The following is a 53,009-nucleotide window of genomic DNA, read 5'->3' as shown; positions in this document are numbered from 1 at the left end:
TGCTACTTGGCCCTTGACACTATGGAATGTGGCAACAGTGTGAAAGGGAAGAACGACATGGGCAGCTTCTCGTTCAAGTTGCGCTGGCGAAAGATTGGGTTGATTGATGCGAACGGCATAACGGGCTAATGCTTCGGTGAAAAAGTGGCACCATAATCACCAACGATGCAATCCAATGGAACCCGTTTTATGGTTGGGTTTTTGGTCGTCTCGATTGAGCGATGATAGCTGTGTAGCACGGAAACTTAGCGAGCCACTTAGTGTCCTTCGTGCTTTGTCATAGCGTAGTGCTCTCTCACCACTTCTTGCCTTGCTCGCGACACGCAGGCAAACGGTCGCGGCTACACCGCCCCAGTGTCTCCTTGACAGGAGAAGGGGACATCATGGATGCTAAATGTCTGGATGACTCCAGAATATTGTCACCGGAATGTGACACGGCACGGCACATGACGTTGTGGAGAAGTTCAAAGAAAAGTTGGATGTTAGGCAAATCATTAAGATCATTCCAGAACACCAAACATACCATCACACAACACTGGCAACTTATCACGATGCTAAATACAGACAAATACAAACCATAAACGGTTGATTGCTATCACCTACGCTCTATTTGTGACAGTAAACTGACCCAGTTCCAGGACCTAGAATTCCTGGACCTGTCTTAGGGTACAGGTATGTTGATTTTTTTCCATCTCGCGATCGATACCGGCCCGCCCGTTCATTTAGGTTTATATGGATACGACATCTCACGCTCGGCCTTGGCTTTTGTATTGAGGGGCTCTTAACATTATGACCCTCGGCTTGTTCTTCACTTTCGATCTGTGCCATGGCTGCATCTTCATCTTCCGCTGTGAGTTCTTCGCATGCACTCGTTTCTCTTGTTATAACTGATCAACAGGTAGTCGATGATGATGTGTCTGTCGTCTCCTCTTTTCTCCTCCGGAGGTTGTTTGAGTATTGCGGAGTATCCAGGGCGCGGTTTACCGCTGCTCAACAGTATCCAGCTGGAGTTTTTCTGTCGGTGTCCGCACCCAGTCTTCGTCACTTGATTGACAATTTTCCCATGATGACTCGTGCACATTTCGATGATTTGGCCCATTCCCATTCGTTGTCGGTCAAGGCGTCTGATACACACGACTATATTCGTGATCTGCGTCGTGTCCATATATGTACTACACAAATTGCTTTTCGTCTGTAAGCATTATCTTTAAGCATTTGCTGCATGCGTGTCGCCATTGTGGTGCTGAAGTTCTTCCCGAGCCTTTTGCTCAGTCGAGTCGACAGACGCGTGCTTTTGCGAAGGCCTCGTTTCGCGCCACCTTATCCGACATAGACTGTCTGGCCACTCGAGAACAGAAAGTTGCTGCGCATCATCGTGTTCCTGATGTCGTCGTCGAGGATGATTTGTAGGATGGACAATAAAATGCAGATAATCGCAGGAGAAGATGTCAGCCGTTTACCAAAAACGGGGCGTACGTGCAGTATATTCTGGTGTGCACAGAGGCTTAGACTCACTTTTTCGAATATCAAACATGTTATTTGCTTGTAGTACAAATATGATTCACATTGACTTTTTCCAACTTTGCCCACAACATCAGTGGTACTAGGTAGGATGGTTAGACAAATTGTACGGTTCACAGAAATCTGTTCATGGGTCTGGTGAGGACCTCCTTTCACCATGTCTCAGCACATTTCCTCCAGGTCCTCAGGAACATTACTTTCTGCTTGAAATATCAGTAGATCATGTCTGAATAGATTATATATATGAAATAGTACCTTGTTTGGGGCCAGGGATGCTGTTTAAATGGGGAGATAGAGCTGGGAGATAGAGAGAAAGGGAAGGAGAATGGTTCTGGGGTCAGTAAATCGTTTGAAGATACAGTATAATGATATCAAAGCAAGGGTTTTAGATACATGTATGCTAAATCATTCTATGCATCGCCATTGTGCACTTCCGTGTACCACAGCAAGAGATCCATTCCGTTGCTGTGGTGTCCTGATGCTGGTGCCTTCTTCAACCACGATGTGAATGCACCTAATGTTGCCCAGTTGACCCTGAAGTATGCTCTGCAGCCTCCCTTAGGTCATTGTACCCATGGATCGCCAGAGCCAGTGGCAGGACGATGTCTGGCCATTCGCATAGCTTGTCCCCTGTGCCCTTTGAAAGAGGTACGTTGCAGTTCGTCGCTGCATGTCGGCACGTGGCATATCCAGCAGATGCCCTTGTGGTTGTTGTACCTGATCTCCTTCTTCCATTCGAAATACTTCCCGAGACTCCATCCTGGGGTGTGCCAGAAAGGACATCGGCTCAGCTTGTGGAATTGGCCCTCGGCCTCGCCGCTCGCCTGGCATAGAGTGCATCCTTTGTCCTTCATGGCGTTCAATGCATTTCTCATTCGATCCACTCGCTTCATCTCTTCTGCTTGCTTCGCCGTCTTCAATTTCTTGGACTGAGCAGTGGCCTCTGCAAAGGGATCTGCTCCGCCTGACATGTCATTGAATGACCATTTTGCTGACTGAGACGGTTGGTCTGTGAGTCGGAGAGGCGGGTGGTTTAGGCATACGCGTATGCTGTTGCAGGGGAGGCAAGTTCGTGGAGATGGCGCGTCGATGGATCGAGGATTTCGGACGTGTGTGCACTTGCTGTTGGGGTGGCTGCCTTTGCTTGATCTACCTCCTTGGCTGTGTCGTTCTTGCAGACGCAACATGGCTGGTTTCTCTGGTCGTCTTTGCACATGGTTCCCTCTCCATCTATGTAGAGGGGTGGATCCGTAGCGAAGGCAGCGCTTCAGGCCGTGGGTGTAGACGTAGTCATGTGCGTACCACCGGCCCTTGTGATCTGGCTCCGATCGTCCTATTGGGAGCTTTGGAGGTGATGTGGAGGGAATGATGTAGCATCTGGCGGGACGTCCGTCTCTTCCTGCTCTTCCTTGAGCTTGGATGATCTCAGACATCTCTAGTGGGGTCTTCAGGTGGAACCACGAGTCGGACGTGAGGATAGTCGTTTCCCGTGCTGAAGGCGCTTGTGCATATCATGACTGGAGTCTTGGCCCGCGCGCCAGTCTGTGTAGTACTGCGCTCTGGAGGCGTCGCTCCTGTTCTTCGATCCATTGTAGAATGGCCAGCGAGTCTGTTTGGGGTTGTCTGCGATTAGCATATGCGTATCATAATTCATGGATGACTCGCCCTCTCGGCCAGACTTTCGCCATCGTCCCATGTATGTAACGAAGACCAAGCCTCTGTCATTGGGGGTCCATTGTTTCCTCTCCTGCTCTAACGATTTGAGTGACCTTGGTCTCGAGAGTGTTGGACTGAGCTGGTTGCCTCATGATGTACTTCCAGCTCCGGACGGTTGATGGACTCTCTTATCTCGATGGCCGTGGGCAAGAGACCGAAACATTGTCTTGAGAGCTGGCGATGCTGGACTGAGGCATCGTGGCCGGTCAGCAGTATCAGCTGCATGGAGGAACTGTCTGAGCTCGTGCAGGTCCTGCATGGAGACTCTGAAACTCATCTGACAGCAGAGCCAGATGAGCTTCGTCGAATACCATCCTGCTGACCGGGAGGGATCTCATTGAGCTCTGCCAGATACTGTCTCCATGTCTGAATCTGGCCTTGTCTGTGGAAACGAGGATCAGATTGACGCTGGAGGACAAGGGATGGCTGTGATCGTAGACTTGGAATGGAACCCTCATGGCCTTGAGCTTCTCGTCCAGTCGGTCATCAAGGACTTCAAAGGAAGGACTACGACCACTGCTTTGTCTATGTCCATGATCGCTTGGGAGGATGGCCAGCATGGACTTGCCTCCACCGGTCTTGAGCATGGCTATGATGTCAGTCTCTCGCTTCAGTGTTGCGACCGCCGCCTGCTGTTGCTGTGGAGATGCCCATCGAGCGTTATCATCATGGAGGATGACGCGCAGTGTGATCAGGCTATTGCGCTCAATGATGGAGATTTTGTTCTTTAGAGTAAGCTGATTGGGTGCGGCGGTTGATGTTTCCTCTGTGTCTGATGCTGATTAGCATGCATGCATGTTAAAGTGAATCCTCGGTCACTTACCACTGATGATCTCTGCTCTTAACTTCTGATGGATTGCATCATTTTCTACGAATCTGTGTTAGCATGCGCGTTGTGTTGAGTAAGTGATGGGTCACTTACCACTGATGAACTTGACCTTTCTTGACTTCTGCTGGATTGCATCATCATCGTTGTCTTCGTCTGTGGACTCTGTATTAGTGCACGCGTATGCTGAGATTCCTCAACCCACCCCTTGTCACTTCTGATGCGTTGGATTCATTGCTGGTCATGAGGCTCATGGATGTCTGGTCATCTGCAGTGATTCATTAGTATACACCTATGTTAATTGTGTGATGCTTGCCTGTAAAAGTCCTGTTGCCCCGGCTTTGCTGCAGCTTTAGGTGTCTTGTTCAAATCTTCTGGGTCTCCCAGACTGTTGTCCAGCTCATAGATGTTGTCAAAGTCAAGGTCGTTAGTGGGAGTTGCTGTCCTTATAGCTTCCTTGTAATTCCTTCTAGCACTGGTGTAAGTGCATCTACATTCTGGTCATCAACCTCTCTTCAATGCCAGCCATCACCTCTCTTCAATGCCAGCATCAACCTCTCCTCCAGCTTGCCGACCCATGCGGTCAGCCATTTCATCTGTGTTTATGCTGATATATCTGTCTTGGGTCTAGGAGCATTGGCATCGACAGAGGGTGGTTCTACATGGCTCGCTGGTGGTGATCTCTTCAAAGTCTGAGCCGAACCTTCCAGACTGTGCCAGCTGTTTGAAGTGGTGGGCCCTAGCATTCACATATGCTAGTTGCAGACCACCTGGGACTGTGTGCATCAGAGCTGCCAGTTGTTGCTGGCTTGAAGGAATAGAGGCAGAAGATCCTCTGCCCCACTTGCCAGTGCATCTGGACTGAGACCATATATGCGGTTCTCTGTCGCCCTGCTGTGTCCTGCTTGAAGAGCCTCTATTGTGTCTTCAATCATCCTCTTGCAACAGCTGTTCTGCAAAACGACCAAGCTTGCGTTTGAAGGCGGTGCTGATGTGACGCCATGAGTTGACGCCCAGAGGGAAGCCAATCTTCTCCACACTTTCTCTGGCCATGGTAGCAGACAGATGGTCAGTGGTGAATAGCTTGTTGTCGTTCATGAAGATCTGCGGTCTGATACAAGTCTTTGATTGATGGCTTGTCTGGGTAGCAGATGTAGGCGGCAACTTCAGCAAAGGGCCTGGTCAGGGCGAGGTCCTGGATCATGATGTCAGACGTGACTCCATCTATTGAGTGGGGGATGAGCTTGTCTGTCCCAGTCAGTGCAGTGGCCCTTATGATAGATCCTGAGCATGGTGAGGTTCTTTCCCAGCATGACTAGGTTTGCGCTGGGATCGAGTCTGTGTGTTCTGTTAGCATATGTGTATGCTAATTACAATGTGATGCTTGCCTTTGTGTTTCTGTAGGTCATGGCTGTGAGTTCTGTGCCTCGACCCGGAGCTCCACTGAGCATCTCGGCATCTAGCTAGGACTACCTTTTGAAACTCTGCATAATCTCTCAGCCACATCTGCAGGGCGCCCCTGTTTCCATACCAACTGTCCTTGACGTATGACAGCGAACCGGTCAAAGACCTCTTGATCACGATGATGGCCTTGAGGAAGCGGTCGCGGTCTGCGAAACAGGCATTCCTGCGGTCGGACAAGAAGCAGTAGCCCACGTCATGGTTGCTGGTGTCATCCACGATGTTCTCGTAGCATACCCGTATCTTAATTCCAGCCAATACCTTGTTCTCCCAGACATCCACTAGCTTCATCTCCATGGAAACGAACATCTCTCTCAGATGGTCTATGTGCACCTTGTCGCCTCTGTACAGCATCATCTCCATACATCTTCTGCCCACCCACACTATGCGAGGCATACTTATCGTCTTGTATGCGATGGCAGATGCTCGATGCTGAAGTGATCGTAAGCGGCTGAAAGGGGAGTTGGTCTTCTCTGTGAACCAAGGTTGGAGTGGCATCGCAGGCTGCTTCCGTCGTCGCCATTGTATAGCTCAGCGCTGAGGATCTTGAGTTTGCTTCAAACATGAGAGCCGTATGCATTACTCTAGTCTGGCAAAGTCTGGAGTGACAAGCGCTGGTTCCCTGTGTCGTCCTCTACCTCCAGAGTGTGCAGAGCCATGAATCGCTCTGTTGGACAAGGAATCATGTTGTTCTCCACCTTGGACCCACTGGTCATCCAGGTTCATGGTGAGAACCGCATGTATCTTTTCTGTCGTCTGTTCAATTCTCCACCAAAGCCAGTTCCAGCTTTTGCAGAGTCTCCATGAGTTCATTGTGTGATTGGAATCTCATAGTCGTCGGCGCTCTCCGTCCTTAGCAGCATGGCTAGGAGACCGATAGTGGTGGCGGATGTACGACTTCATCGTTGTATCTTCTTGATGGCGGTGAAGAGGTGAGTTGTTGATTCCTCTGCAGTCCGGTGAATTTAGCATACATGTATGATAAATGAGTGACTCACTCTTTCGTGGATCAGGAGAGTGAGGCGCTGCAGGATCAACTCGTCTGTGGTGTCCAATAAAAACCAAGGCGCTTTTCAAAATACTGATCCACTGCATCCACGAGGTTGGGCATGATGGGATCCTCTGCCTTTGGAATCTTTACCAGCTTCCTTAGCGTTGCGACGTCGTGACCAGCTACATGTTCGTGCCACTTGGTGGTCAATAGCCAAGGGCTGACCATCCGCTTATCTTGAGGCACTTGCTCCACTCTGGTTACCTCTGCCATCTTTCTCTCATCCTATCTATCACTTCCTGGTGATTATAAGACATTGCTTCTACTGCAGCCACCCTCCAAAATCGCTTGTGTACCCCCTTATTGAGCTGCTGCATTTTGCAAGAGTCCATTGCTTGGGAATCGGGATGGACTGATGTTCCGCTCGATAATGGTTACCCATGGTTTCTTTGCAACCACATACATAGGAGCATAAAGTTGCAAACAGATGCCATCTTGCACAAGAAGACCCTTGTAGGGGCTGCAGTATCTGCCTCCAGCTATAGAGGTCGGTAAAGTCCTAGAGATCTTCATGTCAGCTACTGCTTGATTGTACTGTATGCTGTCCACTTTGATTGCGGAATGCTTCTTTTCTATGTGACCAGCATGTGATCAGGAGGCAGAGCGGACTTGACAGATGTGGCAAGCAAAGACACATGAAGGACAGGATCTAGTACAATATTGATGGATCCAAGTATGGGTGGACGAACCAGTCCATCCTTTGATTTCCTTTAATTATCATGCATGTATGATAATCTTGTCACTCACTTGATCATATTGCTGAATAGCTGGAGTTATTGTGTCTCTTGACTGAGACTGGGATGAGTGTCAGTTGATCACCATATGTGTATAATGGTGTCTGCTCTTACTCTTACTCTATTATCTTGCTGGACAGCTTGGAAAGCTGTTTCCCGTGTTTCCTGCAGCAGTTGTATGTTGGTTCATGATCATACATGTCTGATAATTCTCGTGCTTAACCTGATCATCTTGCAGATTCATAAATAACTCTATGTCTAATGCTTCATCCATATCAAGTGGCAGGTCCTTGTTCAGATAAATCAGTATACATATACACTAGCTAGCTTCTCATATACATACACCAGGCTCTTCTGTATTAGTATCATTCTTCTTATTTACTTGATGCAATGCAGAGGACTTTGTCGGTTGCTAATGGTGGTAAATTGGTGTATATGTATTATGAAATAAGCCACCTACCAGAGAAGACTGAGTGACTGATTGATCGATTGCCTGTGATGGTTGGTCAGAAATTAGTATACATGTATGTTGATACATGAGCTTACCTGAAGCTTCTCCATATCAACGTCAATCTCTTCAGTTCTTTGATGAGCAGTTGACTGAGGATTGCCCATAATGATCAGTGAGAAATTAGTACTAGTATACATGTATGCTAATTACCGTGTCAAATCCAATGAGACCTTACATTTCTCATATGCCTCTTCATACTCTCTATGGTTTTATAGGATCTCTTCCCATCTACACATCCATCATGAGAACACCAGCAGTCAAAAGTACCCTGGACATTTTTCTGACAGTGATAGTCAGATTTTTGAACTTGAAAGTCTCAATATCTTTCAAGCACTGCTTTTTATGCTTGCTGTACTCATTGTGAGCCTCGAATTCAGTAGAGCAGTTGGAGCAAATATAAGTCATGCTGAGTGATGGTTGTAGTGGTAGTGGGTAGTTGGTGCTGGATGATAAGTGAGGGTAGGGAAAACTTGTGATGATTATTGTTTGATAATTCATCATCTCAGATTCAAGTTCAGCTGAACATCACCCGCATATGGAAAGACTTGCCTCATTAAGAGAGTATCAGTGTCTTGAGTCTATTATTACACTGCGTTCTGTGATTTGCGTCTTCATCCTATCAAGGAAAATATAATTGTTTGAGTCTACAAGTCCATTGTTGATGTGCCATGCAATGATGCAGGTCACTCTCACCCCCTCGCCGTTTGACTTGATTGAAGATGAAAACAGAGTAGTCAACATCACAGTGTAGGAACCCGAGATGTGAAAGCAAGTTCATACCAGTCATATGCAGCCTGTTTGAGACCATAAAGGGAGGAGAGTATATGGGCCACCAAATGAAGGCCATCGGGACCGGTACACTCAAAGCCCGGCAGTTGGCACATGTAGACGTCCTCCTGAAGTTTTTTCCCATAGGAAGATGCACTTTACATCAAAGCAATCTAGCTCCCAGTCATTGGCTGCTGCACACACTGAAAGGACACAAATTGAGGTGGATTTGGGTATGGAGGTAAGGTGTGTCCAAAGTGACTCCTGGAATCTGAGAAAACCCCTGGGCCACCAATCTCACCTTGAATACAGGTCCTCCCTTCAGGTCCTCCTTGAACTCCAGTACCCAACAGCATCCAATGACACAACAATCAGCAGGCAGGAGTACAAGCTCATACACCTGCATTTCAGACATCAGGTTCATTTCCTTATGCATTGCCGCCAGCCAGTAGTCTTTGTCCTGGACAATGTGTTGCCTCATCATACATTGCAGAAGGCACCTTGAGGTTATACCCAGGCATGTAGGATTATGATGTGTGTAACTACACACTGATAGACAAGCAACCTCAGTGATGATGAGCGGTGCAATTACCTGGGGAAAACCAACTTCCCTTGTCATCTGGAAGGATGGTATCTGGGTCAATGGGAGGAAGATGTTGTGGATCAGGCATGTATGTGGGTACTGGGATGATGGACGTGGGTGCTGTGTCAACAGTGTGATGAGGAGGAGGTATTCCATTGCTACAAGCTGAGCAAGGTCACATTGTGGAGCTAGGCATGCCTTATTCATTGCAATCCGGTCCTTGAGAGATTGGCCTTTCTCAGTAGGGACTGGAATACAACCAGAGCAATGGATAATGTTAACATGTGGCAGGGGAGGAACAATGACAGGTGGAGGTGCTGGTGGTGTGGGGATGGCAGGTGTGTCTTCTTCAATCATTGCTCTGGGGAGAATTAATGATTTTGAGAGACTTTCATCGAGGATTACATCCTGAGAGTTGAAGAAAGTGCCAGTGACTGCATGGCGACACTGCCACACCTTGACTCCAAGTGGAAATCCATGAAAACCGCCTCTCTAGAATGTGGCCTGAGCTTCTCTTGTAGTTCTGGTGGTATGTGGGTAAAGCGTCGTGTACTAAAGATGCGGAGGTGACCTAGATTAGGCTGAGTCCTGTGTAGCATTTCGTATGGCATTTTCCCCAGAGGTAGAGCTTTTGATTCTGTCTGGTTAGACAGGTAGCATGCAGTGAGTGCCACCTCACCCCACAGGGATGGAGGTAGAGATGCAAAGTCCAACATCACATACATATGACCTTTGATTGTACACATCACCCTCTCTGCCTTACTATTCTGCTGATGGGCATAACAATCATACCAGCGCTAGGCGCATATGAGTGCTATAGGCATATTTTGACTTGCCTGGAAGAAAAGAGTAAGGCGCTAGTCACCAGCACTATTCAGCTCCCAAGCTATCCGCTTTGGAACCACTTTTCTCCCATAGCGTGCTACCCGGTCCAACGTCTAGGTATTCCACCCTCCCATGTCCTGCCTATGTCCACCTACCTCTGCTGGTGCATTATATTTCCTTAAATGTCGCTACTCATCAGTCACAGGTCTTATTACATGTGTCCTCATACTCTGCAGCGCTGCATGTTCTATTACCTGTCGCTACATCATGCCCTCGCCAGTGTCGCTACTATACTCACCTACGCATCCCGAACCCCTACGCAGTATGATAAAATGACCCGTCCTACATACAGTACAGTACTTCCCTTCCCCAGACCTTTGCCGGTGTCGGAGTCACTTTAGTCGCTATATCCTAGTTTGGTACAATCGATTCCACTCTTGCCAATCTCTCTGATCGCGTGTCGCTTGACTTGCTTTGAGTGTGTGTCGCTAAAGATACCTTATAAAGTTTGATTTTCGCAACATCGGGATCACTGTCGGTAGTCGAGCTATAATCTAGTCACTATCGGGCATTCCACTTGCACTATCATACCTTGTTCCTCGCTTTCCCTTCTTTTGATTTCTTCTCGCTGTCGCTAGGTCAGACGTCGCATAGGACAACTTGCATAGCGCTCCTCACTTATACGCACGTTTCTCTGTGGGAACTCACTTGTCGCTAGTCGCTAATCACTAAAAACGCTACTCATTGGTTTTTGGTCTTAGGTCGCTATAGGTTATTAGCCCTTCGCATCATTGCTACCCTTGCATATTTGAAGGGAGTTGCTTCAATAGCAGTCCTCTTGGGTCGAATACTACACTCGCGCCTGTTTGGATAAGTAGCCCTAGTTTCTAACCAGCCTAGTCGCTATTTCTCCTTCACAGTGGTTAAAGTGTTCTCGCAGGATTTGCCATGCCTTACCTGCAGTAACATTGTGTGGACTGGGAATGAGAGATGTGACAGAGGAGCTGAGATGATGAGTGATGAGCTCTTTAGCCTTCATGTCCTTAAGCAGCCATTATTTCAGCGGCCATGGGATTTGACTGGATTGAGAGGTAAAGGCTTGACAGATGGTTGACTGGGAAGATCTCCCAGTTCAGCATTTGTGTTGATGTGACATCCATGGTTCTTGCATATGAATGTGTATTGCATTTTGGTAGCCCAACCAACCTAATTTTTCATACTGAGCAACTCAGAAATGTGATCATGCTTCCCCATGACGATACCATCATGAGGAGAAATAAGATAGGTGAGTGAAGAAACAATGTAAGTGAGAGACAGCATGCAAGGTGAATATGAACTGTACATAACCAAGAGAAAGGAACGCAGAGTCGATGTTGAACATCCAACAGACAGGAGGACAGAATGACAGGAGGACAGAAGGACAGGAGGACAGAAGGACAGAAGGACAGGAGGACAGGAGGACAGAAGGACAGAAGGACAGAAGGACAGAAGGACAGGAGGACAGGAGGACAGAAGGACAGGAGGACAGGAGAACAGGAGGACAGGAGGACAGGAGGACAGGAGGACAGGAGGACAGGAGGACAGAAGGACAGAAGGACAGGAGGACAGGAGGACAGAAGGACAGAAGGACAGAAGGACAGAAGGACAGAAGGACAGAAGGACAGAAGGACAGGAGGACAGAAGGACAGAAGGACAGAAGGACAGGTGGACAGGTGGCGGCAGGATGTGTGAGAATCTCCATCCAAAATAGGTAGTGGCGGCAAGGTGGCGGCTAGATGCGTGAGAAATCTCCTTCCAAAAAAGGTAGTGGCGGCTGACCGCCACCTCCATTATAGCCCTATAATGGTCGGGACATACATTTAGACGCATGTAATCGCCTCAATGTTCGTCATGTCTCATTCACTAACTGACATTGATCTGCACCTTGTCAGCTTGCACGCATGTATACAACAAGCGCTGGATACTCCGTTTTACACCCTTTCTTGTGGACCCACATGCCGAGAGGTATATCAGCCAGCAGGTTCTACACGCAATCAGGACAGCTGCATGACTTGCAATATCCCTCTTTTTCTACCTGATACCACCAAGCGTGGTATTTAGCGGGCAATAAAATTCCGCGTGTTGAGTAAGCATAGTAAGCATATCTCCCTCTCTCAGTTCAAGCTCGGTCCATTTTAATGATCCCTGGATTGGAAGCAACACTTGATAGCTGGCGTTCAAAGCCACGAACATCCAGCGAATATACATATATCATTGATGGGGATGTGTCTCGCGTGAATCTTAAGGCACCCGATGGGACACTGTTCTTCTTTTCAAACTGTCCAGACAAACCTGAAGGTCCGAACAAAGAACTTTGCCAAGGTATCAATCTAGTGATTGAGTGCTATGTACTGTACGTTTCTACTTGTCTATGGTCAAATAGTCATAAGTAAGGTTTCCTCTACACAGAGATGTGCTACTGACGTGAAATTGATCAGATACCTCAACTATGGAGTGCGTGCCTCCAATGAACTGAGGGTGACTAAATTCTGCATAATCGTGTGGCGCAGATTGAACGAATCGAAATTGAAAAGACTCGTCAAGCTGAGAGCACAATTTCTAATCGAAGAGCACCCAAGGTAGCTAAACGGCAAGGTAAGGAAGCCCATGCACGTGAGAAGGCTCGTATTGCCAAGGAGAAGGAAATCGACTCTGCTGCCAAAATCGATGCAAGTCTCAAAGCCGCTGCTACAAAACAAGCAGAGAAGGTTCGACTCGCTGCTGAGAAGGAGGCTCAGAAGGCTCGTTTCTCCGCAGAGACAAAAGCAGCGAGATATCGCAAGAAGGTACGTACTTACAGTATTTAGTTATAGTATTCATCTATTCTACAGGTGACGGAAAGACTCTCATGTAATGCTCGATCAGAACTGCTCACTACTTGTACCGCTGATGATGTTCCCCCTGTGGCTGACGCAGGTGATGAGAGCGATAAAGAGCTTACCTTTGATCTGCATTCAGATGATGATGCTGATTTTCTGAAGCGCTCTGCTGCCCTTCGAATGTTGATGCATCATACTGTGTCAGACCCGGATATCGACCATGCAGATACTCTGATCCGGCGATATACGAGCGAGTTACTCAGGGTATGGCTTCAACACATCTTGTACACTTATATGAGCTCATTGTGGTCTAGCATTACGCCTCGAATGGCATCAAACCAAGCCACCATTATGCCACACATATTGCAAGTTTTGTGCGAATCTTTGAGCCACTCCACGACCTCTTCCTTTAGAGCGCTTTAATAAAGTACTGAAGTATTTTAAGACAAATTACCACGCAGATGGAGAACCTGAGACGACATTCGTTTCAGAGTTCCACCGAATGTGCGAATCAAATCGCTTCGTACGTCTCTCACTATTTCATTTGATCACCGTATCAAAGCTTATTCATATCCTAGACTTATGCATTATTGCAGATGCCCGAAGAGGCTCTGCCATGCGAGGTGGCAGAGAATTTGCTGAAAGCTTCAGCTGAAGGGCGCGGTACAGTTGTAGATCTTCCAGATGTATCTAAAGAGTTAGACAAGGTTAACGCTGACGGTAAGTAGCACTTCTGTTTCTTAGGGTTTTGTTTCCGCTCACCTCTTACCACTGTATACTGCCGATCTGACGGTCCTGTTATCCCTCATAGTATTCCACTTAACCGCGAGGCAACTTTGTTTGACTATGTTGTTATCAAAGGCAAGCGGTGTTATGCATGACGTACCGTTGGTTATAACTCTTCCTCTCTTGTCCATCCTGGCTCTTCCTCTCTTGTCCATCCTGGTATGCCTAATGTACATGGTGAGGGTACCCGGGAACCATATGGGGAAGTACTTCAGGCGTTTTAGCGTAATCAACTCTTTCAATTTTTCGGTCAATAAAGGTGGTTCGCCCGTATGCGATGGTGGAAGCAATGGCATGCCATTGACACAGTGGAGGCAAACATTCCGTGAGCGTCCGTCGTTGAGAATTGGAATACTATCAAGGGCTAGACAGACAACTTCCCAGTCTCATTCATCTTGATTCCACAGATGGAAACCTGGTTTGCACAATGGTTGCAATAGGTGGGGTGACGGTGTGGGTGACTATTGATTTGGCTAAGGAATGTCTATCTTGACGAATATTTATAAAGACTGACTTTTGAGAACACAGTAAATTATGTGGCAAGAGATGTATAACGCATTTGATAATAGAGTCGAAAGTCGAGTGAGTGTGTTCGAAGCTAATCCTAACTATCTTTATCGTCCGCATTCCACTCCAGCTCTTCAAGATACTTCTTGTCCTCTACTGCAAGGTCTCCGTCATCAACACACCTTCTAATGTCCTTCATCCACTCCGCGCCTGGCACACCTCAACGTCTGGGTGCTCCTCTAGCTATGTTGCACTCGCCATTGCTTTGTATAGGACCGGTGACCTGCCTATTCTCACGGGACGAGAGCTCATATTGGAAGGATGAGCATCAAATGTTGTCTGGTGTACGCTCTTCGGTTTTGTTACTTTGCGACGCTTTGATGATGGTCCAGCAGTTCCTGCTTGTGTATCGGCTTCCACTGCTGTATTATCTCCGCCATAATTGCGACGCCAGATCTCATCTAGATCCCGCACAAATGTATTGTACTATCGATGATGAAGGTACGCTGTGTCCTGATAAAACTTGATGTTTTACATCTGGTGATTGCCATTGCACCCCTACTACCCTACGACTTCCTTTGCCTTGATTTTGGTGCTGGCGACGCTGTGCTGAATCAGCACTCAGCTAGCCCTCTACATATTATAGGTGATCTTATTTGTAATCTGTATCAATCGGTGCGACTGAACCTTCGCACTCGTAGGAGTCTTCGAAGTGTGTGATGTCACTCCAACAAATATTTGCTACCTATTGCGCACATTAGTTGTAAGTGAGCGTTTTTATGTTCGCTCAACTTACAGTCTGACGCCTCCCTCGACAACGCGAATTTGTTTGCGTGTTAGTAACCATTTCTGTCAGACAGTCTTTATAACGTTGCGACTGTAGTCCTTGTCGTCCATCTCGGGTATCTTCTTTGGATCATTTAGTATGGCCTACCAGAGTGATTAGCAGAAATCAAATAAAAAGTATACATTCAAGCAGTTGATCACTGGTCGCATTCGCACAATGTCAGCTCCACAAGGACTTCAAGCTATGATTCGTTCGACTTGCAATTGCTATGTTATGACAGAAGAACACAAGCGTACTAACCACAATAAGTGTGGTGGCATCGAAATGAACCACTGATCACTCATTGCTTACTAATCTACATGCATCTCCCACTTGGCGCGCTCCCTTATTGAGTACCGTCTCTTGTCACTTCCCATTGTCAGCAAATACATCTTAACCACATACGCCAACCCTTCATTGTCACTCGACTTTATCACTAATTATGCCATCTACTGGAGGACGACCTGCAGGACCACTGCGACTGTCAACTAATGAAGGTATGTACTGTATGACGTTCAGCTCGTATATTCATGCCCGTACTCACTACCGACTTCAAATAACTACAGCAGTCGTTAGAGGACCACGCACTGCCAATCGCGTTGAATCCGACGTCAGAACGCACCTGTACAGTGTGTTATCTGGCGTGCATGACATATTTCACATCGCGATCAATCTTGACAAAAACATCGACAACAACATTGGCGAGGAAGACGTGGAGCGTGAGGCCGTCATTGAGCAGGTCGATATTGCTGTGCGGAGGATGATCAAGTTAGCTAAGGCGCAGAAGCTCGAGGCGAAGAAGGCGATGGATGAGTGCGCGACATGGGAGGATACTGACGCTGATGGGGAGTATATTGTCATCCTGATGACGAAAGTGTCGGATTTTCTTCAGGAAATCATTGCGACAAGTAGAGCAATTCTCGAGAGCATCGATCCAGCGGGACCCCGTAGGAATGATACGGAGGCGTGTGTGGGGAGAGCTATACAGATAGAGTTGGATATTTGGTCAATCCTCACCTTGTGTATCAATTCACAAAAGGAGGTGGATGATGCCTTGGCGCATTCAGAGTTCTGGTAGTTCTGATACACCTTAGGATACATGGTCAAAAATGCAATGGTAATTGACTTTGGATGAATAGGTTTTCAGACGTTGATTAAACACGTTCTTCACAATGAGATCGATCTTACCGATTGTCAGTCTTCATGTTCTGCAACGGTTCATTGAAGCAGGTGGATGATTTCCACATGCATTTAATCGCCTGGATTTTCATCGTTTCGCTTTCACTAACTGACGCTAATCTGCACCTTGGCAGGTTGCACACATTTATACAACAAAGATGCAGGCCAGGTCATACGTCTTACGGTTCCAGAAAACTTCAAACAATGATCGTTCACCTGTGGTGAGACGGAGCCTGGCCCCGTTGTATGTATTGTCAACTGCCCAAGGTGTCGTACGACAATCAGCCATGACGAACCGGGGAAAAACAAAATATTCTTGACGTGCGATGCATCCGACTACGCAACAGGCGCGATGCTGTCCTGGGGACCTACTAGAGAATCAGCAACGGCGGAACTGAATTATCCAGCGCATCAAACGGAGCTGTTAGCGATCATTCGTTCGTTCAAAAAATGGCGATTGGAACTGCTTGGGTTGAACAACATCGTGCTTGTCTCTTCCACGCTGGGGTCTTGGGTCTGGCCAGTTGCAATCAGCTGCTTAATCTTGGCTAACTTCTTGCGCATGTCTTTGATTTCTTGCTCCACAATTTTTCGTGTGCGTGGCAAATCATAACCATCGTGTAGGAAAAGCGATACGTCAGAGTCATGAATGCGCACTCGGAGAATAGTGTCGCGTAGACTGCCCAATAGCTCGATTACAGAGAATACAAGTCAAAGGCAAAAACTCACCTGGAACGATCGCCCGTATTGTCTGGAGGAATCGTGTCGTAATAATGTTCGATAGGATGGATAGGCTTCATGATGCGGATTGTTTCTCCTCCTACCTTGGACACGACCCCCGTTTCCCCAGCTACCGGTGTTATTCGGCCGTCCTCATGCACATCGAAGTCTTCTAGGTCATCATCCCTGAGCTCCCGCAAACCAGCAGCCGAACCAAAGGATTCGTCCAGGTAGTCGAGATTCGTCGTTAAGTCATCGTTGATCATATCGGCTGCATTGCCGACATCGGGAATCCGCCTGAAGGCTTGCTCGTCGAGAGATGCTGAAAGGAACACTTAGTTACCCTCGCATGTTCCGCAATAATAACAATCACCCATCATGCCTTGTTCAGGTGGACGATGAACCAGTGAAGCGGGAGCTTTCTTCCTAGACACTGTTGGTCTGTGGAATGATTATAAGCAACTTTGCTACACAGAAAGTTTAGATAATCGCGTACTCTGCGGGAGAAGGGGACTTGAATATAGACGTGAAGTCATCCATATAGCCTGCCAGTGCAGCTATAGTATCCGCACATATGTGCACCCGTAAGCTGACATGATTCACAAGTACCTAGATTTGATTGAGGGACGACAAGTAACCCGGCACGCTATGACCTACGCCAACACTTGGTGGGACACATGCATTATCAGTCTTGAACACAAGGTCCAGATCTTCGATATCTGCAATTGATGCAAACCCGAAATTCTGTGAACGAGCATCATCACATTGTTTTACTTCTGAGCCAAAGGAGAAATCACCTTCCACAAGTTGAGACTGGAGCCTCCGCTTGTCTTGGCAGAACCTGGACCGTTGGGAGCATCGGCCATAGAATCGACCAATAAGAATGACAAGGAAGGAACTAGTAACTTGAACTTGAACTCGCTGGAATTACCAGCAAGCTCGGTGTTTAGCTCGGCTTCGCCAATGTACAGGACTGCAGAGCCAGGGTGACTAGGGGCATGTGTCTTGATCGATACGTCTACAATTGCGAAAGAAAGGGACGTTCGTTCTGAAGGAACGACTGATTCGAAGACCTTAAAAAGCTCATCAATCCATCCAACTCCGAGGAGGGCACACTTACCCCCGGTGGAGATTTTATAAATCGAGCCAAGTCCGAAGTCCACTGCAAATCAGGATAAACATGGCAGGTGAAGCCCCAGAGGGCCAACCGTATCTTGGTCTCTTTTGCGCCGGTTTCTGGAACTACCAGGGAAGCAAAGCGAGCCTTTATCATGGGCCTTGGCACAGAAGACTAGACTTTCGTGAGGGACGCAGCTACGACAAATAATCTGCACAACACACCAGACTGCGAGGTAATGTAAACACGAGGAGAGGTACGAGCTCCCACTTTGGCGATACGTCCCCGACGTGAAGGTCCATCAAGCTCGAGGTTATGACAGTCTCATCCTAATTGAAGAAAATGAAGTGAGAATTCGAAGATATATCTTTGCTATTCCACAACCCTTGCCATCAGGTTTCAGTTCAACAAGGACAACAATGTCTGAGGCGGATATGTCGAAAGGACGAATTGAGGGTGCGGATTTTTGGGAACGGGATATCAGTATTCTTACTACAGCTGTGTTTCGAAGATATCAGCGTGAGCAATAACTGAAGCCAAAATCGACTCCACCTTCAGCAATGATCACCTTCACGGCCGTCTCGCTTTGTTTCGGCGTTGGCGCGATAGTGCCGAAGCTGCTCTCGTCACTACCACGACTCCCAACGCGCCTTGATTTGGCAAACAACCTACTGCCAATCAGGCTCGGGTTGCGGCTCTGAGCGACTTCAGTTTCTGTTTCCTCCGCGGCAGTGGCGACCACTTGTGTAACACTGTCAGCCCAAATTTGCAATCCATCGAAGACTGGTTTTTCAAGAACGACGTTGACCAATGGGACATAAATGATGATTGAAGTCCTATGCATCGAAGAAGAGACAGCAGCCTTTGATGGAGCCACCTGTGTCAATTGAAAGCGAATAGGAAGTGAGTCCGGCGCCTGTTCTGACAACAGCAATGAAGCCGATCCGGGGTGAACGTCATCCGTTCGTGGCAAGGAACCAAGTGATATGAAAGCATGCGCCTTTGAATCTCCTACGGGCGCATACGATAAAACAATTCCCTTGATCTGGCCACTCAAGAGTTGTCCTGGCAGATTTTTGACGCTGGGATTCCTTGATTCACCAACATCCCCGAATCTGATAGTCGGTGATTCTTGATCAAGGGGTTTGTTAGACACCTGTACGTCATGGAGATCCAGTATAATGCCTCCTGATAGGGAGGGCTGAAGGGATGGTGATCTGCATCGAACCTCAGCGCGGAGGGCAGGTAGGATTCTGGTGATCTTCGGATGCGACGTCTGCTTGGACTTGGGCTACAAGCGAATAGTATGATAAGTCAGATATATAACACACAACTGCAGATTACGTTCCCATCTACCTTGTGTTTGGTGTTTGTGACTCGCTTGCTGTGGGGTCTCTGTCTCGCTGGTGCCCCGGTCCGATAGTCGATGTCTAAATCCAAATCCTCCAAGACAAGTCTTTCCAAGCGTCTTCTCTCTCTCTCGCGTTCGAGTTGCTTTGGTGTTATGAATGGAGTGTTAAGTTCATCATCGCTTGCTGAATCCTCCTCTTCTGTGTCGTCCAGTGAACTACGCCCTTGGGATGTGTCGGAAGCGTCCCGAGTAGGAGATCCTTCAACTGCTAGGACTTCGTCAAGAAACTTGAGCACACCGCCGCCCTCAAGCATGATATCGACGTCGAAGAACACGTGCAATGGTGCAATTCGAACCAAGATGTCGGTCAAACCCCCTGAACGGGTAGTCGCAGGGGTGACGCGAGCGGTGAAGGTAATAGCACTGGAAAGGGACAGCTCCTTAAATTCTTCTTCACTCAGCAACGCCGCCGTGGGTGGTTTTGGAGATGTCGGAAATGCAGAAAATTTCGACGGTGGACTGTGTACTAGCTGATCTTTCCCTGTAGATGACTTTACTCTCCAGGTCGACAACTTCGAAGAGCCTCCTGCAAGTTTCACAGCAGTCCAATCCACCACCTCCAAAGTCGGCAATGTTACTTCTGAAAGCGGCTGCGCTAGAACGGTTATCGAAGAGAACAATGGGCGACAATGACTGACAATATATTGATTATGCAGACGATGATCTGTAATAAGGAGTGGTAGCGAAAGTTGCGCCGCGTCCTTCTCGACAGTCCTGGAAGTGTGGTACATGAAGACCGAGAGATTTGAGAGGAGTATGTTGGATGTTATCGGAGAAATATATGTTGCATCAGTCTTGTTTCCAGGAGCCCCAGATAAATCAAGAGAGCCCGTAACATTCTCCAACAATACGCGTAAGTATGTCGAAGGCAATCTTGGAGGGATAAGTGGAGACTGGAAAAATGCTTCAAGCGATGGAGCCTCCTGATCTAGGGCCTCAGTGATCACAAGGGTCACAATTCCACGGATATTTAGACTTGCGTGCAAGCCGCACTGGAGGGTCGGCGGGCTTGGTGTGGTCTCAGGGTGTTGGGGAGTGGTACCAGCATTCTTGGATCCGCAGTAATTGAGCATTTCCAATAGCATGCGAACGTGACAAGCCCGAAGAGCACATGACATGATACCAACACTGACGCTGAGACATAAGGTTTCGTCCTGCTTGACCGCGATGTCCTCCGTGTGAGGCGAAACTATCTCAAGAGTCGACGGATGCGCGACGTCATGCTTTGTGTAACCAGGTGGCGTTTGTAGTCGAACCACGATAGGGTCTGCACCAACAGAAAAAACAAGATCTTCTGTAGCCCAGTGAGGTACATGGGCAGACTCTCGATTGCCTGCTATGTGATCGCACGAGCGAGGTTGAGTTATATCTCCCGTACCAAAGTTGCCGAGGGGCTCACGGGGGGTGGTTGAAGAGCAGCCAGCAGTAGAGACCGCGCTCTGATACATGCTACTGAGAACTGAGCTAGACGGAGAAGCCCGAAACTGACTACGTGGTGTAAGAGCAACAATGGACTGCGACATCATCATCTGCGTGTCTTCATCAATGGAGGAATAAGAGGACGCGGGTGACACCGGGCGAGGAGCCTTCTGATGATCGTGCAGCGTGACATGGGACGAAGTGAGCGACACAGGCGATATGGTTCGTGGCGAGGTGACAGGGTTCTCTAAAGTAGCTCGAATGTCCCGAGAGGTAATGGTGACACCTGATATCGAGACTATACGTGTGTGACCATTCCGTGTGGATCTTTCAAGAGCAACGTTGCTCGATGGCTCGTCTCCAGTACTTTGCTGCTTTGGGACACTTGAGTCCGTACTATATGCAATTTCTGGTATTGACAGGGTAACGCTTGAGTGTCCGCGGTGGACAATGACTATTTTCGTGTCCGCAGCAGAGAACTCGAAGCGTGCAAGTAAATGTTCGAAGAGGGTGGCAAACAGGGATACCCCAGAAGGGTCAGAATCAATGCCAATTTCTTCTTGAGGGTGTACACGGGTAGATGAATCTAATCCTCCGGGAAGGTGATGACCCTCATCATAAGCGTGCTGAGGTCGGGAATCTGGATGTAAAGACTCTCGGAGCGTGGCTTCTTCCCGAGGGGTAAGCTCGCCGTGGATGAATGTCTCTGCTACTGATGCAACAGATTGGGCAAGATTTACACTATTTGGAGAGCTGAGGTCGGATGGAGGGGTGGCATGCAATGTGAGGTGTAGTGACTGTACCGCAAGCCCTACACTGGAAGTGAGAGGATTGGGGAAGGGTATTCGTGCAGTTACACAAGATATGGAACCATCGTGAAGTCTGAATGGTGATCCTGCAAGGAGTTTATTGATCGCCTTTGGATTAGTCAATGAATGGACAGTTAGACCAAGAGGTAAAACCCGAACCTGGTCATCTAGCTCAAGATCCCTTACTTGTACAACCCCAGAGCCTATCTTCGAGTCTATCTAATGAGGATCGAGCTGCCCTGGCTTTAAAAAATGTCCCAGTGACTTCTTAAGAACGAATGAAAGAAACCGACGCTGAATTGCAGAGGGTAAGGAGAAGTCGAACGATGGAAGCCCAGAGGACCAGGAAGGATACCAAGTAGACACGATAATGGGCGTTACTTGAAGATGCGTTCAAGATCGAGATTGATTCATGACCTAGTACTCTGCATAATATTGTAGGAGTACGTATTGAGCCAGGTGGGCACACGCAGCAAAGGTGCAGGGGGTATAGCTGAAAGTACTACACCAGTACTTCGGCGTTGCCTTTTCCGTCGCGTATGATATCAAAGTGGACTTTGCACAAACTTCACAACTAAGTATGTAACAGCTCAAATGCCAGGACTCCCAATGTCTCATTAATGCATTCGTGATATATTTTGAATGGGGCTTGATGGATACTCATGAGCACATTTCCCCAAGGAAAGCTCCGTTGAATTGAGTGGGACTCACTGATATATGCAGGTGATGAAACTAAACTGAGGCGCGAGGCGTGAGCGCAATGCGGTCATCATCGAGTGGTCTGAATATGTATATTTCTTCGAGAAGCCAATCTATGTCAGTGCTGACCGCAAATAATAAACCATGGACTATCACGATGATGAACACAAACCATTTACCTGAATTCTTCCTGAGTGATCTCAATCACCTGTGTCACGCGCTCGCACACAGCAGTTATCAAAACCCCATAAATAGCATCACCCTGGAGCTGATACAGGTTGGACACGATAGCGAGTTGTGTCGCTGTCAATTGGGCTAGCTGGCTATAATAATGTGGAGAATACTGAGAACTAATTTGGAGCGAGGAGTCAAAGGAAGAAAGGGGGCTCGGTGTTCGCATGACTGTGCAAGGATGGGCCACCCGAACAATGGCATAATGAGGAGTTTCAGGCTCATGTGCGAGAAGTGGTGTAAGAAGTTGGGATGCAGCTTGCTTTGAGGTCGATGCGGAACTCAGACCCTCATTATGATCGCCATACCGCGGTAACGGCCCAGCAGGAGTCTGAGGAGAGCTGACATTTCTACCTTCATCATTCTGGGGCAGATCAAAAATGAACGATAAGATTGTTCAAATGCTCGCGAGTCGGCTGCTATCGAGTCTTCCGCATCCCCTTTGAACTCTTGGACGACAAGCATCTCGTCTGTGTTGTGAGCCTGCGTAAAGTCGGAATACATATGTCAATCATGAATCCGGAATATGCACATACCTGTCCTTTGTGCCTCTCGACCATCAAACTTGTCTTCATGCACTCAAGAGTATGATACATAGCCTGATGATATCCTGCCCCAATCATGGACTCAATATCCATTATTTTTTGCTGGCCACGCTGGATAAGTGTGCCCTTGACACAAGCTAGACTGTTGTCACTTGATGGATGACGATAAGATTAGAAATTTGAATTATATTGTAACTTGAAGCCACGACGCACAATTGTCGTATCATGGCCAAGAACGCGGCATGATCTTGTCCTGCTGTGTTACTCCGTGACCCATATATTCTCCCAGTGCCATCATCGAGGTCATAAACACCTCGAGCATCACTGGTACGTAACATGACATGGGTGACCAGCAGGACCTTCAGGGATTTGAATATGTTTGATCTTTCAGAAAATTTCAAATAGTAGTGACTCGCCTTATCGAACTTGGCCCCACCAAGCGAGAACTGAACATCGTTGGCTAAGCGTTCCGCCTGCAACGCTTGGTAAACCGTGATCGGTCTGATTGATTCTGTTTCAGATGACTTGATGATTGTTGTTTCCACTAGCAAAGGTTCGCAGTCTTCCATCGTTGTGAGCACTATGGAGACGCATCGAATCCGTTTCCAGCTTAGTGGCGGCCGCCTGATCGACACTGTCTACTGGGCCTGGGCCTTGGGCCTTGGGCCTTGGGCCTTGGGCCTGAGGCCTGAGGCTTGAAGCTTGAAGTTCGAAGTTTGAAGACCCTTGTGTAACAATGTTTACCATCCTTCCATTTTGAGGTAACTACTGATACTTGTCTTGCAGAAGAAAAAAACGAACGGCTACATCAATCAGGATTCAAGGAATCGAACAAGAGTCTCGGCAGTTTCAGCACTACCTAAGTACCCGCAAGCAACTTTCATTGTCAGAAGTACACGACCATGGTAGGTCCATCAATCAGCAACCTTGAAGTTCGAATCGTCAATAGTAGTAAAGACAAGGCCGTCGTCCATGAGTTTATCTAAAGCATTACTGGGGATTGCGTCAGACCAGCAGAGCCGAGCATGCCTTGTGAGACATACCTGATTGTGACAGCATTACCTCCGACAGCACGCGCAATAGAACCAACGGGCACGCCTTCCTCATCAGAAGGTTGGTTCAGCATGAACGTTATGATCGTATGTTCCAACTTCGGCAAATGGGAATATTGGCTGTTGTTCGTAGCCGGGGAATGTGACTGAACTGCGTATGCAGAGCCTCCGGCTGCCGGGGGTCCGACAGCCTGGGCCTGTGGAATTGTTTTTGGATTTTGTCCAGCACGAGGGGGCTGCTCACGAGGATCAGATCGGTAATATCGTAATTTGGTGTAACGTACCGCTCCTTTCGCCCATATTAGTGTGACCGTCATCGCTTCCAAAAGGTGGAAGTATATCTCATGAGGCGACTTGACTGGCCGTATATGAGTTGCATTTACGTATCGCTTGCTGCCAAACATTTTCAACGTGCCGGATACACGTACGTATGATCCCTCACTGTCCTCGCATTAGTTTCACTGCGGCCTGCGAAGGAGGAAATTTACGTGATGGCACTCGACCCCGTTCCACTCTCTTCTATTGAGGAGTCAATCCAATGTCGGGCTTCAATGCGACCCGTGCCATCGTCGAGCCAGTATAAGTTGTTGGTGGCTTGGCTCTGTATTGAAACGACGTGGCCGACGACGGTGACCTGCAAATTCGCAGTTCGTCCAGCTAGCTACGCGAAAATGGATGTAAAAATTACCTGGCCGAGTTCTGTATCATCCAGCATCCACTCCGCGTCCGAATGCGCTTGGGTTGCATTTAGGAGTTGAAGTACAGTCAGAGGTCGTAAGGAGTGGGCTATCTCGGTTCTCTATATTGCACTCAGTTTAGGAGAGAATTAGAATGGTTATATGCAGCGTACTCGACTAGCTCCTCCCGGGCTACCGCTTGCGCTTCGATATGGCGATCCACCAGTCATGAATCCACCACCACCACCTCCACCTCCAGCACCACTGTTTCCGTAGTAGTCGTTGACTTCCCAGCCTAATTAGTAGGATTGTCAGAGATAGTATGACTGCTCACATTGACTCATCTCGTTGACGTTCCTTTAGTGAGTGAATTTATCGTGATGGCGCAGTGAGCAAGACACGATAGAAACGCGTAGAGTCACAAGTCACGCGTATTGCATGACATAATTCAATGTCACAATTACATCCGACAAACCTAAGTACGTAGTGTGGCAGTAGCATGAGTAGTGAGTGGGGGAGTAGGTGTAAAGTAATATATGCAATGTCAGTATCGAAAGTGGAGGGCCGGTTTACTGGCCATAATTGGTGCAAATCTTGACCATTCCTTTACCAACGCCCTCAAGTACTTTCTTGCGCGACTCGCCGACGTGCTTTGCAATATTGAGCACAAAATCATGATGCAGCTAACGAATGATGTCAAGGCATAATCTGATGATCGAACGCGCACGCCTACCTTCGGGAAATCGGCGATGGATTTGCAAGACTCAACGAAGATCTTCCGTCGTTCAGCAGACCCGGCCACCTCGCCTATCTTCAAAAGGTCATTCGACATTGTCTTGAGTACCGTGCAGGCATTGGAGCAAATATCCTTGAGGGATTGCACGAGCTGAAATGTGAGGAGATGGGTTAAGACACGTCTTTTATTAAAGCCTATCATTCCACTTACTGCCCCCAATCTGTTCCAGTGCATCAAACGGAGCTGTTAGCGATCATTCATTCATTAAAAAAATGGCGATTGGAACTGCTTGGTGCGCACATTGAGGTGTATACTAACCATCGCACACTACAGAATTTCCAAAGCCAGCGCGACCTGTCTCGACGACAAGCTCGCTGGGCACATAAAAAATGGTGAGTGCATATACAACTGGACATGCTACTAGTATTACTCACATTTCAAACATTGTCGCGCACGGCTTTCGTCGCCTTGTCAACAGATTTGGTAGACAGACCAAGAATATGAAAGCTGCGACGGTCATTGATCAAGGTGAGAAGCTTGACACGGGGTTCTGAGGCATGTTCGTAGGCATCCGATGGTTGTTTACGACGCTGTTGCGTGGAAAACCCATGGAATAGTGGGTGCGCGTATATCTTATTGTTATTTTCGAATGCACGACTGTTAGTTGACATTTTGCCCACACACCTATCATCCATTATGAACCCTCGAAGTGCAGTGTTGTGCTCTGGAACGAGCGTCTCTTGCCATCCAATTCTGACGTGACATATTTGCTTTGCAGGTTCCAGTGATTATCTGCTTACGGTTGCTAACTCCACTCTATGCCGGTCGGGCTATTTTGTCGTTTCCGCATTGAATTAGGATCTTGTTCGAATGTCGTCTGTGCAGCGAGTGCTTGTCGCCGTTCAATTCTGCTTACCTAATATATGTATGAGGCAAATCCCGAACGTTCATTGCTCCTTACAAATTCACAACTTATCCATAGTCAGTAACGTGCTACATAACCCGATACACTATGTGCTTTTCTACATCGAAGCGTGACGCAGATTCCGCGCTTACACCTCCGAAGGCGAGCAAACGAATGCGCCTTCGTTTGAATTCGGATGAAGGCACATCAAATGTATGTTCCAATTTTTCTTGAATATATATCTAATTTACCACTTACCTGCACTACGCACCTGAAGGACAACGAATGCAACTGCCGGACTTCCTCGCAGAATCAATGCACTATGAGGGAGCGCGCCTGCGAGCTTCTAGAGACCTTGGAGCGAATCGAGTATCACGTCGATTATTTGGAGGCCGATAGGGTGCGAGATAGAGAGGAACTTGAGGACACACGCGTGGCACATCGTCAAGAGGTTGAAGAGTTGGGGATTAAGCATGACGAGGAGATTGAAAGGTATCGCGAGCGCATTAACGCATTGGAAGATGAGGTGCGACATCAGCAGGAGATGCTGAACGTCCTCAACAATAACGTCGAGTGGCTCCAGGAGGAAACGGATCGGCAAAAGATGGACATCGAAAGGTTCATTAGTGAGGGCGTTCAAGATGGGATGGACCGCCGAAGGACGCTTGCTTTCATGAGAGACTCAATCGTCGAAATGTTTAACAGCTCTAACTTGTAATATTTACTTTACAACGTTTACATGGACTCCCCTTCGCTCGGCTCTACAACAGTATCATATTATGTTTACAGTAGCAACTCAGGAAATACTATATCAACGTCTCTGCAAATATATGATGTTTCTTCGCGTTCTCACGTCCGACAACACCGTATGCTCTTGAATAAGTGCCACGTTACAGACGTGAATCTTGAAGTCGCGCCTTCGATAACGAACTTTCCTGGGCCTGCATGCAACATGATAAAGTCCAGGAATATTGACGCGTGCTTTCGACATGTCAAAGCAGATGTCAAGCTTTATTATACTTCGCACTCCTCATCATGCACTGGCATTATGGGCGACACTTGACAAGGCATAAGTACTACGTTTGAAAAAAAAAGGTTTGATGTAATGTCTGCATCCGGTATTACTTGTATGCATGTATTTCATCCCACAAAGCCTGATGTTCGTGTGTTGTGTGATAAGAAAACTCAGCAGCTGATGAAGTACATAGAATCAATTACATACCGAAGCCTCGCCTTCGTAGCGGCGAGGAAAGTACGATGGTGTCTCCGGCTCAAACATTTCGGTTACAAAGTCGTGACCTTCACACGCACGTCTCTGTCTCTTCACAGGAAATGAGTATAGTAGGATAAAGATAGAAAAAGACTTACAGCGCTCTCAGCCTTTTGCCAGCGGATGACTCGTTGTTGCTATGGTTCAGTCAAGCTGCTGTCCACCGGCGGTTCAAGAGCTAGTGTGATCCGTCACCGTTTGACAGGGTGTCCAAGACAAATTTTCAACATTCTACATAAAAACCGTTGATGTCAGTACTTGTTCGTTGTGTTTCAAACGTAAAAGTAGCGGCAGTACTCACCACAGGTCACGGTCACCTCGGTTCTAAATAAAACGTAACAGCTTGTAGGTGGGCGAGTACCTCAATGCTGATAGTAATGTTTGGCACAGTGCTTAAGTACTAGTAACGGACTTGGCGAATGTTTCGAAACGCTCACATTGTTTCAAGTCTACCCTAAACAGATCAGGGCTGGATAGCGATTGAATAGCAGGTATGTGAAGTGAATATACGGGGGTCCGAAAAGGTGTGTTGGCGAAGGTGTAAAAGTGTCTGTTCGAGCGAGGAAAAATCGCGACACGTCGGACTTACATCTGCTTACAGGGTAGGTACGTTTCCAGCTGTGTTATACATATTGTTTCCTTCGGATTTGTGCGTTCGACGGATAAATGCGACTGTCACGTGACACTGACTGATCATTTCAACCTTCAAAGTCCGTTACAACTTAGTGTCGAATCTCAATGATGGTGAGTTAGAGTTACACGTGGCACTTAATGACACAAAAGAAGTACTGGTTGTCGAAGGTGGTCAATATGAGAAGGTACATAGTCACAACATCCATACATAGAATATGAGATTCAGATGTTCAGTACAATGATGCTAAATGACTACACCAATGTCTGTTTGGTCCATTTGTCTGCACCAAGGTCATCCCGTATTGTATTGATGATCACTGTGTTCTTGCTTGTGGGACATTTGATGCAAGCTGATATGATGTACTCCACAACTAGAAACTTGAATAAATCCAACAGTGAACACATTATTAGGATTCAAGATCCCTATTAGCATCGCACACAAGATAGTTATTAGTCCACACAAATTTGAATGTATCATTTGGAAGATTAATTCATGTTATCTTACTTTGGATTCAATTTTAATGTCCCATAGAGTATTAGGGGTTATACCCTAAGGATGTTAGCATCAATCTTTTGTAATCACACATATACTACAGTACACTGAGAGAGAGAGATGTGGGAATAGGGGAAGATGGACATCATCATCGATAGGTGGCCACCATCGACAGTGTAACGCCCATAGAGGCGCGAAACCACCCAACATAGTTCAAGGGTTGCGTAGAAGTGGGGCAAGGAAAAGAACGGTGACCACCATCATCGACAGTGTAGCGCCCATAGAGGGGCGAAACCACCCAGCATAGTGTACAAGGGTGATGTAGAAGTGGGACAAGGAACAGAATGGTGGCCACCATCATCGACAGTGTAACGCCCATAGAGGCGCGAAACCACCCAACACAGTCCAAGGGTTATGTAGAAGTGAGACAAGGAACAGAATTGTGGCCACCATCATCGAAAGTGTAACGCCCATAGAGGCGCGAAACCACCCAGCATAGTCCAAAGGTTATGTAGAAGTGAGACAAGGAAAAGAAAGGTGGCCACCATCATCGACAGTGTAACGCCCATAGAGGCGCGAAACCACCCAGCATAGTACAAGGGTGATGTAGAAGTGGGACAAGGAAAACAAAGGTGGCCACCATCATCGACAGTGTAACGCCCATAGAGGCGCGAAACCACCCGTGAAGGTAATGGTAAGGAAGCAAGAATGAAAATTGCCAAAGGGCATCTATATAAACTTCGTATCACGTGACATTCTCACGCCACATCAATAACAGGCGGAGTTTTATCACTAGAGGGCCCACCTGTCATTTTTAAAAGGTCCGTGAAATGATGATATTCTTGATTATGATTATATTATCTCTCTAATTGTCATAGAAGGTCTCTAATATCGATCCCTTGCAGTTTCGATGGAAGTACAAAGACGATACAATGAGATTCATTGGCTCGAACCTGTATGTGAACGATAAGTAGAGACGGAATGGATCCATGATGGAATCTAACACTCACACGATGTAGGTGGTTTTAGAAACACGAATCCAGGATGCTGCATCCTCTCTTCTACGAGTTGAGTGAAAACCTTTACACCTTCCCCTTCCCCTGCAAAACATCATACTTGAATTCAACAAGCTCAAAGACATACAAATCCCACAGGCTTTCTAATGTGCGTATTTGATATAAGCGTCCGTGTCATAATACTCGAGTACACCTTTATTGACTGGACCTGGAACTCCGATGGCAGCGCGCACTAACCATGGCTCTTGCGGTGCAACTACAATGGTATGCCCACCTCTGCCACGAACGACTCATCTTCCTAAAACTTAAAGTAATATGCTTCTACGACCAGGTGTATTGCTATAATCAAACTGATATAGCACGCAAATGCCTCTTTGTGCTATCTACTGTTTGGCCATTCGTGAAACAACGCTCGAAACAGTGGACTTCATTCTACGCCATAACGCACATTGGAGTGATAGTCCCTTGTAGTATTGAATGTAAGACGGTGGAAGCCCTATCGGTGTGTTCGGAATAAGAATTCTAAAATGTTCTTGATTATGCAAGTACAGACATTATGTGTAATGCCCTTCTGTTGTTATATGATAACCATCGCAGGAAGTATATTCAGCCGGTTAGACGTATTCACGTCGTCCTCGATTCTGAATGAAAGAAATTATATACTAAGAAGTATCGACTACTCGCATCCACCCTCTTCTATCATCGACCTTTGACTTCGGTTCACTGTCATTTGACCATGCATTCGTATCTCATGGCCTCCAGCATGATCGTGCCGCGATCTCTTTCAACTATTGTGCTCACTTCTGACTGTCTTGAAGTGTCAATTGTCATTTGAAGCCCTTTGCACATTCAAGGCGATTGCACACCCATTATGTCGTGATACATCACTTACACTGGATCTATTATAAAATGATGTAGAGTGGAGACAATGGCAAGGGGACGCATCTGAAATGCAGACAGGACTACAATTACGCCAGCCCTTTGTGGCTCTGGTATTGTGCTGTTCATATATATACATATATGCAGGTGCGATTTGTAACCAGTCTATTCAGCATATCTGTGACGATCTACAACACCAGATCACTACTACCCTTACGATCATCCCACTGATGATATGCACGGTTATGATCTATATTTTCTCGATGTTCAAGATTCCCATCGACGTCGTCAATGTAGACTCGCTTTGCAACATTCCGAAAGAGGGAGCAGTTGTAAGTCTCATACGTGTCACAGGGCTCATCATTGGGCGCAAGATTGCAACAAGGTATTGCCACGCAGCTGAGGCTGTTGATAGGACATGTCGTAATATTCACAGGAGATGTACCTATCGGTGGAATTGCCACGTTGATTGGCAGAGACTTTGCTCTGACACTTTCAGTAGTCATCAAAGGTCATGGATTGTCTGGCATGAATCCCTCTCTTCAAGTTCACTCACCCGTTAGCATATGTCGGAGATGATATTATTGCAGCATGCAAACAATGTCACAAAGATATGGGAGGAAGAAGAATAGGTGACCACCACCATGGATAGTGAATGCCCATAGCGGCGATAAATCACCAACCACAGATAGTCCAAGGGATTGCATGCACGTTTGAAATCCGACGATGGGAAGCAAGAAAACCAGCCCGCCCGTACTCCAGAAGGATACAGGACTCTACGGTACACAGCATGGCAAATGAACATAGGCAGGTGGCCACCATCATCGACAGTGAACGCCAATAGAGGCGAGACACCACCCGTGAAGGTAATCGTAAGACGGAAAGAGTGAAATTTGCCAAAAGGCGATATATGAACCTCACATCAAGTATCTTTCTTACGCCACAGCAATAACAATTGCAGTTGGCAGATGTATTTCGCACACGTGAAGACGTGTGCTAAACAAGCAACCTGTGTTCGAGACACGTTTCGTGTCAGGCAGTCTCTGTCTTTGTGATTAATTACAGCTTAATTGTAAACTTGTAAGTTTGAACGCCTGAGCTATGTATCTTAGTTTCCAGCTGCAACATTATCAAAATCCATCACGTTGAAATTGCAAGTACATTGCCTTAGAATGTCAGGCATTGAGTTACGTTTGAATGAATATTACTAGAAGCTATCGGATTGTAATGTGACGCTGCATCAGAGCAGCAATATCTCAATCTAAGGGCGCCAACAGTTATCAGTAAGCTGATTACAAGAACTGTCGGTGATTTGGTTCAGAGGGGATAGCAAAGAACAAATCAATAATTTCCTGCCCACATTGAAAGATACTTTCAAGCCAATTATCACTCCGCCGGTGAGCCTGCAGAAACATTTATCTCCGAAATCCGTTCACATACAGTATCCATTGCAATGAATGCATGAATAGTGAGACACTGAATTCAAATCAAATGATACAATGGAAAGGGCGCAGATAATAATCGTACAGCACAGGTGTTACATGACGCATCGCAGTAAATTATGGGTACATATAGTAGACAGACAGACTATGATTCATGTACACGGGTTGAGGAACGGGTGAAGTGATTCAGATCCTATAACACTAGCGAATTCTTGAACGCGTGAAGCAGGTGCACACGATCGATCGCATCTCCTGGGTCATGTTGATTTCCAACATATAAGATATCTCCTGGACGCATGCGGTTCGACAAACCAAAATATTGAAAGATGATGTCAGATATGTCGGCGCTTGGTTCAGCAGTCTCGGTGTCCTCTACAGAGTGTGGACTGCTTCCCTTTGCCCGATACTGTCGGCCTCTCGTTGCCATCATGCAAAGACTCAGGAGACATCTTTTGCGAAGTGCTGTTGACGTCATCAGCGCAAGCAATCAAACAGGCACTTGGGACTCACTCAATCTCGGAGAAAGATATGGAATCATAATCACCATCCGACGCAAGGTCTCCAATGCATGATCAAGAGCTTGGTTTGTCGTGGACTCTGCGACTTCAGCATCGATGTACCGTGAAAGCTCCGTGAGGTGCATACAGGAATAATTATAAAAGTGTCCTCCTGTCGCAAATGACGGTATCGGTGTATACACGGCATGGACCATCCCAGGAGGAAGAATCCTAATATAATATGTAACATCAGGGCTGAACATTGCGAATAATGATGCGCTTACAACAGATCTCCGGGACGGAGTGTGATCACCTCGCCTTCACAGTTCCTTTGTAACCAGTCCTTGTGTACAGGATAGTTGGTTAGTTTCACTGCAAGTTCCTGAAGATGAATGCGCTGGGTACTGCGACTCTTCAATCGGAAGATGACCCAGAGCTTCAGGCCGGCTTCCATCCTCACCCAGGTCAACGTCCCTTCAGCATCGTGATGTGGATAAGTTAGGAACCCTGCATGATGAAGTAATCCCCATCCCTTGATGGTGAAATTTTCGGGATGGACCTTTGAGATAATAGGGACTGAGTGCGTTGTTTGATTCCAACCATGTACGAGGCCATGATCAAGGATCCTTATTCTCAGTGTTAGGAATGCGTGAAGAACATTCCAAAATGTTGCGACGCACTTAAGACCATCAGGGAGGGATACATGGGCAAGTGGTATGTCGAGGATGCATTGTATGCTCGTGGTATCATTTATCGATTCGATGAATGATCCGATTGAGCCGGTGATGGTAGGATGAACATGATCTTCGCATCGCTTCTTCATATCTATAATACTATCAATACCGTCGCATATAATGATGCGCATGAACGTATACCATGAATGCAAACTGGACGATGTGGTGAGATTCCAAATACAGCATCGAGGTACTCGAACGTCAATGTCTTTCCCGCTGGATTGTGAGGTACTCCTTTGATAACTACACATTTATTCATGCCGAGAATTTCCTGTAGCTGGGCATCGACACGAGGAGCCTGGCAAATCCCACCAGGTGCCATATGGACATGGGCGGTGTTGTTCGTATTCGATCGTGGGAATTGCGCCATGAATTTAATGAGGGGGATATCAACTTCGTCGCAGAGATTTTTATTGGACTCATTGCAAATCGTAGGAAGAACGGTCCGAAGTCCATCATTCCATGTAATTGTCTTGCTAGTTGCTGGAACCTGAGTTCCAAGCACACCAATGGTAAGATCGAGCTGTTCATCTGACGACATTGTGGTGGTTGAACGCAACGAGCAAGCTATGACAAAGGAATACTGATTCAAGGTCAGAATCGCTGAGATTATATAATTCTGAAATACAGGGTGAAACAAATACAGTCCAAACGTGCATCACGGCTTTGTCCGTTACGAGCTTATTTGTTTCGTTGAATTTGACTTTCAGTAGGTTAATTATGCGTGTATTCAAAGCCTATTTTCTATTTTGCGCATCATGCTTCGTACACGATGACATTTCGACTATTTCCAATTCCAGGTCAGCATAGCAAGACAGGTGAAGACGTCGATTACCATATATGCATACTGTCCATTCCATGATCGTGAACAACGCAACGCACACGAGTGTATGTATTTCAACAGAAAGTGAATGCATCACGTTCGTAAAAACATAGATCACGAATCTATGTACAACGTGAAAGAAATTGTCATGTCATCGACGGGTCATCCTGTGTATCCAGTCCTACCTGACTGATTCACTTTTGTTACTCACTAGGATGAATTACTTACATCACAGTCATCGGAAGGTTTGGACGAAGCGGTGGTGACACTATGTTCGGAGCAGGATGGTGCAGGAACATCTGGGACAGACGCATTTTCCATCGACAATGTTGCTTCAGGAACGGGAGTGTTGCCTCTTTGCACACGTCCAGGAACTATCGTGTCCTCAATCGTAGAAGAAAGTGTGTGCGTTGTATGTATTGGAGTTGTGATCGTGGCATGTTGAAGATTAGGCGATGGGGTACCGCGGACCAAGACGACCGGAGTTGGCGAATTCAGATTTTCTTCCACTATGGGGATATCATCCCATGCGTCAATGATCACTGATCCGTTGTCCTGCACACTGCTGCCTTGTGAGATTTGTGTCGATTCAGGCAGTGACGAAGAGGATATGAAGCCCGTCCCGTCGAAATCAATTGACGACTGGACAGGAGATGCTGAACTGATGTCGCATGCAATCCCATCTTTTGCGCGCTTCACTGGACCTCTACCACCATCCTTCTAATGAACTGTCAACTGCAGGTTGAACACTACGACGCTATCACTTACCTTTGGTGGGGACACATGGGATAGTGTTCTCTTACGCTTTTCTAACCTCGTGATAACCGATCTTGTGCCGTTATTGAGAGCAGTGGACATTTCATCGATCGCCATAGAATCTAAGGCTTGTGCAACATCGGTTGCCTCGAGATCAGGTGATCCGACTGCATCATCATCCGATCCTATAGCATCATCATCGGCTCCAACTACTTCCATGTCTGTATCGTGCGTGATTCCCGCCCAGGAATCATACCTGTTGTCGGTCTTCAAAGCTAGCCATGGAATGTCCATATCAGACATCGTCCTTAATGCCTTATGAGCGGTTGAAAATATTGAACTGGAATACGCACTTTGCATCGACTGCTGGGGGAGAGCCGCAGGGCCAGAGTCGTGGATTGCTCTGTCCTACGTCTGACTCAGTGATTACCTTGCCGAGTGCATGGAACATGTGACTCAAGAATCGAGGCCTCGTTTCCATGTGTACGATAGCAGTGTACAGGCGCTCCATCCCAACAGCCTCGAAGAAATGATCATCGTTATCAAACACCATCGTGCGTGGATTCCCCGGAATGACAAGACCGTCGACGTCTGAATCAAGGTCGACATCTGTGAGCTGGCGAAAGCGAACAAGCATCCAACTAGCAAGCTTCAAGAAAACACGAGAGTTTCCGTGCTCGAACGCAGTCCTTGTCCACGTCTCCCAGCCCTCTAGAATAGGTGGAAGTGAGATTCTATCGTAGCCCTCGTCGTCCACCTTGTATATTTTGTATCATGTAACGATGACGCATAGATATCAAAGCTCACCGATAACGTTCTTGAGTCCTCCTCACGGACAGGGTCACTTGTCAGTTAATCTATTGCTGTGTCACAGAATAACTCACTTCTGCAATCCCTACGACCGGAACATCCACAAGAGGCGCCTCGTTGTCATCATCCTCAGACTCCAACGGAACGGATGAAGCCTTCTTTTTCCCATATACCTTCGTGATCTTCGATTTGCGGACTTGTCTTCGAGGCTTCGGTAACTTCTTCGCGTCTGCAGTTTTTTCAAAAAGACTGGCTATTTGGTCGCTGGGACTCTGCTTGCATACATCAATAATCGGCCCGCAGAGGATGTTGCGTGCCAACCTCGTCAGCCGATTCAATTATATCTGCTCTCATTTTGCTACTCCCTTGAACGATCGCAGATATCTTCCGACGTCCATCGTTATTGGAATGTTTCGATTTCATACCTGACTTTATGTGTGTCAGAGAATTATCAACGCCTTCGACATGGTGCTGGATCACATCCGATGATGCCTGCGACTGTGCAGACGATTGCGTAGTCCTTGCCCTTGGTCGTGTGCTGATCGAATGTTGAGATGATTGATCCACAAGATCGACCGCAGCAGCCGCCGTTCTTGCCTTCTTTGTCATGTCCTCCGGTTTATCAACTCCTATGCGTTTAAGCGTCTCAGATATCATGTCGTCCACTGTCTTTTCGTGTTCGAACGACCCTCCGCATAGGTTGTTGCCTTTTATACAGAACGTGTTATGCAATCGTTCGCCGGTCACTTGAAGTTACGCAGAATGACCTTTAGTAGAGATGTGATACAATAGACAATGACGCACTTACGATCCTGAACCTTTTTGAAGCCCTTTTTCTCTTTGAATTGAACCCAAGTTCGCTTCATTTCATTCAGCGCCGCAGTCTGTTTCTCCTCTGTGAATGCATTATCATATAACGCAAGCGCGATGTGATACTCCAGATACGCTGAACGCCACTTGTTGGTGGAGCTCGACGGATCAGCCTTAGCCTCGGCATGGAATGCACTGACGATCTGTGCAAGATATCCTACGAATGATATGTAGAGTATCAACATATCGTCGACCGGTTTGGACTTCGGAAGAGTTTTGAGGATCTGCCCGGTTTGCTGATACAGGCGAAGTTGATGTATTATAAGACGCAGTTGATCTAGGCACTTTGGGGATACCTTGACCTAATAATAATGTCTGTGATGCTTCAGAAAACCTGAATCAGCGCAGGATACTCACCTTGTCGTCCATATCGCCAATTCTCAAGATATAGATATTGTCTTCCAAATCCAGCGACACGATATAAGTGAGAAGGACGTTGACCATAATTGCTGTACGAGGTTTGACATCCAAGAAAATCGGTGCTGGTGTTTGGATTGACATTGTTGCAACGTAAGAAGTCGTCGACCTTAATGAGTTTTGATGCACATTGGTCACCAGGCGCCACATATCCTGATATGGTAATATTTACCTACAGTTCAAAATCAACAGCACGTGCTGAGCGTGTGAAAGGCAAACAAACAATTTACACAACGGACAGTATCAATCTTTGTTCTCAACGATGCTCTCGGTAGAACAATTTCCTGTCAACGCGACACAAGTGAGTCGGATACCTGCGTCCGGAAGTGCACCTCAAGCACTGCAGCCATCAGTGCGCAGTCGTGCCCGCAGGACGCAGGTACAGCCTGCAGGAGTGGTCAGCACTCGTCCACAGCGTGCGAAACGTTCTCCCACGGATGCTAATTCCTTGAATGCGCCCTACGTCAAACTCACACCAATTCTCGATGATGATACGAACGGGATGATGATTGACGAAGTAGATGAGATCAAGCCGAGAAAATATGATGCAGCTGAGACGATCAAGGCACCGACTATTGTATGTTCCGACTCACGTTGTATTCGAAAATCTTTGACATTTTTGGAGTGCTGTATCTATTGTCACGATGTTGGATCGTATATATGGAAATGTACGGGCAAAGGTTGCGGGAACCCTGTGTGCGTCAGTTTGGATGAAGGGGACCATGGATGCGTGGATGCATCTCCTCATCCGGTCACCGGTCGTGTCGTGGTGACTGAGACATCATTTCTCTGCCCTCTATGCCATCGCGAAAATGGCATCGCTATGAACGTGAGTCAACATGTTGAATGGATCGTCAAAATATTATAAAAAATGGATTGGAACAGTACAGGGTTCAAGGATACGCTGTTCAACAAGAGTTTTTACATCGTAACTATTTCCCATTGCTTGGCATCTTCTTGTCCTGGAGTGGCTTCCGTACCCCATATGCCTCAAATATAATCAGATCGACGCTTGAGGAGCATTACAAACGAGACAAAAGCAGGGTGCATATACCATTTTGCATAGGCTGAGTCAATAATTCTGATCATGGAGGCAGATGCGCATCGAAACGCGTTCCCTTAAAGCTGGTAATAATCGTCCGAGCGCAATGGACCCATCCTTCGAATGGTTCAAAAACATTAATCATGAGGGAAATCTTTTGATATTTGTCAACACCCATTCTGATACCAAAACGGGTAATCTTGTGGCGTCTGGTAATGCGCAAAATCCGGAGTCCGTGCCGATTCATGAGGTAAGTCGATTCATATATAATGATATATATCTGGCAATGACCGAGTAATCGTATAAATTTGAAATGTAGCTTCTATCGAACTACATTGGCGATGACAACTTGAAGGTCGCAACACAAGCCATTGGTGCTATCAACAACGATTCAGGGGTTGGGCCATGCGTTCGCGGGCTCGTCATTTGTGCCTGTGGATCCACGGGAAGGGTGGCCGAAAGTGCTATGTTGTTAAGGCGCATTGTCGAAAGGTGGGTAATGTCTTCATGCAATCGTCCAACGTTAGATTCAAACATGCAAGACATCAGTGACATCTTTGATTTCATCCTGACATTTGCAGGCGTATCAACGATGGATTCGGTCGTGGTCCCTGCGTTGAATCGGTTCATCGAAAACGTTTACATATATGACATGAAGTTCTGGGACGCACTGGAGGAATCGTTTGGGGAAGACAGACACGCCCTCAACCAATCACCAGTATTTCTCTCCTTCTCTGAGACGCACGTCGGGCAAAATAACGTGCGACTACGCGTGGTTTATACGAGAGTCCTGGCATACTCCAATCTCAAGGACAGGAGGCCTTGGGGGCTAGACATATACCGATGTTTGAATCCAGACTGCCAAGCCCCTGCATACAACATGAGCTTCACTCGTCATGGAAAGCAGTTTTATGGGAAGCACTGGTTGACCACAAAAATAAAGTATGCATGTTTGGAGTGCAAAACCGTGGAGAAGGCCATTCCATGTCCAAGCTGGATACACGCGGCTCAGTCTCAGAACTATGGACGCGTATGGTACGAGTGGCCACTCACCTCCGAGCAAGAACGGGAAATCGGCATCATATCTTGATCGCATTTCGATGCATATATATTCTGCGTATCATACTTTGTGTCATGGATGTTTTGTCAACCCAGGTCTTGCTTCTACAGATTCACTTACGCGTTCCTCACTCAGTCGTATACGTCTCGCGCATCGTTGACCACTATCTCATTTGGCTCTTACTACATGAAAAAGTAGTCATTCGAACCGATGTAATACCAATCGTGTGGAGTGTAATCTGAATCATTGCGGAAAGCATTGATAGGCACTGTGTCACTACGTACATCAATCTGTGCTAGCTGTCTCGGCGCCTGTCTTTTCCTTCATCACAAATGCTAGCATTCGAAGTCCAGGGGTGTATATGTCAGTTGCATGCGACTGAAACACTCGTAGGAGATATCGAATCACTGTAGTCACATATTTTACGTTGTCCTGTGTCTGTGGGGTATACCATATCATCGTTAGCTTGAGAAAATGATAAACTAGCGAATCAAGATGTTCACCCAAATTCCGTGCAACATTGAACGCACTGATTCCTTGTCCGATAAGGCGTCGGTTGAGAGTCGAACAATTACATAATGCGCCTGCTCATCCAAAACTTAGCATAGCACCATCTTGGACAGAAGGTCTGCCTACAAATGGGGAAAGCACTGTGTCTGCGGTCTGACTGTTAAGTGCTTCGCACTCAATCGCAATATCCTTGAGCCATATGTCAATTGACATTAGTGATGCTGCCTTGGTACTCATAGCCTGTGACAAGCGTTCACTGCGACGGAGGATTGCCAGATGTCGAACGATAGCCAACCACATATCGTGATTGGTTTTAATCGTTAATCGGAAGAAATTCAGCCCGTGTGGGTCCATGAGAAAGGACGTCATCTATGCAGTGACATCAGTCCAACTCAAGTACATATTTCAATGACGTACAAAAGGCATGACAGATTGAGCACCCATTTGAGACTCGCGAACCATGTCTTGAATGGTGTACTTTAGAGATTCCACCGGGTGAGAGGATGCATTTGCCTTCCCTTTAAGTACTGGCCGTTGTGTAGCGAATACGACTGGCCGTCCACGCTTCAATGGGCCCTGTCTTTGTAGGGTGACTGCAGGGGTTGTGGTTGTGCGAGATTGCTTCGCCTGACGCAATCTCGACTTCAAAGGAGGTGATATAGTCGTATCACTGATATCCAATGCTGTGTCGCGGCCGTGAACCTGATGCCATTCATGCAATGGATTGAAGTCCATTATTAGACTTGAATCATGAGATGAGCTCGATGTATGAGAGACATCTGCATTTGTAGTAATCGATGCTTCCAGATGAGCTGACACATTGTTGGATATGTCACCAGAATGATCGCTGCGATTTTCTGGCGACAAAAAGTATCCAGTATCATCCTGTCGCGATAGATCAATCATTCTGCCGATGCCAGACAGGGGATTGACACGCACGCATACAATATGACATTCATTGAAGTCTTCTTCATGGTGCTGTGAACTTGAATAACCGCACTCTGTATCTATGGGGGCTACATGAGTGGGTTGGTAAGGGCCAGGAACATGAAGAACGGGCTGAGGTGAACCAACGACGGAGTCGTCCATGGCGGGATCATCTTGTATACGAGTGTGTGTTTGTACACCACAATCGGACATTGCACGACTGCTAGATGGTTGGCCTGTGTGTTCGTCAATGCACTCGCATTGCACGCCAGCATTGATCACATTGCGTGGTTCAAGTTGCATATCAACGTCCTGCGGTGTTCCAGTATTACCTATCCTCCACTTTATATCAACACTCATCGATTGTCCTGAGGAAACCCATGACTCTTTGACAATTGGATCCATAGACCCAAACGTTGGGTCGTAGTCGACCACGCATTCCTTGCCCAGGCCTGATGTGTAGAGCGCGCGACCAGCAGTAATGAAAAATCTTGCCATTGGACTACGGTCCACCCTTAACTCCTGGCATGTCGATATCATCTCTATCATACCGAATATCTCCAAGAACTCTTCTGTACTGCGTGCTGTCAGGAGCAATCCATTAGCAATCATGTTCTCCAAGGACTCATTATAATCGAGGCCTTGAATTTCTCGAAATCGCATCACCACATGACTTGCTAACAATCGTCCAAAGCCACCGATGAAGATTTGACGTGCATCGCCATGAAGAGTCCTGAGGGCCATTCTACGACATTTCTTATCCAAGGGCAGTGGAAAATTTGGGATAGGGTTCGACGTCGGCTGCTTGAAGTCATATTATATATATATATATATATAAGATGTGTTGTATGAGATACGTACCACATCAACAAGCATCATCTCAGCAACTGAATGGCCCGACTCAGGTGGACTCATTTGGTCGCTGGCTGCATCAATACAGGCATCAACCATATTGAGTAGAGACTGGATATCTTCCCCTCCACCAGATCCCTGTAATGCTCCGCAAAAATCTTGCTCGTTGCATTTTTTCTTGTGATAGGACGTCCAATCAACTGGCTCATATTATCAGGAGCGAATATACTTAAACCTGATACAGCACGCACGAAACACCAGTATATCTGGACACTGCCCATTCTTTAAGCCTTCAAAGGTAACTCCATGAGCGGTGGCCAAGGTCGTGCGACACTCGTCGTGAAAGCCAGAGCCTGTGTGGTCTAACCATAGGTAATAGTCTAGTGCAGCAGATCTAAAGTCTGTTCGTAGTGCATCTGAACATACACCAGCATCGTCCAGGAATGCAATCCGTACGTCATTCAAATATCGCATGACTGAAAGATACGTATTTCGGTGGCGAGCAGCCTCTTCACTGCGTGCGTCCTGTAGGTGTTGCACGACCGTTCTGTATATGCCGAACTTCTTGTTGAGGGCGTAAAGGGGTAAACGATAGTGGGGAGCAATTTTGCATCCCTTGTGTGACTGCCCAGTGAGTTTGAATGAACACTCTCCATCGACGTCTTGGATGGTCCCTTTCACTTTCAACAACTGCTGCGCATCGGCTGAGCTCCATTGACGAAAGTGACATGATGGATTCATGGGGGGAATATGTTAACGAGTGGGCTAGACCAACAGACCATCATATATTCGATTCCGCTGAACTCGGAACCGATATTCCTTGTATTGCACTAGCCAACAATCTTATTGACTAAATGGTGTGTCATATTAGGGTCGGATACAAGGGCTCTAACCCCATTGCGATGCCAAGAGACAATTCAGCTTTCGATCGAACATGGGATTAATCACATGGGCCACCGCGATATAATTCATTCCACAAATGTAATGACTTGATCTGAGACGAATCATAGTGTAAGAAATGAAATTAAGTAATGACGGTAAATATTGCTAGATCACTGCCTTTGTACAAGTCAAGCAGTAGTATCTGGGAATGATCTCATCCGTTGCTGGCAGAACTGCTTTCTGCATAATGTCCTTCCATCCATCAGGTAGTCGTCCAAGGGTCCTCGCCTGCTCGATCAGCGCGATTGCCTGTACTATGAGCGATCCATTCCCAACTATTCCACATGATCCTCCTCGTCGAATTGGCATGGTCAATAGTGACATGAACTGTGGGTCAAAGTCGATATCACGAAAATTGGATGGCAGGCCTGCCTTCACATTGCTTCTTATCTGACGACAATGAGTTGCAACACATGTCTCATTAAACCACCGCTGACACTTCCTGCAGTATCGCTGCAGGTTTGTTGGTGAAGAGAACACGGGATCACATTTATTGCATCCGCACTTTGACGCATTCTGAGAGTTCTGTAGCTGTCGTCAGCTTGAGATCAAAGCAAGAGGTGAAAAGAGGACAGAGAGAGAGGCGTACGCTAACGTTCACCCCTTCCATATAAACAACATTCCTATGCTTTGAGAACTCGACGTCAATGGTCCATCGATTGTACAGTGTCCTTATAGGTATCTGTGGCTGCTCGAGATCACCTTCATTGTATGGCAAGATGGTCGCATGATCTACAAGTATGTAAATGTAATCCATCAATAGTCCGTGAATCTCGAAGAACGTACCCTCGACGCAACGTATATCTACTACAGACGTGTGATTACTGAGAACAAGCTCATATTCACCCACACATCTCGCAAGACTAAATGAACGCATTTGTCAAAATATTATTTCAGTGATTGATGGTAAATATACAAACGTACTCGACATCCTCATCTTCCAAATCCACCTTTCTGTAATACCACTGCATTTCGAGCCACACGTCCTTCAAGTAAGGTGTAAAATAAATGAGGTCTAGTCAAATAACGAATGTACTTGCCTGTACTTGTCGCCCAGTCTTCAGGTAGATGTCGGCTACCTTGCCATACCAATAAGAAATCGCTGGTAGACTACCATCTTGCATTGGCACTGCTCTTTCATCGAGGGGAAATATTGCGAGACTGCACAAAGTACTTCAGGATCACCCTCCAGTATACAGACCAATTCGTACTCTTCCCCTACTCGAATGACCATCCGGTTATCATCAATATCATCAGAGTTGTCGTTAGTAGTGTGGACCCCTGTCAAAACAAGGTATGCGATCATAAATCAGAAATTAAAAGACCACCAGTGGGAAAAGATTCAGCGTACATTCTAAAGACGTGCATCGCCTCAATCGCTGAAGCTTGGGATGACTATGGCGCATAGGGGTTAGTGTTCTCCTTCCCCCTGTGCGGGATGCACAGCTGGAAATTGATGGTCGGTGGGACATAATAGTTGGGGTGGAACAGCAAGTGCTAGCAAGATGGTCGAGCACTTTTTAAAAACCAATAGGTACCTTGCAGCGGGAGCTATTGTACGTCCTCTAAAGATGTAATAATCTGGTGAACGGATCAAGAAAATAAGACAAGGGTTGCCCTTACGACATTCTATGCAGTGTTACATCACATAAATGATGAAATCGGACTTCAGCTCATTGAAAGTCAATTCTCCATTCAATTAAACCGAAACCTTAAGATGGCCGAATAATGCAGAGGAAATGGCAGGATGGGGTCAGTAAATCGACAGGAATTGTATATAGAATACGCGATCGCCTAGTTATTACATCGAGGAACAATTCGCTTCATTGCGGCCCATGCACATGGACGTTATGGGGAATTTCGGGCTGAACATCATATAATAATATTTGCAACAGTGTCCACCACTCACACAACAGCACACAGCGTCTAATGGACGACGACGAGTCTGTCGACCTTCTCCAGCAAATATTTGAATTGAAGATCCTGGATTGGGATACGGAGGGTTCAATCATCCCAGAGACTAATGTTAATCAAGCTGTCAAGAGTGCGTATGAGGACGCATTAAAGCCTACTGGCAATATTGGAGCACCATCTGCAGGCATAGAACGATGTCATATTTTGGACCAGGGGAAGGATGAGATCGCAAAACAAAAGCCAAAGCGAGGCAGGCCACGAAAGAGAGTTGTTCAACGTCGTGAGTACATCAACTGATCCCCTGTTTACATATCAAATTGAGACTCTTATGCAGGTGTAAAGTTGGTACCCATACTCCCACCTGATGGACCAGCTCAGAACATCAAGCATACAAATGCACGAGTCATCCGTGCTACAATCAGTCCGGTCCCAGAGAGTGTGTCACAAGACGTCGATGTGCTTCGTGATAGCCTGACTGATCTACACCTCGCGAGCACAATAGACGAGGAGGATGAGCAATGGAAGATGGCTGATGATGAAGAGTCGCATACAGCTGACGTCTTGCAGCAGATCATGTTATCTGGCATCCTGGATTGGAGCCCACTAGAAGACGATAACTCAAATAGCGATGATGATGTGAGGGCACAGTCAAAGAAAAGAGATGTCAGGGGCATACCAAAACAGACGGATAATTCAAAGGTACATAAACAACGCCGTCCACGTGGACGACCAGCACGAAAAGCGACTACACATCGTGAGCTTCTATAATTGACCTCTATCCGTATTTACTTGACCATTGGTGTAGGACAACGTCAAGAGGTAATGGTATCAACGGATAAGATATCATCATCCAAGGAGCTGCGGAATCGTAATTCTAGGTGCATCATCCGTGCTACAAGCAAACCCGTCCAGGACGACAAGCATGAATATGTGGGTCACTGCGAGCGTGACAATGACAATGACCTATGCATAGAGGAGGATGAACCAAGAAATGGTCGATCAAGTAATAGGCGACTCAGGGGACGTCCGAAAAGGCGCGTTGTGCGTGCCAGAGAGACCGGTCAGTGATATTCGAAATACTGATTGAATCTACATGTCAACGATATCGAATATGCAGCGTCCAAACGGGCAGTCGTTCATGAATCACATTTAAGTGAATTTCAATCGAACACCCATCGTAAGCATCTTACACGTTTTTACTTGCCGTGCATGTGTTGTAACATCTTTCATCAGGGAGTCCAACACACTCTCGCAGCAGAATACCTGATGATGAGTATAGGTTATCTCCACCACCAGAGGCCATCGGTCAATCGCCTTCGCGTGAAGCCTCACCACCTACGATACCTGAACTGACAGTCGAGGAAATCGCTTGTGAGTTCATCATAAATTTTACATAGGATAAAACACTTATTTTATTCGCCCCAATCACAGCCTCGTGCAATGGCCAGACCGGGTGTTTGGACATCTGTTTTAGACACTTGGGCAAGTCTCGGGTTGAATGAGTGGCTTGAGGCCACAGTAGCAGACTTTTATTTGTCCCATGTGTGGTATGAGCTGCTTGGCAGATCACGCATGAGATACATGAATATGCATACAGCAATGGCGGCCGAGATGGAGGATGAGGAAGTGGAGCTCTTCCGGAGGAGCTCTTTTATACCTCCTGATGGGCATATGTCCTATTGTCCCTGTTTGGATTCGTAGTCCACCACTCCGATCATTTCTTTACAGTGATTTTTGACTATCAGCGACAAAAGGCCATGTCCTGGGTCGCCATATATCCAACGACGCGATGGACATCGACGGACTAGATCCAGACGACTGGAACGAGTGGAGAGGACCGGATTATTGGAGGAGAATTGGTGCCCTTCATGGCTGGGGCACAGGGGATGTCGCTGATGTGTCTGTGATATCAATGGATTGGGAGCAAAATGGAGTAGATTGCGGTCCAATTGCTTGCTCCGTGCTCGAGCAATGCCTCAGCGCTGGATTAGATGAGCACGGTAAACTTGCCAGTGTTTCAAGTTCAGTGCGGCCACAAGCTGCGCATCCAGATCTTGGGTCTGATTGCTGGTCGTGTCAGGCTCTGTTGTAGCGACTATCTCATGCTCCTTGATGTCGCACGAGAGGAATGGCGAGAGGACGAGCTGCCAGGCGAAGATATCATCAATGCGATTCAGAATGGGGCGGCACCAGGCTGAATTGCCTAAAGCTCCTGCGGAAATTGACCGTTGTTAGCGCAACCTGCTCAATATGTCAACGTCCCGTGGTAAATCAGGAGATGGATCACCCCTCACACAATGGCAAGAATGGAGTTCGAACCCCAGTCGATCAGGAGGATGGTTGTGACGCTGAACGGAGTGATGAAGAGGATTCCATGGGTACGACCCTGCCTACGGGTAGAAAGAAGAACCTCGCGAAGCTTTTCAAAGGATACCACCGACTCACAACGCTCTGTATCCGCCTCAGCATCTCGTAGGAGAGTGAAAGATTGGCATCTTGGAAGCAACAAACGATTTCCACGTCCCATTGCACCGCGCTCTCTGGCTGCATATGCAGGTCGGAGGTGGATTCCCGATGACCGCACGTTCGACGATTATGAAGGTGGACCAACGATCGAGATGTTAGTAACTCCCAGGGAAATCAATCAGGCGATGACATTCCAGGCGGGAGGAATCCAGATCTCCACTGCTTGGGTGCACTGGGTTGATCATGGCTACCGCATCACCCCTAGCTCATTCCATATATTCTATCAATGCGACCCCATAGCCACCATGGACCATGTCATGCCCATTGGCACAACCGACTCCCATGATCCTTCAAGTCAGGTTCCAGACCGCGTAACAGGCGCATATAGTCTGGCTCGACTAGGGTCAGATGGGGGAGCACGTCAAACGCACGTCGCAGATGTAGAAATTCTGGCTGCATCTGAACTGATCGACTCTGCCCAACATGATCCCCCACTCCATCATCAATGTAGGTTCGGACACAACGCCTTTGTTCGTGGCTGCACCAGTCATCGTTATGGCGATGGCACGTCCTTGTATGTCGACCTTGAACGAGATTCCGTTAGATTTTCAGAAGACGAAATAGAGATTTCTTTAGACATAGACAGTATCATTTGGACCACGAAGGAGTTCCGATGCATGGGGTCTGTGGGGATCTATCTCACTCCGTCATTTCAAACGAAACCTGGCATATTCAAGCACAATCACACATATGTCGACATCACAATTCCACAGTCAGAATCAGATGCCAGTGCGCCCGGTGGTAGGACAGAATGGTTGTCAAAACGATTTCCGATGTCTGCCATCCCTCATACCGGTATTGGGCGCATATCCTCGGCTTCATCGACACTCAATCTATATATCGCATTTCCTAGGATGATACATCAACACCCAGTAAATGGGCGAAGAATCACGCTGATGCCAAAGGAAACTTTGGACATCTTTTGGGATAGAGTGCTACTTCCATCCATAGGTGACTGCACTGATGTTAGTTGGGCGCCTTACCTTAAGCACACATTGGAGGAGGCACGATACAAGGCTAGAGGTGGTGATGGACGAAAGGCTGGATGGGGCGCTCCAAAGACAATACCACTGTCGAATGATGACTTCATGGATGTGCAGGAGCGCATGGAAGCTCGCATACGCGATGGAGAGGGCGAGCTGAGCATGTATGGGTCGTCTTTCTTTATTCTAGAAGGAAAGGGAATCAAGCTCCTTACCAAGGATGGTCAGCGAGGGCGTTTCGAAGGGCCGGAAGAGGCACTGCGTCGAAATCTGTCCGACCTTGACTGGCCATACATGATGAACAGGAGGCATGGCGAGCTGCTGGTGGACGTGGGGATCTCATTTACGCCTCACTCCCCAGATGTTCCAGTGGTAGGAGTGTGGAGATTAGACGCGTTGGAGAAGAGGGGTGAAATACATCATCACAACACGCTCTCTAGATATGGGGCAATGCAGGCCGAGATGCAGCAGGAGAGATCTCAACAAACCCACATCGCATTCAGGAGCACCTACAACCTCTACTATGAGTCAATACGGACGAACAACAACCAAGCGAATTTCGCATCTGACAGTGATGCATACAAGCTGTCCCCATCTTACATGGCTGAATGCTTCGAAATCGCAAAGGTTGTCGATGGTTGCAAGGATAAAACATATGGTGTTAGGGACGAGTATAGGGTCAGTGGACATGCAGCCAGAATAATGCTGGATAATATGGAAAGCAAGGTCGGTAATCTGCATTTCATGTATGATTGGAATGCGAGCTGAATATCTCTGGCGATAATTTACATGTAGGCTAGAGAATACCTGCAGTCAGATCCAATCCTGTGGGTCCCATCCAAAATCTGGTTCGAGCTTATCAGGCGGCGGGTGCGGGAGATTCAGAGGACCCAGATATCCATCGTCAAAAAGAATCCTCCAAATCTCGGGATTCTTACTGGCTTGCTAAACCACATGCTTCGCTCAACTACATCAACCCCTATCGTCTATGACTTTCACGTCCGCGAATCCCTCGCCCTCCTTGAATATAGAAATGTCCTCGAGACAGCAGGGATGTTTTTCTTACAGGAATTCGATTTGGACAGCGATACCTGCCTGGAGGAGGTCCAGCAAATCGATGACGTGAATGTCCTGGCCCTGATGGGCGTCAATGCAAAGGCTCAGAGGGATAGAGCAGTAGGAAGGATGCATGCATGGCGAAGTTCTGAGTCAGAGCTGGAGGACTATCCCATTGGTCGGACACCGACATGGACCCGACTTAAGGCAGCCCTTGCAAACTCACCTGCAATGATTATGAGACCATGGATGTGGTCGTCCAGGTTATCCAACACTCAACTCTCTGTCGGACGTTTGATCGTCATGTTTACGAGGCAGATGTGGCTTATGCTGACACCCGAAGTATTCAAAGGCATCCAACCCCACCCAAACTCGCTCAGGAGGCCATGAAGTGCTGGACGATAACAAGCATCGATGATACGCTCAGTGCAGTTGCCTTCGAAGCGTGCAATGCTGGGCTGCATGACAGTACAGGTGTAACTCCAGGTCGCATGGGTCCAAAGTCGAGAACATTTGCGGACAGGTGCTCGCTATTCTTTCCTGACCCTGATGCCTCCCATAAAAACAACACTCAGTGGTCTACGCTTTGGGAGGGAGATGGATACATCGCGGAGTTTCACAAGATAATGAAGGCAATGGCGGAGGATCAGCAGAAATTGCTCAAGAAAGGGTTACACGAAGTATTTTCAGACTTGCACTGTCTTCCTGCAAGCAGTCAGAGAGTGTGGATACAGAGGAACGATGCCATATTATTCACAACAAATCCTGCATTTTACAGGATCGACTGTGTTGGAAGGGGGGCAGAGAGTCAAAGGAAAGCCCCAAGAGCACGTCGTGCCATGAAGTTGATCAAGGGCAGGCGCATATTTGCAGCTGACCTGATGGACTCACAGCCATTCGACACGGATGGCAATGTCCGGAGAAAGACAGCGAGGCAAAAGCGTCGGGAGATTCAGAAGAAGATGACGATGGCCAAGAGAAACAAGAGGGTTCCCCCTCCCCCACGTCCTCGGAAATCAAGGCCATTTCCTATGGACATAGGAGAATCAGTGGAGAGAGATGAATGAAATGGATTGTCGATTAGCTCAGAATATACATCGTATTTATTATGCTCGTCAACCTAATAGAAGTAACACTGTATGGCACATAGTTATGGCTACATCACCCAGAGTAGAGGATCAACGTCTATCACATGGTTCAAAGTCACATCATCCGTTGTGCCTATCTGTAGTCATATTTATGTGCCATCATCGAGCATGTTTGGGAGCGCACCATCGCATTTGCTTCTTTGGGAGTGCCTGGGAGCACGACATTGGGTCAAATCCCCTTCCCCTCTTGATGTCGTTATATTCTGCGTATCTATTTCTTATCGTGTGGATTAACAAACAGCGATGCCCTTCCGCATTAATTTCTCAGCGTTTGTCGCATCAATTATTTTAATGGAACGACATACCTTCCTTCGGTTGTGGCGATTGTAATATTTCATCGACTAACTCCCAGACCAACATGCTTCCCTGGCCTAGCTTGGCCCAGCATGTCCATTCCTTCGGCAACAGCACGACTCGAGGATCGTTCATGCTATATTTGTTCAGCCATGATATTACCTCTTTGTGTGGCTCCATGACTCGTAACCCAAGCACTCGCAGCTGTACATTACTGAGAAGGCGCTTCACAGACTCCGCGATTGACTTCTTGGTTATAAGAATCACAAACAGGTGACTCAACGAATGAAGATCTTCTAAGCCTGGTTGTGATTCGTCCAGCAACAATTGATCGGCAATATCGAGATGAGTGAGACTCTGGAACACGCTCGATGTGGTTGATTGCAGATGTGCAATTGACCTCCATGGGATATCACCATGACTTTAGTGGTAGTACATCTAGGGCGCGCAGCAGCAATGAAGGATCATCACAGAACGCATCTGTAATAAACTGCGAGGGAAAAGGCATGTGATCCCTTTGCAAAGCCCCAGGAGGTCGATTAATGTAGATTCTGACACATTGCCGAAGACACACAGAGATTTTATTGATCTTGTGCAAAGTCCATGTGCATTGGACGACACAAAATACAGGCAAGGAATCGTTGAACCCTATTGTCACCACGGAAGAACGATGCCTTTTTTAATATAACATTCGTTCCATCCTGTTGTAATAGTCGCTGAGTTCAACCCTTTTTGTGCATTGTCAATTTGGCTGCTCACCAGGGATGTGTCTGGCGCGAGACCGTCAAGTTTGAAGCCGCATATCGTCTCCAGCGACTCGCAAGAGCCATATTATTTCCTGAATTTCCAGTGGAAGTTGAGCGAACCATGGCTGATCGGGAATACCAGAATCATCTAACCACCACTATTATATATCACAACAAGGCAACACATGTCGCCACGACACGTGCATGATGCCATATTTCCATACTGGCATGCATGGTCATGGGCGCGGCCACAGTTCGCTAATTACAATTGCACACGTGTTTTATTTGTGGCCAGGTGGAGGCAAAGCGCCTCGCGAACTAGGTAGGTTCGGTCAAGTTATCAGTTACAACAGCCCTAGTAACTGCCAGCATATCAGACTTTGGCAACAGTCAAAGTGTTATGAAATGTGTTACTTTAGGCGTTCTGCGTATTATAGCATGAAATAATAACCACGGATATGTCTTCATTGACGCCCTCATATTTCTTGCAGCAGAATGTTTCTCATGAGTAGAAAGAGCTAAAATATACTGCTGGATCTCCAGTGGAAGTGCGGAAAACATCACTGCTGATAGATGAGAATGTTGCAGCGGCACCTTGTTCCTGATCAAATAGTGTGACAACGGGCAATTCATGTACACACTACAATTTATATCATTGTTCGACTTATCTAGAAAGAAATACACGTTTCGCCGCACTGTGCATGATGGTGCCTTATCGTTGTTGCAAGTATATCTGACGGCAGCCATTGACATAAGTTGCTATTACACTATCATGGTTTTTCGCTTCATATTTCCCGCTCACGAGGTCACGGATCCGAGTATTACGTAGTGGCTCTATTGAGGTATGTACCTGCAATGCATCGTTCACGTTATCATTAATTACATACATTCACCTCTCACATTATAATTTGTCAGTCACGTTTTCACGCCTGGAGTGTCATTCACAAGTTTCACCGCGAACATTCATAATCATGGGGCAGGTTACAGGTATCTGCTCCAAGGCCATCGAGCTGAGTGGCCCAGCATTTTCAATCACCATCCACTTTTGCATTCAGACAATGCACTACTCGTTCATTTGCGCCCGAATATCGTCCTTATACCATTCAGGCACTATGAACAACACTAAGGAATCTGGTAGTCAATCCGGCGACATCTGAATCACCCACATGATTTAATCACTTTAGGCCTCAACAGAGGTAATCCTGTATTGTATGTCCAAGACCAGTGTTCGTGCTCGTGACATACTCACGGGCAGAGATACATGCTATCAGTATACACGCCCTAATGATGAATCCAGACACAATTGAACATGTTATATTTCAAGCACCAATTTATTTCAATCACATGTGTCCTACACGAATCATCTCACACTGACACAGGCTAACTCTTAAGACAAAATAATGGGGGATGGGACGATGAAGAAATGTGGCCACAATAATCAATAGTGAACACCCATAGAGGCGAGAGACTACCAGTCAACCAAGTAGAATGAAGAAGCTACCAGCATGGCCCAAGGACAGGAAGATGGCCACTATCATCGAAAGTGAACGCCCATAGAGGCGAGAAACCATCCGCCACAGTCCAAGGGTTGCATGCATGGTAGGAGTGGAACAAGGAAGAGGAAGATGGCCACGATCATCGAAAGTGAACGCCCATAGAGGCGAGAAACCACCAGTCAACCAAGTAGAATGAAAGAAGCTACCAGCATGGCCCAAGGACAGGAAGATGGCCACTATCATCGAAAGTGAACGCCCATAGAGGCGAGAAACCATCCGCCACAGCCCAAGGGTTGCATGCATGGTAGGAATGGAACAAGGAAGAAGAAGATGGCCACGATCATCGAAAGTGAACGCCCATAGAGGCGAGAAACCACCAGTCAACCAAGTAGAATGAAAGA

At 47.0% G+C, this 53,009-nt stretch overlaps 14 protein-coding genes across 14 annotated transcripts; 4 read left to right on the top strand and 10 right to left on the bottom strand.

The window, feature by feature from the left end:
• Positions 1-2,084: 2,084 nt before the first annotated feature.
• Positions 2,085-4,317, bottom strand: DFJ58DRAFT_848010 (uncharacterized protein; the record flags this gene model as incomplete). The annotated part of the gene is made up of 7 exons (XM_041393560.1): positions 2,085-3,013; positions 3,040-3,144; positions 3,291-3,420; positions 3,561-4,015; positions 4,061-4,105; positions 4,160-4,228; positions 4,269-4,317. 7 exons carry the CDS (start codon positions 4,315-4,317, stop codon positions 2,085-2,087), a joined length of 1,782 nt encoding a protein of 593 aa, XP_041235812.1.
• Positions 4,318-4,848: 531 nt separating this feature from the next.
• On the bottom strand, positions 4,849-6,047 carry DFJ58DRAFT_736345 (uncharacterized protein; the record flags this gene model as incomplete). Its single annotated transcript, XM_041386785.1, has 5 exons — positions 4,849-4,979; positions 5,029-5,108; positions 5,182-5,258; positions 5,537-5,867; positions 5,923-6,047. The coding sequence occupies 5 exons, from the start codon at positions 6,045-6,047 to the stop codon at positions 4,849-4,851; spliced, it is 744 nt and encodes a 247-aa protein (XP_041235811.1).
• A 6,126-nt stretch (positions 6,048-12,173) lies between these two features.
• Positions 12,174-13,735, top strand: DFJ58DRAFT_848009 (uncharacterized protein; the record flags this gene model as incomplete). Its single annotated transcript, XM_041393559.1, has 8 exons — positions 12,174-12,388; positions 12,474-12,489; positions 12,546-12,821; positions 12,867-13,118; positions 13,169-13,228; positions 13,300-13,377; positions 13,451-13,574; positions 13,599-13,735. The coding sequence occupies 8 exons, from the start codon at positions 12,174-12,176 to the stop codon at positions 13,733-13,735; spliced, it is 1,158 nt and encodes a 385-aa protein (XP_041235810.1).
• A 2,788-nt stretch (positions 13,736-16,523) lies between these two features.
• Positions 16,524-22,006, bottom strand: DFJ58DRAFT_823126 (uncharacterized protein; the record flags this gene model as incomplete). The annotated part of the gene is made up of 14 exons (XM_041392099.1): positions 16,524-16,573; positions 16,617-16,831; positions 16,882-17,194; positions 17,246-17,313; positions 17,369-17,481; positions 17,530-17,616; positions 17,670-17,945; positions 17,993-18,163; positions 18,214-18,318; positions 18,399-18,487; positions 18,542-19,280; positions 19,346-21,736; positions 21,788-21,847; positions 21,905-22,006. Coding segments are annotated over 14 exons (4,779 nt in total), but the record flags the coding sequence as incomplete, so codon positions are not given.
• An 87-nt stretch (positions 22,007-22,093) lies between these two features.
• DFJ58DRAFT_823123 (uncharacterized protein) lies at positions 22,094-23,817 on the bottom strand. The gene is made up of 6 exons (XM_041392098.1): positions 23,317-23,817; positions 23,095-23,254; positions 22,945-23,041; positions 22,507-22,912; positions 22,340-22,451; positions 22,094-22,276 (listed from the first exon to the last, which is right to left on the bottom strand). Exons 1-5 carry the CDS (start codon positions 23,670-23,672, stop codon positions 22,361-22,363), a joined length of 1,110 nt encoding a protein of 369 aa, XP_041235808.1. The 5' UTR covers positions 23,673-23,817; the 3' UTR covers positions 22,094-22,276; positions 22,340-22,360.
• A 17-nt stretch (positions 23,818-23,834) lies between these two features.
• On the bottom strand, positions 23,835-25,236 carry DFJ58DRAFT_691789 (replication protein A subunit RPA32). The gene is made up of 7 exons (XM_041383396.1): positions 25,167-25,236; positions 25,006-25,118; positions 24,844-24,954; positions 24,644-24,789; positions 24,440-24,596; positions 24,147-24,391; positions 23,835-24,096 (listed from the first exon to the last, which is right to left on the bottom strand). Exons 1-7 carry the CDS (start codon positions 25,174-25,176, stop codon positions 24,018-24,020), a joined length of 861 nt encoding a protein of 286 aa, XP_041235807.1. The 5' UTR covers positions 25,177-25,236; the 3' UTR covers positions 23,835-24,017.
• Positions 25,237-26,580: 1,344 nt separating this feature from the next.
• On the top strand, positions 26,581-27,190 carry DFJ58DRAFT_848006 (uncharacterized protein; the record flags this gene model as incomplete). The annotated part of the gene is made up of 2 exons (XM_041393558.1): positions 26,581-26,685; positions 26,750-27,190. The coding sequence occupies 2 exons, from the start codon at positions 26,581-26,583 to the stop codon at positions 27,188-27,190; spliced, it is 546 nt and encodes a 181-aa protein (XP_041235806.1).
• Positions 27,191-32,398: 5,208 nt separating this feature from the next.
• On the bottom strand, positions 32,399-33,977 carry DFJ58DRAFT_848005 (uncharacterized protein; the record flags this gene model as incomplete). The annotated part of the gene is made up of 4 exons (XM_041393557.1): positions 32,399-32,667; positions 32,716-32,933; positions 32,987-33,527; positions 33,578-33,977. 4 exons carry the CDS (start codon positions 33,975-33,977, stop codon positions 32,399-32,401), a joined length of 1,428 nt encoding a protein of 475 aa, XP_041235805.1.
• A 356-nt stretch (positions 33,978-34,333) lies between these two features.
• DFJ58DRAFT_848004 (uncharacterized protein) lies at positions 34,334-37,196 on the bottom strand (the record flags this gene model as incomplete). Its single annotated transcript, XM_041393556.1, has 9 exons — positions 34,334-34,381; positions 34,488-34,979; positions 35,028-35,290; positions 35,369-35,423; positions 35,446-35,772; positions 35,900-36,054; positions 36,251-36,571; positions 36,634-36,997; positions 37,053-37,196. The coding sequence occupies 9 exons, from the start codon at positions 37,194-37,196 to the stop codon at positions 34,334-34,336; spliced, it is 2,169 nt and encodes a 722-aa protein (XP_041235804.1).
• Positions 37,197-38,566: 1,370 nt separating this feature from the next.
• Positions 38,567-39,244, top strand: DFJ58DRAFT_671120 (uncharacterized protein; the record flags this gene model as incomplete). The annotated part of the gene is made up of 2 exons (XM_041382925.1): positions 38,567-38,646; positions 38,704-39,244. Coding segments are annotated over 2 exons (621 nt in total), but the record flags the coding sequence as incomplete, so codon positions are not given.
• A 558-nt stretch (positions 39,245-39,802) lies between these two features.
• Positions 39,803-42,244, bottom strand: DFJ58DRAFT_736336 (uncharacterized protein; the record flags this gene model as incomplete). Its single annotated transcript, XM_041386784.1, has 4 exons — positions 39,803-40,093; positions 40,142-41,455; positions 41,513-41,703; positions 41,755-42,244. 4 exons carry the CDS (start codon positions 42,242-42,244, stop codon positions 39,803-39,805), a joined length of 2,286 nt encoding a protein of 761 aa, XP_041235802.1.
• A 306-nt stretch (positions 42,245-42,550) lies between these two features.
• DFJ58DRAFT_736335 (uncharacterized protein) lies at positions 42,551-43,851 on the bottom strand (the record flags this gene model as incomplete). The annotated part of the gene is made up of 9 exons (XM_041386783.1): positions 42,551-42,835; positions 42,883-42,898; positions 42,951-42,970; positions 43,035-43,177; positions 43,232-43,308; positions 43,370-43,431; positions 43,492-43,606; positions 43,657-43,726; positions 43,797-43,851. The coding sequence occupies 9 exons, from the start codon at positions 43,849-43,851 to the stop codon at positions 42,551-42,553; spliced, it is 843 nt and encodes a 280-aa protein (XP_041235801.1).
• A 523-nt stretch (positions 43,852-44,374) lies between these two features.
• On the top strand, positions 44,375-49,991 carry DFJ58DRAFT_736334 (uncharacterized protein; the record flags this gene model as incomplete). The annotated part of the gene is made up of 11 exons (XM_041386782.1): positions 44,375-44,639; positions 44,694-45,113; positions 45,165-45,419; positions 45,477-45,536; positions 45,593-45,730; positions 45,834-46,046; positions 46,105-46,417; positions 46,595-46,737; positions 46,826-48,594; positions 48,664-49,229; positions 49,277-49,991. 11 exons carry the CDS (start codon positions 44,375-44,377, stop codon positions 49,989-49,991), a joined length of 4,857 nt encoding a protein of 1,618 aa, XP_041235800.1.
• An 89-nt stretch (positions 49,992-50,080) lies between these two features.
• Positions 50,081-51,235, bottom strand: DFJ58DRAFT_847999 (uncharacterized protein; the record flags this gene model as incomplete). The annotated part of the gene is made up of 4 exons (XM_041393555.1): positions 50,081-50,149; positions 50,197-50,222; positions 50,378-50,787; positions 51,126-51,235. 4 exons carry the CDS (start codon positions 51,233-51,235, stop codon positions 50,081-50,083), a joined length of 615 nt encoding a protein of 204 aa, XP_041235799.1.
• Positions 51,236-53,009: the final 1,774 nt, after the last annotated feature.

Source organism: Suillus subalutaceus (genome assembly GCF_016647625.1).
Source record: "Suillus subalutaceus strain FC151 chromosome Unknown DFJ58scaffold_263, whole genome shotgun sequence".
NCBI lineage: Eukaryota > Fungi > Basidiomycota > Agaricomycetes > Boletales > Suillaceae > Suillus > Suillus subalutaceus.
This window is presented reverse-complemented; position numbering and strand designations above follow the sequence as displayed.

Coding starts and splice junctions, on each gene's coding strand:
- DFJ58DRAFT_691789 (XM_041383396.1), bottom strand. Junction 24,392..24,439: donor TAATATGGGCGAAAGGAGCG/GTACGTTACACC, acceptor CCTCGTGAGCAG/CCCCCTCGTGCTGGACAAAA. Junction 24,097..24,146: donor GGTAATGCTGTCACAATCAG/GTATGTCTCACA, acceptor CGCAATCCCCAG/TAATGCTTTAGATAAACTCA.
- DFJ58DRAFT_823123 (XM_041392098.1), bottom strand. CDS start 23,672: ATGGAAGACTGCGAACCTTTGCTAGTGGAAACAACAATCATCAAGTCA. Junction 23,255..23,316: donor TTGGCCATGATACGACAATT/GTGCGTCGTGGC, acceptor TCATCCATCAAG/TGACAACAGTCTAGCTTGTG. Junction 22,452..22,506: donor ATCACTCAGGAAGAATTCAG/GTAAATGGTTTG, acceptor ATTTGCGGTCAG/CACTGACATAGATTGGCTTC.